The sequence below is a fragment of the Geotrypetes seraphini genome, chromosome 14 (genome assembly GCF_902459505.1).
Source record: "Geotrypetes seraphini chromosome 14, aGeoSer1.1, whole genome shotgun sequence".
Taxonomy (NCBI): Eukaryota; Metazoa; Chordata; class Amphibia; order Gymnophiona; family Dermophiidae; genus Geotrypetes; species Geotrypetes seraphini.
This window is the reverse complement of record NC_047097.1, coordinates 1,681,510-1,753,598: the sequence shown is the minus strand read 5'-3', so window position 1 is coordinate 1,753,598 and position 72,089 is coordinate 1,681,510. Positions and strand designations below refer to the sequence as shown.

General features: G+C 43.6%; 2 protein-coding genes across 2 annotated transcripts; one reads left to right on the top strand and one right to left on the bottom strand.

Annotated features, from left to right (window-relative positions):
- Window positions 1-19,995: 19,995 nt before the first annotated feature.
- LOC117348509 (prostaglandin D2 receptor 2-like) lies at window positions 19,996-21,138 on the bottom strand. Its single transcript, XM_033920723.1, has one exon. The coding sequence runs from the start codon at window positions 21,136-21,138 to the stop codon at window positions 19,996-19,998; it is 1,143 nt and encodes a 380-aa protein (XP_033776614.1).
- A 21,598-nt stretch (window positions 21,139-42,736) lies between these two features.
- LOC117348072 (zona pellucida sperm-binding protein 1-like) lies at window positions 42,737-69,615 on the top strand. The gene is made up of 12 exons (XM_033919727.1): window positions 42,737-42,939; window positions 44,032-44,153; window positions 44,442-44,760; window positions 47,013-47,168; window positions 48,857-49,041; window positions 49,158-49,255; window positions 55,378-55,505; window positions 55,601-55,790; window positions 59,040-59,181; window positions 68,663-68,735; window positions 69,089-69,214; window positions 69,451-69,615. The coding sequence occupies exons 1-12, from the start codon at window positions 42,768-42,770 to the stop codon at window positions 69,579-69,581; spliced, it is 1,842 nt and encodes a 613-aa protein (XP_033775618.1). The 5' UTR covers window positions 42,737-42,767; the 3' UTR covers window positions 69,582-69,615.
- The last annotated feature ends 2,474 nt before the right edge of the window (window positions 69,616-72,089 follow it).

The following is a 72,089-nucleotide window of genomic DNA, read 5'->3' as shown; positions in this document are numbered from 1 at the left end:
ACAATGAATGTGAATGGACTGCAAAGTAAAAGATACACTATTTCAAATACAATGGCGCCATCTGGTGGAAACAGCAAAAAAAGCCAATGAATGGACTGGCTCCCCGTACTAAAAACTGCGATAGCACTTTGGATAGAATAGTTTATCACATGGACAAATTATGATGTAAACAACTTGACAGGCATTGCATTTGGATGAATGATGTATATTGAAACCTTTATTAGTATGTGGATCTGTGAAGGAATCAATGCATACTACATGTTTGCAGACAGAGCAGCAACCGCAGACACGTTGGCCAGTGTGTGCAGGTAGCTGAGTGTCTGAGCCAGGTAAAATAGATGGCATCAAGATCTCACATAGATTCCTGTTTCTCGTATGGACAATAGTAAGCCTCGCCTTTAAAGCATGAATGGCAACCAGGCAACATCAACAATATTTTATATAGGGAAGAAAAGAGACTCAGTTATCAGCTTAATACCCTTCACTATTATGGTCTGAATGTTGATATTTATTATATTGCCTTTTTTAAACATTTAAACATTACATATTACAACTGTTTTAAACATTTATTTATTTAATACATCGTTTTTTTCACTTGAAGTCCATTCATTGTCCTTTGTGATGGTTTCCACCAGATGGCGCCATTGTACTAGAAATATAGTATCTTTTACTTTGTAGCCTATTCACATTCACTGTCTTTTTTTACCGTTTCTATCAGATGGCGCCATTGTATTAGAAATACAGTATTTTTACTTTGCAGCCCATTCATCGTTATTTGTCTTTTTTTACCATCTCCACGAGATGGCGATATTACTACATTACTGTTATACATATATTTTCCCCATCATTTTCAGCTTATTTAAATTGTATTTTTATTTTCTCGCCCACGATTTATCTACAGGTTGATTTTTATTTTATTTTGCTATGTATTTGTGGGTGTTTTCTGTATTGACTTGCACTCACTATATAGCCACATCGCATTTCACCTTCTGTTCATCAATGCTTTCTCCACTTGACTTATTTGCATATTTTGTCATACTTTGTGTTGTCTGGATATATGATGACTTACCCCTCTTTTACGAAACTGCGATATACATGGGTAGTATATATGTGGGGGTGGGTTGGGGAATGTATATCATTTGAAATAGGATTGATAATAAAAAGGGGGGTATTTAATTTTTCATATAAGAATATTTGATTGTAATTACAAGTGATATGTGGAAATCTATATATATAAAATCGGAGGTATGTATGTGTGTATGTATGTGTGTATGTGCCGCGATCACGCAAAAACGGCTTGACCGATTTGAACGAAACTTGGTATGCAGATCCCTCACTACCTGGGGTGATATGTTCTGGGGGTCTCGCGGCCCACAACTCTATGTTGCTTGCTCAAGGGTGGGTTTACCCAAGAATTTATATGTTCTTGCTCCTGGAGGTGAAACTAAAAATGTTGTTTATAATCACGTTTTGCGTTAGTTGTATTGTATTCATTTTGTCAAATATTTCACATTATAATTTGAATATTGTACTTTTTATTAAGCTGTAAAAAATTAATTTCATTCACCACTATAAAGTATCTTTATTTGAATCCATTTACAGTGTTATTGCTATAATTAAATACCCGTGCAACGCCGGGGCATCAGATATATATATATAAAATCGGATGTATGTATGTATGTTCCAGCATAACTCCGAAACGCATGGACAGATTTCAACCAAACTTGGTATACATATCAATTGCTATCTGGGAAAAAAATACTGTGGGGGTGGGAAGGGGATGACATGTAAAGACTCATCGAAAAATACAGATATTGCTTTGACCAATGGTGTGAAGCTTGGGGAATGATGTCACACAGTCAGAATGATGTCACAGTCAACAGTATATAAGGAAGTGCCGCTGTGGTGTGGTGTGGTGAAGCCGAAACTGAAAATTTGTGTGATATTATTCCTCAAGTGAATGTTCCTGAAGGGAATTTATATCCAGGCAACGCCGGGTGATCAGCTAGTAAACTATAAAGAGTTGTACCTCATGCAAAATTGTCATTTCTTTAATAAGACATTAACTATTTTTTCTGCGGCCCTCCAAGTACCTACAAATCCAAAATGTGGCCCCGCAAAGGGTTTGAGTTTGAAACCACTGCTCTAAGGGATCCCACATGGGCATCCCATTTGCTCTAAAATTCTTGCATGCTGTTTGCCTCGATCACCTGCACCGGGAGCTCGTTACAAGGTTCAACCACTCTCTCGGTGAAGAAATATTTCCCTAGCAACAGCAGCAGATGAATCCAGAGACCAATGGGATAGCCCACATCTACCAGCAGGCGGAGATAGAGAAACTGATTAACAGGTGGTCCTATTGGCTGGCACTCCTCCTATTTATCCAGTATTCTCTATCTCCCAGCAGGAAAAGGTCGCTATTCAACTAGCTCCTGAATTCTGACTGTGACTGGAACTTTATTTTCTCCTGTTGAAGTTTCTCTTCAGTGAGACTGCCATTCTGTTTCTCCTGTTGAGGTTTCTCTTCAGTGAGCTGGCAATGCTATTTCTCCTGTTGAGATTTTCTCTTCAGTGAGACAGGGGTGTCCAGCTGCAAGGTGCCGGCTTTAGGGGTTACACCTGGGCCCCCCCCAGGTCCCTGCCTCACCCTCCCTCCATTGCTAGAGGATCTGACTGGGTCTCAATTTTTTTCTTCTTTCCCTTCTCTGTTAAAAAAAAAAAAAAAAAGAGAGACCACAGTTGCTGCATTCTGCTTTTACTGCTGATCAACCAGATTTAACTGGCTTCAACCGGCCCTAATGACAAGCTTGTGAGTATGTCTGGTTTTTTACTGTCGGTTGAACTTCAGGTTATGTTTGGGAGTCTTAGTAATGTGGGTTTGGTCAATGTACGTTTAAGGCATGGATATTTTATTGAGGCTAAGTTTTATGACTAGAAATCCGTGGAGGGAGCCGGGACTTCCCGCCCTTTGCATGAACGCGCTTGGTTTCCTTGTTGGTTACAGTTCCTTGTTGGTTACAGTGCGGCAGTAGCGATGTGATTTCATGCTCGCACTTGTTCTCATTGTTGGGTTTCAGTGTAGCAATAGTAGTCCTGTTTATTCTGAGGCTCTCTTTCATCGGTGTTTGTCACGGCCATGTGCAGGTGCCGGTTTATAGCAGCATGAGATGGGACATGTTTTTTCCGGCGCTGTGGGCCGTTCTTCTGGTTATTCCCTGAGTCTGATTTTATTTCTATGCTAGACGCGGCAGGGTAAATTTTGCGGGGCTTGAATCTAACTATGTTTCTTGGAGCGTTGATGCAGCGGCCACGTGTCAGTGAGAACCAGGCATGCGCTTGGGTCTCCGGCGATGGCGGGAGAGCTGCAGCGTTCCAGTAGTTTGTTTCCAGCTGACTTTGGTCAGGGTATGCCGGGGCTTCTCTCCTTTCCGGTTCAGACAAGTTGCATGTGTTTCACCAGCTTTGGGACAAGCTTGGGCAGCTTTATATGTCTACAAGTACGTACTTAGAAGTGTGTACTTATAAGTATGTCCTTATAAGTGGGTACTTGTAAGTATGCACTTGTAAGTACGCACTTATAAGTACTTATTTTTAGAGGTGCGTACTTATATTTAGAAGTGCGTACTTAGAGGTACGTACTAATAAGTGCTTACTTACAAGTACGCACTTATAAATACTTATTTAGAAGTGTGTACTTAGAAGTACGCACTTCTAGATATGCACTTTTAAGTACGTACTTGTAAGTGCGTACTTCTAAGTGCTATATTTAGAGGCACGTACTTATATTTAGAGGTGCATACTTAGAGGTGCGTACTTAGAAGTGCGTTCTTATAAGAATGTACTTATAAGAACGTACTTCCAAGTACATACTTCTAAGTATGTACTTGTAAGTACGCACTTGTAAGTACTTATGTTTAGAGGTGCGTAGTTATATTTAGAAGTGCGTACTTAGAGGTGCGTACTTAAAAGTGCGTTCTTATAAGAACGTACTTCTAAGTACGCACTTCTAAGTACGCACTTCTAAGTATGCACTTGTAAGTACACACTTGTAAGTACTTATACGTAGAAGTGAGTACTTATTATTTGAAATGCGTACTTATATTTAGACGTGCCTATTTAGAAGTACGCACTTCTAGGTACGCACATGTAAGTATTTACTTATAAGTACGGACATCTAAGTACATACAGTGGTGCCTCGCATAACGGACGCCTCGCACAGCGAACGCTGCGCACAACGAACTTTATGTCTTGATTCGTACAACAAACTTCGTTTCACACAACGAAGTCGCCCGAGCTGCATCCTTCCGCGCAGGCACTGCGCTTAACTGCCCTCTCTCCGCCTGGCTCCCTCTTGCCCCCCCCGACTCCCCGACACGATCGGGGCAAGAGGGAGCCCAAGCCCTCTTGCCCCCCCGACTCCCCGACACGATCGGGGCAAGAGGGAGCCCAAGCCCTCTTGCCCCCCCGACTCCCCGACACGATCGGGGCAAGAGGGAGCTCAAGCCCTCTTGCCCCCCCGACTCCCCGACACGATCGGGGCAAGAGGGAGCCCAAGCCCTCTTGCCCCCCCGACTCCCCGACACGATCGGGGCAAGAGGGAGCTCAAGCCCTCTTGCCCCCCCGACTCCCCGACACGATCGGGGCAAGAGGGAGCCCAAGCCCTCTTGCCCCCCCGACTCCCCGACACGATCGGGCCAGGAGGGAGCCCAAGTCCTCCTGGCCACGGCGACCCCCTAACCCCACCCTGCACTACATTACGGGCAGGAGGGATCCCAGGCCCTCCTGCCCTCGACGCAAACCCCCCCCCCCCCCCAACGACCGCCCCCCCCCAAGAACCTCCGACTGCCCCCCAGCCGACCCGCGACCCCCCTGGCCGACCCCCACGACACCCCCAACCCCCTTCCCCGTACCTTTCTGTAGTTGGCCGGACAGACGGGAGCCAAACCCGCCTGTCCGGCAGGCAGCCAATGACGGAATGAGGCCGGATTGGCCCATCCGTCCCAAAGCTCCGCCTACTGGTGGGGCCTAAGGCGCCTGGGCCAATCAGAATAGGCCCGGGAGCCTTAGGTCCCTCCTGGGGGCGGGGCCTGAGGCACATGGGCCCAACCCGACCATGTGCCTCAGGCCCTGCCCCCAGGAGGGACCTAAGGCTCCCGGGCCTATTCTGATTGGCCCAGGCGCCTTAGGCCCCACCAGTAGGCGGAGCTTTGGGACGGATGGGCCAATCCGGCCTCATTCCGTCGTTGGCTGCCTGCCGGACAGGCGGGTTTGGCTCCCGTTTGTCCGGCCAACTACAGAAAGGTACGGGGAAGGGGGTTGGGGGTGTCGTGGGGGTCGGCCAGGGGGGTCGCGGGTCGGCTGGGGGGGCGGTCGGAGGTTCTTGGGGGGGCGGTCATTGGGGGGAGGGGGGGTTTGCGTCGAGGGCAGGAGGGCCTGGGATCCCTCCTGCCCGTAATGTAGTGCAGGGTGGGGTTAGGGGGTCGCCGTGGCCAGGAGGACTTGGGCTCCCTCCTGGCCCGATATTGTCGGGGAGTTGGGGAATCGGCGGGGCAAGAGGGCTTGGGCTCCCTCTTGCCCCGATCGTGTCGGGGAGTCGGGGGGCAAGAGGGCTTGGGCTCCCCCTTGCCCCGATCGTGTCGGGGAGTCGGGGGGGCAAGAGGGCTTGAGCTCCCTCTTGCCCCGATCGTGTCGGGGGTGCCAAGGACCACACGGAGTCACCCACCGTACCACCCGATTCGGGTAAGCGCAGGTATCGGTGGGTGGCTTATTTGCGGGGGGGTGCCTTATTTTACATTTTTTTCTAAAAAGGGGGGGCTGTCTTATTTGATGGCCCTGCCTTATCATCGGGGAAACACGGTAGAAAAAAAAAAAAAATGAACAGTTAAGTCCCAGTTTTTGCCGCTGAGACTCTGCCCTCTCTCACTGTAAAATTAGACTCTACTTAGTCTGTCTTTAAATTTAAAAAATGTGTGTTGTTTTAAAAAACAATTATGTTTTTAGATGTATCTAAAAAAAAATAATAACCAAAAATTTATCTTTTTTTATGTCATCTTAGCATATTTTATGCTGCAGAACGAATTATTTTTTTTTACATGTATTCCTATGGGAAAACGCGTTTCACATAACGAACGTTTCACATAACAAACTTGCTCCTGGAACCAATTAAGTTCGTTGTGTGAGGCACCACTGTACTTCTAAATGCGTATAAGTACGTACTTGAAAGTGCATACTTCTAAGTACGTACTTGTAAGTACGCATTTGTAAGTATGCACTTGTACTTAGAAGTGCACTTGTAAGTATGCACTTGTATGTACTATATATAGATGTGCATACTTATATTTAGAAGTGCATACTTAAAAGTAGGAACTTCTAAGTACGTACTTATAAGTACACACTTATAAGTATGCATTTAGAAGTGCATACTTACAAGTGCGTACTTACAAGTACGTATTTTGAAGTGTGTACTTATAAGTACGTACTTACAAGTGGGTACTTGTAAGTATGCACTTGTAAGTATGTACTTCTAAGTACGCACTTCTAAGTACATACTTCTAAGTGTGTATAAGTACGTATTTGTAAGTGCATACTTCTAAGTACATACTTGTAAGTACGCATTTGTAAGTATGCATTTGTACTTAGAAATGCACTTGTAAGTACGCACTTGTAAGTACTATATTTAGATGTGCATACTTATATTTAGAAATGCATACTTACCTGTGCGTACTTGCAAATGCGTACTTGCAAGTACTTATTTAGAAGTGTGTACTTATAAGTACGTACTTACGAGTGCGTACTTAGAAGTGTGTACTTATAAGTATGTCCTTATAAGTGGGTACTTGTAAGTATGCACTTGTAAGTACGCACTTGTAAGTGTGCACTTATAAGTACTTATTTTTAGAGGTGCGTACTTATATTTAGAAGTGCATACTTAGAAGTACGTACTTATAAGTGCTTACTTACAAGTACGCACTTATAAGTACTTATTTAGAAGGGCATACTTCTAAGTACGCACTTTGAAGTACGTACTTCAAAGTACGCACTTTTATATATATACTTGTATGTGCGAACTTCTAAGTGCTATATTTAGAGGCACGTACTTATATTTAGAGGTGCATACTTAGAGGTGCATACTTAGAAGTGCGTTCTTATAAGAATGTACTTATAAGAACGTACTTCTAAGTACATACTTCTAAGTATGTACTTGTAAGTACGCACTTGTAAGTACTTATGTTTAGAGGTGCATAGTTATATTTAGAAGTGCGTACTTAGAGGTGCGTACTTAGAAGTGCGTTTTTATAAGAACGTACTTCTAAGTAAGTACTTCTAAATATACACTTGTAAGTACACACTTGTAAGTACTTATATTTAGAAGTGAGTACTTATAATTTGAAGTGCGTACTTATATTTAGACGTACGCACTTCTAAGTATGCACTTCTAAGTATGCACATGTAAGTATGTACTTATATGTATACACTTCTAAGTACATACTTCTAAGTGCGTATAAGTACGTACTTGTAGGTGCATACTTCTAAGTACGTACTTGTAAGTACGCATTTGTAAGTATGCACTGGTATTTAGAAGTGCACTTGTAAGTACGCACTTGTAAGTACTATATTTAGATGTGCATACTTATATTTAGAAGTGCATACTTAGAAGTACGCACTTCTAAGTATGCACTTAGAAGTGCATACTTACAAGTGCGTACTTACAAGGCATAATCAAGAAGGGTATTACAACCAGAACAAAAGAAGTTATCCTGCCATTGTATCGGGCGATGGTGCATCCGCATCTGGACTACTGTGTCCAATATTGGCCGCCGTACCTTAAGAAGGACATGGGGTTACTCGATAGGGTTCAGAGGAGAGCGACACGTCTGATAAAAGGGATGGAAAACCTTTCATACGCTGAGAGATTGGAGAAACTGGGTCTCTTTTCCCTGGAGAAGAGGGGACTTAGAGGGGATATGATAGAGACTTATATGATCACTAGTTTTTCATCCCGTTACATTAACGGGTGCTAGAATAAGATGTATGTGTCTGTCTTTCTTTCTTTCTCTCTCTCTCTCCTTAGCCTGTTTCTATATTTCTGTCTTTCTTTCTTTCTTTATTTTTCCTCGGCTGTCCAGCACCACCCCTTGTCTGCTTTCCCTGTTCATTCTCCCTTCCTTTTACCTCCCCTGTGTCCACCACCACCCCTTCACTGCTCCCCTTATCCAGCAGCAGCCCTTCTCCCTTTGTTTTACCTCCCCCCTGTCCAGCAGCAGTAGGCCTTCCTTCCTTTTTATTCCTCGCCCTCCCCAGTTCAGGAGCAGCTTCCACTAAATCACATGAGCTCCCTTTGCTCTCCTGTGCTTCCTCCTCCCCCCCCCTATGCACCTGTGGCAGCCTGGGCGCTCTCTTCCCTCTACAATCCCAGCTGGAGCTGGCCAGGATTAGGGAAGGCTGGACCCGCTGATCTCCACCGTGCGAGAACAAACTGGAAAGAGAGCAAAAGAGGAATTTAAAAAAAAACAAAACAAAAAACCCGGCACTTTCTTTACTGATGGACAGCTGAACATAACTTGATTTTGAATTTCTCTCTGGGTTGTTGTTTTTTTAATCTCTGGGGCTTTTTTTTTTACCCCCCCCCCTTTCCCTTCCCGCGGTTGGGTCTGGTTGGTCTGGTTGGCTCCCTTAGTCTCTTTCCGCCCCCCCCCTTCCCTTCCCGCGGTTCCGACAAACCTGCTACACCAGCAGCGTCTGCAGCACTGTACAAACGCTGCTTCGGGGCCTTCTACTGCCCTGATTTGCTCTGCTGCTGTGCCAGAGTAAATCAGGGCAGTAGAAGGCCCCGAAGCAGCGTGTGTACAGTGCTGCTGGAGTCGGGACCGCGGGAAGGGTTCGAGAGAGTAGCTGAACAGATCACCGGGGCGGAGCGGCGGCAGGAGCTTGAATTCACAGTTTGCGGGCGGGCGGGCGGCCGTTCTCGCGCTCCGTCCACCATGCGCTCGGGCTGCCTCTGCCCTCGGGTGCGCTCGGCGGCGATGCTTGTGGCAGCCATTGTGAAGGGGCGGCGTGGTGTGGTCTGCTCCGAGGGAAGGGGGGAAGTCTGCTCCAGTTTTGCTGCGCCTGTGGTGACTTACGCATGCGCACTCACGCCAGCAGTTCCCAACAGAGCGCCGGCGATGGGTGCATGAGAGAAGCCTGCTGCCCGAAGAGGAGGAGCGGCGGGGTCTGAAGAGGCTGAGCTGCGGCTCCCCAAGCTGAGATTTCTGCCTTTGGCTCCTTCGGTCCCGGCTGTCTCTTTCACCATGTTCTGCCTGTTGTATGGTGACACCGCCGCTCCGTACTGCCTTTAGAAACTTTGGCCGGTAGGGCCGTATTGTGATGTGGAGAGCAGGGAAGGGCGCGGATGCGCACTTGTCTTGCCACATCCCGACAGAAAAGGGATCAGGGAACACGCGAGGCAAGTGCGCATGCGCGGCTAGCATTTTATTATTTAAGATGTCTGTGTTCCTGCTGTACTCCCTTGAAGGAAGCTGCTTGTTTAATCGGACTCTGGGGTTAGCACTCAAGGGGTTTACCTGAGAGACTCTGACTTGTACTAGGTCACCCAGTCTCAGTTTGTCTCCGGACTGGGGCGACATACGGCAACTCACGGCACGGTGAGATCAGCAGTAAGATAGTGCCCTGTATTTCACATGCTGCAGGACCAAGCGGAGACCGATGATGTAGAAGCTAAGTGGTTAACACTGAAATCAACCATACATGAAGCAACTAGCCGCTTCATAAAATCAGTAAATAAACGACAAAGAAACAATAAACCCCAATGGTTCACCGCGGAGATATCGCACCTCATTAAGGAGAAGAAAAAAGCGTTTCTCTCCTACAAGCGCACGGAGAAAAGAGAGGCAAAAGTAGAATATAGGACCAGGTCTACAGCGGTCAAAATGGCAGTTAGGGAGGTAAAACTTTGAGTGGAAGAAATTCTGGCAAAAAACATTAAAAAGGGGGACAAATCCTTCTTCAGGTATATTAGTGACAGAAAAAGGAACACAGGCGGGATAGTACGCCTTAGAAGACCGGACGGAAGTTACGTGGAAGCAGATTCCGATAAAGCCGAACTACTGAATGAATACTTCTGCTCAGTCTTCACCTGTGAGGCACCGGGACACGGTCCGCAGTTGAAGGCAACACAAAGCACAGAAGACCCGTTTCAGAATTTTGAGTTCACACCAGGTGAAGTTTACAGTGAACTGGCAAGACTCAAGGTGAACAAATCCATGGGACCAGACAATTTGCACCCAAGAGTGCTCAGAGAATTGAGCGATGTCCTGGCGAAACCGTTGGCTGAGCTATTCAATCTCTCCCTAAGTAAGGGGAAAGTTCCCCTGGACTGGAAATTAGCTAATGTCGTTCCTCTGCATAAAAAGGGTTGCAGGGCAGAGGCTGCGAATTATAGACCGGTGAGTCTCACATCAATAGTGTGCAAACTCATGGAAACACTAATTAAAAGCAAATTGGACACGATCTTGAATGAAGGGAATTTTCGGGATCCCAGTCAGCATGGATTCACCAAGGGTAGGTCCTGCCAATCCAATCTCATCAGCTTCTTTGACTGGGTAACAAGAAAGTTGGACTTGGGAGAGTCTTTGGACGTCGTGTACCTGGACTTCAGGAAAGCTTTTGACAGTGTCCCACACCGCAGGCTGCTAAGCAAGATGGAATCGATGGGGTTAGGAGAGACACTAACTGCATGGGTCAATGATTGGCTGAGTGGCAGACTTCAGAGGGTGGTGGTTAATGGTACCCTCTCTAAAACATCGGCTCGGCAAGGCTCGGTCCTGGGTCCACTCCTTTTCAACATATTCATAGGGGATCTGACTCAAGGGCTTCAAGGTAAAATAACACTATTCGCCTATGACGCCAAACTATGTAATATAGTAAGTGAATGCAGTTTACAGAATTATATGGCGCAGGACCTGCTTACATTGGAAAGTTGATCCTCAACCTGGCAGCTAGGCTTCAATGCTAAGAAATGTAAGGTCATGCACCTCGGAAGCGGAAATCCATGCAGGACGTACTTCTTGAACGGAGAAACTTTAACTAGGACTTCAGCAGAACGAGATTTAGGAGTAATCATCAGTGCAGACATGAAACTGCCAATCAAGTGGAGAAGGCTTCATCTAAGGCAAGGCAGATATTGGGTTGTATCAATAGAAGTTTCGTCAGCCGAAAGCCTGAAGTCATAATGCTGTTGTACAGGGCCATGGTGAGACCTCATCTGGAGTACTGTGTGCAATTCTGGAGGTCACATTACAGTAAAGATGTGCGCAGAATTGAATCGGTTCAACGGACGGCCACCAGGATGATCTCGGGGCTCAAGGGTCTCTCGTACGAAGAGAGACTGAACAAATTGCAGCTCTACACTCTTGAGGAACGTAGGGAGAGGGGAGACATGATCGAAACATTTAAGTACCTCACGGGACGTGTCGAAGTGGAAGATGATATTTTCTTTCTCAAGGGACCCTCGGCCACAAGAGGGCATCCGCTCAAACTCAGGGGCGGAAAATTTCATGGCGACACCAGAAAGTATTTCTTCACAGAGAGAGTGGTTGATCATTGGAACAAGCTTCCAGTGCAGGTGATCGAGGCAGACAGCGTGCCAGACTTTAAGAATAAATGGGATACCCATGTGGGATCCCTACGAGGGTCAAGATAAGGAAATTGGGTCATTAGGGCATAGACAGGGAGTGGGTAAGCAGAGTGGGCAGACTTGATGGGCTGTAGCCCTTTTCTGCCGTCATCTTCTATATTTCTATGTTTCTATGTATCTCATTGTCTCTCTTGAGGTCCCTGCAGATTGAGCCTTTGTCTGTTGGTAACTGTCCTTATTTGGGCCTCTGTGCTGAGCTGCATGTGTCTAGTAGTGGCACAGGATATATATGCCTAAAGGTAGTACAAACAGTTTCCAAGTTCGGGCTGTCTCTATGGGCATAATGACACTGCGCATTTTCCTGCGGCCAGGACTCTCTTTCTCTATTTCTGAGGGGGCCTGGACTTCAGATTTCCATGCTTATCACGCTGGTTTCTCCTGTCACCATTTTCTCATGGCACATGCTAGACGGGCCCCCCGACCAGACAGGAAGAGCTGTACAGCTCCTTTTAACCAGGAGCCAGTTACCTATTCTATCAAACCCGCGGAGGACCAAGCGCTATGTGGCTGTTAGCCTCATTCCTAAAGCTCTCATTAGCGATGTGAGCTTTGCCTGTAAGGATGCTGTTGCTTTCCACGGGGTGATAGATGCAGCATCTTGATTGAGTCTAGTACGTATTCACTTTAAAGGACATACATATTTCGCTCATGTTGCATGGGGTTAGTACTGTTTTCATGGTTCCAGTATATTCCTCTTTACATTGTGAAACTTGATTTTTCCTAGGAGAATCTTCTTGCAGATCCTACAGTCTCATCCTGCCATTCCCTGACCTTCTGCACTTCATTCTGAGGGGATCTTGACTTCTTCCAATGACTCTTCAGGCTTTCTCATGAGGGAGAAGATGCTATAATGTCAGGTCAGGGGGCTGTGAAAATTTTTCAGGATGCTTGCATCTTTGCATCCTCCTCAGGTTTCCAGTTCGTTCTTGGAGTCTCTATGTTTTGTGTTTCCCTTTTCAGTGTTACTGGTCCTCAGGACAGTTCTTGTAGTTCTTTGGAAACTAAGGGACGTTGTTCCACTTACTGCATGGTGCCCGAGATGGGGGCAATGGGCAGGCTGGATGCCATTCTGCTGAATTAGTTTCTCGGGGTTACACATTTCTGCAGACAACCTGGGAGTATATTTACATTTTCTCTATGGACTCCGAATCGGCACTTGGTTTGCCTCCCTCTCTTGGAGCAGCGCTTTCGGTTTTGGCACATGCCATTTCGCCTACCCAAGGCTTCACGAACGTTTTAGGTGATGTGGGCGGTGGTACCGTTTTGGCGCTACCAGGCGATTCATCTAATTTCTTCTTGACTGCCTGCTTGATTCGGACGACTTCCAGTCGGGCCATTTGACTTACACGAAAAGGGTGGTATCTTTTCCTCAGTTCTTTATACGTGCATCTTCGAATTTGCACAGCGCTCTTTTCTCCTGTACTATTTATAGGTATATCGGGGTGATGTTTTTATTCATATAGGAGAGACATGTGTTTCTTTCCGGAGACTTGGGCGTGGGGTCTCGGTCTCAGATTGGTATTCTTCTTCACTTACCATGACCAAGAGTATGGGATTCTGTACAATTTCTGGGATCCATATTGCTGACTCCACTGGGAACTTCAGCTTGCTTTCCCCTTCTTACGCTACAGCAGTCGCTTTTGTTCCGGTGGTTCCTGGTATCTCAGGGCTCCAATTATTTGGTATGCTCCTCCTGCATCGCTCTGTATAATTTGGTGGCTCAGTGCGATTTCTCTTTTCAAGGCATGCCTCGGTCTTTGCTGGACTAGCTCATGACCACCGACCATCCCGGGCTGTCGGGTTGGGGGGTTCGGTGGCTTCCATCCTCAGCTCCAGGAGTCTGGTCTTCAGAGGCGACTCAGTACTTGTTCATTCTTCTACTCTTGAGCAGGGTCAGGCTACCTTTCTGGAGCTTCAGATCATTCTTCTGGATTGCCGCTGAGGGTCCTTTTGGTCAGTATTAGGATGGGGGTATTTCTCTACAGCTTGGGCAGTAGGTGTTGTACTCAGTTGGCAGGTGAAGTTGTTCTGCTTCAATGGGTGGACTCTCATCTTCGTCTTCTGTTGGCAGATCCTTTTATGGATCAGGATAAGAGTTTGGATAGACTTTCTCTCCGCGGAATCTGAGCATGGCCCATTTCTTGTATGTTACAGTGTACAGTGCTGTGTACGCTCTGGAAAGTGTGCATGTTAGTAATAGTGTAATCTTCTGCATCCTGGATATTGAAATTTGTGGCTCAGGCGTTCTAGCTCTTTTTATGGACGTGAGATCTCCTGGACCTAGACCTCATGGCCTCGTCTCTCAATTCTAAGCTTCCTAGCTTCTTCGGCGGGCCCAGGGAGTGGGAGTTAGAGGGGGTAGCTGCGTGGCTCCTTTCTCCCCTCTGCCTTCTCTTTTTCAGTGTTTTCCGCTGGCTGATGATGGCTTGGATTTGCCATCTCAAGATCGCTTTCCGGGCACAGTATTTGTAGAATCTCTGGATTGGCAGCGCCATCCTTACTATGCGGATTTGATGAGTCTTTCGACAGCCGGACTAAGAAGTTTCCTGGTATCTCCGGCTTTGCTCGCCTAGGGTCCAATCAACATGGATATTTGTACTACTTTAGTATTACGACCTAGTTTTTTGAAAAATCTTGGCTGACATGTAAGGGTTATGCGAAGCAGGTTGTTTCTTCTCTTATCCAGGTGCTACGGACGTCTTCTCCTGTGGCTTCTGCTTCCTTTTGGAGGTTTTTCCTTTCTTGGGTGCTTCTTAACGTTTGAACCATTCCAGAGTTCCTTTTTGAGACAAGTGTATTGCCGAGGGCTTAGCGTTCAATTCCCTTCAGCTTCTAGTGCCATTCTTGGCTTGTTACAAGGGCTAGGTATATTGCTCTTCGCTTACTTCTCAGCTTCATGTAGTTCAGTTCCTAAACAGAGTGCGGTATATTCATGCGCCTCTTAGAAAGCCCAGTTTGGAGTACAATCTTCATGTACTTCTCAGTTTACCGAAGGCTTCATTTCATCCTTGTCTTTTGGGACTCTAAAGGGCTGTGCCGTTGAACATGGGGTTTCTTGTGGCCATGGCTTCAGCTCTGCAGTTTTCTATGTTGCAGGCCTTGTGCAACAGGGATTCCTCTTTCTGATTTCCGAAATATGGGGTATGAGTTCGGATGGTACCACTATTTCTTTCTAGGGGGGTGTCATCCTTTCTTTTATGTCATGCTCGCTTTTCCTTCCTTCTTCCTGGGAGGAGAAATTGGGAGCAGTGCTATTACTCTTTTGAATGTTTATATATATTTTTGAGTGTGTGTTTGGTTTATTGTTTGCACCTTTAGCACTTTTGTGTATTGGTTTACCACGAAAATTTACACAAAGGGCGCCGGGGGATGTTTCACAGTTAACACCCTTTTGGGTGTAAGCCAGTGACAGCCGGAGCTTCTGGGGTTCGTCCCCTTTGCAGGCTGTGTGACTGAGGGCTCCCTTTTATCACTCAATTATTAATTATACTTCTTGTGTGGTAGCGATTAGGTGCTAGTTGGGGTTGTCTCTCACCCTCATCTATTTTTACTCTTGGGGTTCAGGGAGATCTTTTTCCAGACTTTGCTCATTTTCTCTCCCATATTTCGGGTTCCATGAATTTTCTGATAAAAATTATCACAAACAGGAAAAAATTTGACCATGTCACTCCCCTGCTAAAATCCGTTCATTGGCTACCAATTCCACACCGTATCACTTATAAAATAGCTATCCTCTTTTTCAAATCTCAAAACAGTAAGGGGTCCTTATATCAAGCTGCGGTAGGGGCATTAAACCACCTGCCGCACTAGCCGCTAGCACCTGCATTGAGCAGGCATTAGTTTTTTAGCCGGTCACGGGGGTTAGCGCGTGATGAAAAGTCTGACACACTAATCCCGCTAGCGCGGCTTGATAAAAGGACCCCTAAAGAACCGGCCTTTATCCATAAACTTCTTATTCCACATGAACCTACATGAGTCCTAAGATCCTCCTCTCAGTATCTTCTTCATACACCATCCTTGAAAATCATTAGCACATGTCGGGCCACGTCATTCGCAATTACAGCCCCCATGATATGGAATTCCTTACCTCTTTATATCAGGGCTGAAAAAAATTTAGACAAATTTAAGGTAAATCTAAAGACTTATCTTTTCCAAGATGCATATGACTTTTAAACAGACCTCGAATACAGCCAGAGTTGTTCAACAATCATGATTCCCTACCCTCCCTATTGTGGTTTACCTTCTATATATTCTTTACTTTTAATTTGTAGTTCTCCCAACTTTCCTATCGTTTTATGTCGGTCAAGTATTGTTCTGTGGGTATTTGTCTGTTTTGTCTCCCCCTTTTTAATATAAATTGTAAAATGTTTAGAAGCTTTGATTTGCTGTCAATCAAAATTTTAATAAACTTGAAACTCTGCTGAGGGAGCCTGATGCAAAATAGTAAGACAGGTGAATTCAACCAAGGAAACCACTGCCACCACCTTCAAACCCAAGGCCACCTTCACCAGGCAGAGAAATTCACTTGGTAAATTGAGCTACCAGTAAATCCACCTTAGGTGGGACAAAAAGCTGTTGAAAATCAGGAGCCTGCAGATACAACTTTGTCATACCACAAGGACCCCCTCCCAATGCTCCATTAGCATCTTTGTAACGTCAGGGTATGAAGGTTTGCAGAGGTCTATGGGGGTTCAAGCCCTCAAAGAGGCCCTCTAGCCAAGATGTCAGCTTAAACAAATAGCACACCATCAGGCCCTCTCCTTAGCCCAGAGCTGCCACAGACTCCTGACTGCTCGCTCTAGGCTGAGACACTGAATCCTCAAAATTTTGAGGGAGAAAGGGCATTGATTCTCTTTCCCAGCCATACCATTCTTTCTCCGACTGGATCTCCGGTTCCGACAGGTAAACTTTTGGAGGGAGAACTGTGCTGTGTGAGGAAACACTCCTCCCCACCCCCCTCCATGCAACAATTGTCATGACCCCCGATGGTGCAGATAGACAACTAAAAGCCAAACAAGCTTCAAACATAAGACAAACAAAGTCAGGTCTAAACCCTGAACAGGCTGCCTTGAGGACACCTATAGGGACTCTTTTACTTCCTCATGGGCACAGAGGCATTTGCGTTATTGCACTTTGCCAAACATGCTGCATCACTATCCAAGGGCTCTGAGAGGGATTTTGACCGAACATATGAGCCACCTGCCATTCCCCTGCCCTAGAGGGACCAGAAGGAGCTAAGCTCATTGCTTCCATCCCACCTCACTTGCCCTGCGGCACATGGAACACAGATGCTCCTCAGCCGGCCATCCAACACAAATCTGGCATGAATTGAGGGTAAAACAGCCTGAGGAGGCCATCTCTATTGATTTTAAACAAAATCAAATTGGAAAATCCAAGATGGCCACTGCAGCAGCATTTTGGTGCCAAAAAATGGCCCAGGAAAGCTAGTTAAAAGCATAAAAGATTCATAAAAGTGGATTTTGGAGGTAGGGGACCCAAATCCTAGTCCCAGAGACATCCATAAAGGCAATTAGAAGACTCCTCTGATGTCTCCCATAGACCACAATAGCCTGTACTCTTATATATGCTGGTGCTGTGCCTGCCTTGGACTAGTGCTGCCCAATTTGCTGATTTGAATTGATTCACCAATTGACTTTGGTGAATTGATTCATTCTCCCAAAAAATCAGATTCACCAATTCAGTGACCAACACCCCCTCCACACACCCCACTCCCCGTGAGACCTGACATATTTCTGGGCCTCCTACAGGAGCAGCAGTGGCACTGGCCGGCCGATAAAAGCAGCATTCAGAACAGGCTGGCGAGCCCCCCCCACCCCCCGTTGGGGCCTTCCCTCTGATGCATTTGATGACATCACCGTTGATGCAGCAGATGGAAGCCCTAGCTGGGCAGGCTGCAGGCAGCTTGTTCACAACACTGCTTCTGTCGACCAGCCACTGCCGCTGCTGCTGCTTTAGGAGGCCCGAAGTATGTCAGATGTCACGGGGGAGGGAGTTGCATCAGAGGAGAAGTTCAGAACAGCTACATGCGGCTTGAGAAAAGGCTCGGGCCACTCAGAGACAGAACAATGAAAATCGCCAGCGAAGGTGAGGGGATGGAGGGAGAGAGGGAGATGTCAGGACCGCAGCAATCGGGATAGAGGGGGCTGCTGGACCACATGAAGGACACTGAAGGGACATGGAGAAAGAGGGGGAAGGGAGAGAGGAACAGATGCTGAAGGCAAATGGGGAGGAGAGAGAGAGAGAGAGGAGAACATGCTGGAAGGAAGTGGAGAGAGAGGGGGAGAGAGGAACAGACGCTGTATGTTAGTGTGTAGGAGAGAGAGGAGAGAAGACACTGAAGGAAAGTGGGGAGGGGAGAGGTTGGAACAGACGCTGAAGAGAAAAGGGAAGCTCATACTGGATGGAAGGAGGGGATAAAGAAAAAAGTGTATTGGGGAGATAGATACCAGATCTGAGGGAAGGAAAAGAGGAGAGATATTCTAAAAACCATCTAGGGGAGGGAAGGGAAGAAAACAGAGTTGTCAGACTATGGGGAGAACAGAGGGAAGAAGATGGGTGCCAGACCAATTGGGGGGAGGGGTGGAGGGAGAGATGGAAGGGAGAGGCAAACAGTTTCTGGTAGAGGCATACAAACAGAGCAGATGCCATATAGAAGAGGCAGAGAAAAGACAGTGGATGGATGGAATGGAATGATGAGGAAAGCGGAAACCAGACAACAAAGGTAGAAAAAAATTTCTATTTGTTTTCATTATTTTTTTTTTTTTTTGCTTTAGGATAAAGTAGTATATTAGTTGTGTTTAATAAATATTTATAAACAAAGCCCTGTCAGCTGAAGATCTCTTCCTCTACTTCGAGAGCCAGAACTTTAATTTAGAAAATGACAATTGTACAGAATATTATTTCATTCTTTAATAAAATAAGTTCAATATAAAATTATTCGAGGCTTGTGCGGATGGGATAAGATGGTTTGCGGGGATGGGATGGGACAGGGATGGGGACTGAGCACATGGGAACAGGGACCAAGCTCGTGGACACAGGGACAAAAGCGTTTTTTAGCGCAGGAATCCTATGAGCATTGAGAGCAGCATGGGGCATTCAGCCAGCTCCCTGCACTAAAAACTGCTATCGTGGTTTAGTAAAAAGGGAGGGAGGTATATTTCTTTATTTTTGTATGGTTGTTACTGAGGTGAAATTGCATAGAGTCACCAACCTTGACCTCTTTGAAAAACCCCTGGAAGATAAATGATAATTAACATTTTCTCTACGTACAGTGTGCTTTGTGGGATTTTAAAAAAATTTATTGTTGGTAGATCATTTTGACTTGGTCATTTTAAAAGTAGCTCGCAAGTCCAAAAAATGTGGGCACCCCGCCATAGATCATTATTGAGATGGCGTAGAGAAATCCACTGCATATTCCTAGGATAAGCAGCATAAAATCTGTTTTACTACATGGGATCTAGCCAGGTATATGGGACCTGGATTGGCCAATGTTAGAAATAGGATACTGGGCTTGACTGACCTTTGGTCTGTCCAGTATGGCAATTCTTATGTTCTTAAGTACTAGCATTCAGTAAAGTAATGCATGGAATGGACATGTAAACGCGGGTACTCTGTTTTAGAATTACCATTTTAACCTTTGCTTCCCTATGGTAATGGAAACTTAAAACAATAGATAACGGTTCCATAAGGCCTCTTGAAGTGTCAGCCATTTTGCTTCAGCCTGATATGGCCTAAATATGGCAACAGTGAGCAGAGATGGAAAGGAATATTTTAAATAGTGCCTGGGATATAACCAAAATTTAGGAGTACATTCAGACTATTGAAATAATGTCACATTACTGGGGGCATGACGAACCTTACAAAGACCTTGTATTTATAAGGGTTTGTCTGCTTCTTTTAAACCAGGAAATCATTTTGTTGAGTAATGGAGAAGTTTCTTTAGCTTCATAGGGTAGCTGATATACATTCTGCAGAGATAATAACACACAGTGAAATCAGTAGCAGATTGGGGGTCTGAGCCCTGAAACTTTACAGATTAGTCCCAAATTAATTAGATCAATGCATATATTCTGAACATAGAGGAATCTCTGAGAATAAAAGAAAGGGAAGCATACTAATATGAGGTACAAATTTGGAGGCTTCTGTCTTTACAAAACGAAAAGAGAAAGACAGAAGGAAGCTGAATTTCAGTGGTGGAAGAAAGAACTATGGGAGATGCAGCTGGAAAGAGATTCTTCCATGTGAATGATAAATTGGCAGATAATAAGACCTTCTATAGTTCAGTTCAGCTGGATGTCCACATCAGAGATGGATCTTCTACTGCACTTCCTGTTGCGCTTTGAGAACCAGCGGTTGTGGAGGAAAGGAAGGCCGCTGGAGAAGGAGGCAGTAGATCGAAGAGTGCCTCTTCTGGAAAAGAGATCGTCATCCTCCACCAGGACGCTTTCTAGCACTGACTTCAGTGAATGCCGAATCTTGGAGAGGAAATCAGGGCAGGTGAAGACATAAAGGCAAGGGTTCAGGATACTGTTAATAAATGCCAGGCTGGTGACAAATGGCAGCGCCTTCCAAACTACAGGCCTCATTTCCTTCTGGTGATGAGCTTGGGCCTCCATTAGACTGAAGATGTGGTAAGGGAACCAGCAAAGAACAAAAGTCAGTATGATGGCCACCATTAGTTTGAAGAAGCGTCCAGAGTTTCGATGGTGCCGACGTCTGATCTTCAAGGTTACTGCAGTGTAGCAGAATCCAATGAGGAGCAGAGGCACCAGAAAACTAATGAGGAACTTACTCACTGCCATTGCATACTGGCGTTGGCTACAGAGTGCAAAGTTGTCTTCATTGCTGCTTGTGGGGTTGCTGTACAGTAGAAAATTGTAGTAACACATAATACGTCCATCCTGGCGCTGAATTGTGTCCCGGAAGAGATAGTAAGGCACTGTGTTGAGGACTGCCAGTAGCCACAGGATCATACAAATGGCCATGGCCATAGGGACTGTTCGGTGATTTTGGGCCCACACTGGATAAAGGACAAGGAGGCAGCGGTCCAGGCTGATGGCACTCAGGATGAAGCTGCTAATGAACATGTTGAGGAAGAAGACCGAGGAGTGGACACGGCAGAAGAAAGTCCCCAGCTCCCAAGTGTGTCCCTTGGCTAGAAAGTATGTAAAAAAGGGGAGGGATGCAGTGGTCATGAAGTCTGACAAAGCCAGATTTAGGATCCAAGTGGTTATGACTGTCCTTCTCATCTTAAAGCCAATGACAAAGATAATGAGCCCATTCTCCAGCATGCCAAAAAGAGAAGCCAATCCATGAACAGTGACACTTGCATAATCGATATAGCGGACAGTGGAATTACGCTGGTGGGGTGGAATGAGAACCATGTCTTGAATGATGGAGCACAGGTGGGTGACATTATTCATCTTTCCTGGAAGGAAGAGGGGTAAAAAAAAGAGAAGCAGATAAGATGCGGGAAAACCAAAATGACATTTGCAAATGGGCTATTTTTCATTATGCAACATTTGCCTTTGCTGTCTTTCTGCTGCTAAGCAATAACAATCTATGTGGATTGATCCCATATCCACGAACCTATACCAACCAATATTCAGCACTATTTAGCCGGACAGGAATGGCTCCTGGATGACCAAATAACATAAAGCCTACTAGTCACTGATATTCAGCGGGAAATAGCTGGCTCTCTCCTGCTGAATATCCCGTTCCCCGGATTGGTCAGTGACTGGCTATATTGTGCGACATAGTCTGTCACCGCCAATATTCAGGAGTTGGTTGGCTAAGGTTTGCAGCTAGATAGACTCACCTAAACAGCAAGCCCATCTTTGATCACTAGACCAGCTGACCAGCCACTGTATATTAACTTGGCTTTCCAAATTTGCGTCGGGGAACCTTGATCTGAATATTCAGTGCCGGTGGCAGGATATAGTCCCGGAACTAAATATCTGGGATCACAACGGACAGCAAGAGGTAACCAGGCTGCTTCCTGCAGTCTCAATATTGGGACTATAGTGTATGCTAATAAGCTATTTCTGTGGTCTCTAACAGTCTATTGGGACCAAATATCTTTAGACGATACAGCAATTTGTTCATTTCTATTCATCTTAAGTTTGCAGCATATTTCTGTGTGTAGATATATAGACATCTGTGCTATAGTTCCTGTGCTAGAAACTGCCCTTCTCCATGAACTCCTGTCTCAATGCATCTTTAAGAACATAAGAATAGCCTTACTTGGTCAGCCCAATGGTCCATCTAGCTCAGTATCCTGTCTTCGCGGAGGCCAATCCAAGTCACAAGTACCTGGCAAAAACCCAAATAGCAGCAGTATTTCATGCTACTGTCCCATGTCAGTCTCAACAATAGACTATGGACTTTTCCTCCGGGAACTTGTCCAAATCTTTTGTAAAACCAGCTACATTAACTGCTCTTCCCATATTCTCTGGCAACGCGTTCCAGAGCTTAACGATTCTTTGAGTGAAAAAATATTTCTTTCTATTGGTTTTAAAAGTATTACTCTGCAACTTCATCGAATGTCCCCTAGTCTTTGTAAATCTTGATACAGTAAAAAATTGATCGGCTTGTACCCATTCTACACCACTCAGGATTTTGTAGACTTCAATCATATCTCCCCTCAGCCATCTCTTTTCCAAGTCTTTCCTCAAATGAGAGGAGCTCCATCCCCTTTATCATCTTGGTATCATCACTCTTCTTTGAACCTTTTCTATTGCCGCTATATCTTTTTTGAGTTAAGGAGACCAGAATTGAACGCAATACTCAAGGTGAGGTCACACCATTGAGCGATACTGAGGCATTATAACATTCTTAGTCTTGTTAACCATTTCTTTTCTAATAATTCCTAGCATCCTATTTGCCTTCTTGGCTTCTGCCACACATTGGTTGGAAGGCTTCAGCGTATTGTCTACAATGACACCCAGATCCTTTCTTGAGTGCTGACCCCCAAGGTGCTCTTTTGCATCCAATAACTATGATTTGGATTATTCTTCCCAATGTGCATAACTTTGCATTTATCCACATTAAATTTCATCTGCCATTTGGATGCCCAATCTTCCTAAGGTCTTCCTGCAGTTTTTCATAGTCTGCATGAGTTATAACAGTGTTCTTCAACCACTGGTCCATAGAAATTTCCTGCAGGTCTGCAGCCAGAACGTGCCTCGTGCCTGAGGAGATCAGTGCACAAAGCTGCGGGTGGCGGCTCCTATGCATGTCCTGCACCTGAACCGGCAGCCTTCTCTCTGACATCGCAACGTCAGAGGAAAAGCTTCTGGATGATGTGCAGGATGCGTAAGGAGCCACTGCACGTGGCTTTGGCACTGATCTCCTCAGGCCCGAGGCATGTTTCGGCCATGAACGGCAATGAGGAAGAGGGAAAGTAAGGAAGAGGGAGCCAGCCGTGGGCAGCATAAAACGGCCAGGTGGGAGCACTGGTATGTTTTGCAGAGGGGAGGAAGACAAGAGAGACAGCTGGCTTTCTCAAGGTGGTGTTTATAAATAAAAGAGGGCAGGACACCCAGCCTCACCCAACTGCCGTGATGAAGGGATGGCACATGGAGGGACGGAGACAACAAAGGAGGGGGAATTATTTTATTTTCAATTTAGTGTTTCAATTGTGTCAATTTTGAAAATTTTAATCTGCTGTCTATATTTTGCACTGTTCAGGAAGAAATGTATTTGCTTCTTTTTCTCTGGGGTTGTACTGCATGCAGAGTCTTGAATCTTAGGGTTTCATTTGAATATATTCATAATTTTAGTTTGTGGTCCCTTATTTGCATAGGGGTAATCTGTTCTGGTAGGAATGAATGTTGAAAAACATACAGTGTGCTTTGTGTAGTTTAATTTTGTGGTTAACCATTATGTGTTGTTACGATTATATTGTGTATATATATGAAAAATGAATGGAAAAAAATAGTGTTACAATTAGTACTATTATGGGGGTGGGGTCTGGCCCATGACTTAGCCCAGTACTCTTCAATTATTGGTTCACGGACCGGTGCCGGTCCACAAAATAATTCTTTTATTTCCGCTGGTCCATAGGTGGAAAAAGGTTGCAGAACACTGAATTATAACAGCTTTGAACAGTTTAGCGTTATCTGCAAATTTAATCACCTCCTCGCTTGTCATTCCAATTTCTAGATCATTTAAAATAAATTAAATAGCACCTGCAGTACACCTCTATTTACCCTCCTGCACTGAGAAAAATGGCCATTCAACCCTACCTTCTGTTTTCTGTCCACAAACCAGTTCCTAATCCACAATTGAACATTGCCTCCTATCCCATGACTCTTTAATTTTCTCAGGAGCCTCTCATGAGGAACTTTGTCAAAAGTCTTCTGGAAATCTAGATACACTATATCAACCGGCTCACCTTTATCCACATGTTTATTCACACCTTCAAAGAAGTCAAGCAAATTGTTGAGGCAAGATCTCCCTCAGCTGAACCCATACTGACTCTGTCTCATTAAATCATGTTTGTCTACATAAGCACTAGCAAGTTAGATGCAAAGCATTGATAAAGAAGAATCTGAAGAGAAACATGCCAAAGAGGCAAAAACTCACAGTAACAATTTTTTAAGGTACATCAGAAGCAGAAAAGCTGTGAGGGAATCCATTGGACCTTTGGATATTCAAGGAGTAAAAGGCGCACTCAGGAAGGATAAAGCCATAGTGGAGAGACTAAATGAATTCTTTGCTTTGGTCTTTATGGAAGAGGATGTAAGAAATCTACCTGAACCAGAAATGGTTTTCAAGGGTGATGAGGTGGAGGAATTAAAAGAAATCTCAGTGAGCTTTGAAGACATACTAAGCCAAATTGGCAAGTTAAAGAGTGATAAATCACCTGGATCGGATGGTATACATCCCAGGGTACTGAAAGAACTCAAACATGAAATTAGTGATCTACTGTTAATGATCTATAACCTGTCGCTAAAATCATCTGTGGTACTAGAAGATTGGAGGGTGGCCAATGTTATGCCAATTTTAAAAGGTTCCAGGGGGGATGTGACTTTTGTGATATTAAATTCTCAGCAGCGCTGTCCTGTTGGCAAGACTCCTGCCGCAGCTTTGACAAGGGAAACTGGGACTCCCTGTTGGGTTTCAGGAAGGGATGTCTATAGCCTGTGTACAGAGTGGAACTGGCAGAGAAGCTGAATACCGCTGGACCCTTGCAGAAGCTAAGTCTCCCTTTCTGTTTTTTGGTATTCAGTGCTGTGTAGTTGTGATTAGCAGCACATATGTTGATTCTGAACGATCATCTGGGATTGTACCTTGAGTATGTACGATCTGGGACTGTGCCTTTAGAGTAAAATTTGTAACAAATTGAAGAATTTAAAGTACAGAAGTACAATGTGGTGACCTACTTTGGAGTTTTTTTAGAACCATGAAGCCCTTTAACTGAGGTCTTTTTTTCTTTTTTTTTGAATGGTGTTCCTCTGTTGAACGAACATTGCTCTAGAACGGCTCTAGTCTGGATTTATTTCGCCTCTTGGTCCTATAGACCAGATAGACCAAGATAAGTGTCTAGCATGTGCTTCTCAATTTTTCAAATAGTAGTTGAAATCAGCCATTATTATACTGTTGCCCAATTCGCCAGCTTTCCTCATTTGTGAAAACATATCTTCTCTGTTTGCTTATTCTGGCCAGGGTGATGGCAGTATAACCCCACCCATATATTCCTTCCCTTCCCATATGGCTTAAGTTAGGCATAAGTTAGGCTTAAGTTAGGCACATGTTAGGCTTAAGTTAGGCATAAGGTAGGCTTAAGTTAGGCATAAGGTAGGCACATGTTAGGCTTAAGTTAGGCATAAGGTAGGCTTAAGTTAGGCATAAGGTAGGCACATGTTAGGCTTAAGTTAGGCATAAATTAAGCTTAAGTTAGGCTTCAGATAGGCTTAAGATAGGCACATGTTAGGCTTAAGGTAGGCTTAAGTTAGGCTTCAGATAGGCTTAAGTTAGGCATATTTTCGCCAACAACATTTCGCCGTCCTTGTCCAATCCATCATCCTCTCCAAACTAGACTACTGCAATGCCATCTACTTAAGCCTATCAAAAAAAGTTTTCAAAGACTCCAGCTAATCCAGAATACTGCAGCCAAGTTGATCTTTGCAAAACGCAAGTCTGACCATGTCTCCCCACTCCTAGTCAAACTTCACTGGCTCCCAATGATTTCCAGAATCCATTTCAAATGCTCTTGCCTGGCTTTTAAGATCATTCAAGGCATCCTTCCTCCCTTAATCCCACTATCTTATAACTCCTCGAGTCCTGACTCTATCAGTCCCACCCAAAGATATAAACTATCCTTACCCTCTCTACAAGGTATTCACTATGCAGGCAAACTGGGAAAATCCCTTCTCTTCAGAATCACAGGTCTTTGGAACGACCTTACTACCCTGCTGTGGAACCTGGGCTCCCTCCAATTATTCCGCAAGCAACTGAAAACCTGGCTTTTCACTAAAATGTAATTCTATCCCCCCTTACTCTTCTTTTCTATATATAAGTTCATGTAAACCTTTTTTTTCCTTCTCTTCCTATATTTTAAGTTGTTGTAAACCGTGCCGAGCTCCACATCCGTGGAGATGATGCGGTATATAAACTTAAGGTTTAGTTTAGTTTAGTTTAAGATAGGCACATGTTAGGCATAAGGTAGACTTAAGTTAGACATAAGATAGGCTTAAGATAAGCACATGTTAGGCTTCAGATAGGCTTACTTTCAAAATTTCAACTTTCTGGCTGCTCCACCCCTGCACCTCATCAGGCACTGGGCTCTGCTTAAAGCGAAGGAAAAGCTGGTCTAAGTGTAGTTTTTGCTTCATTTCAATGGAGTTTCAGCTTTCTTAGTCGGATACTTCCTATAGACACAGATTAGGTGTGCTTTCAGCTTTCACAATGATATTTCCTATAGTGAGTTTGAATATGTTTTTTTTTCTTCTTTTTCCCTCCTAATAGATTTAATAAGCCACCATATCAATAGAGCACATCAATATAAACATCAGTGTTCTCCCTAGGGCCTTATACCTTATAGCAGGTAATTTAGATGACCGCCCAGCTATCATACGCTCCTGAATTCTGCTGTTGCCGCAGCTGTTCAACATTTAAAAAAAAACGGCTTGGAGAACTTATGCTCCGGGGCTCTAAAGTGTGCGTGCCGGTTTCCCTTCTCTTCCCTCCAAAACCGGAAGTTATGTTCGGCACGCACATGTTAGAGCCCTGAAGCATGCGTTTGCGGGCTAAGGCGGGAGACAGGTCAGTGAAGCTTACCATTTGCTCTTCTTGCTGCCGGGTCCTGCCTACTTTCTGTTTCTGCGAAGGCAGGACCCGGCAGTTTTTCTCCCAATAGGTCGATCTTGGGCCGATCAGCTTTCCTCTCCCCAACGTCAATTCTGCTGTCGGAAAGGAAGTTCTGGCAAGCGGAACTTCCTCTCCGACGGCAGAATTGATGTCGGGGAGAGGAATGCTGGTCAGCCCGAAGCAGGGAGAGCTTGGGGCGGCGGCGACAGTGGCTTTGGGGTCTGTTATCTGATGGCAGCGGCAGTGGCAGTGGCTTGGGGGAGGGGAGGGAGAAAGAAAGAAAGAGGGCAGGCAGGGAGACAGAAGGAAAGAAGAGAAACAGAAAAAAAGAAAGGTGGCATGAAGAGAGAAAGAAAGAAAGGGCAGGGAGAGAGGAAGAAAAAGTCGTGGGAGGGAATGAGGTCTGGAGGAGAGGAAGCATACAGGCTGAAAGAAGGGAAGAAAGATTGGATGCACAGTCAGAAGAAGAAAGTGCAACCATAGACTCATGAAATCACCAGATAAGGTAGGAAAAATGATTTTATTTTAAATTTAGTGATCAAAATGTGTCTGAATTTATATCTGCTGTCTATATTTTACACTATGGTCCCCTTTTACTAAACCGCAATAGAGTTTTTTAGCACAGGGAGCCTATGAGCGTCGAGAGCAGTGGTGGGCATTCAGCGCAGCTCCCTGCGCTAAAAACTGCTATCATGGTTTAGTAAAAAGGGAGGGGGTGGGTATTTGTCTATTTTTGTATGGTTGTTAGTGAGGTGACAGTGCATAGAGTCATCTGCTTTGACCTCTTTGAAAAAACCCCAGAATAGGAATGATAATTAACATTTTCTCTACGTACAGTGTGTTTGTGGGTTTTTTTAAAAATTTTATTGTTGGTAGATCATTTTGACTTGTTCATTTTAAAAGTAGCTCGCAAGCCCAAAAAGTGTGGGCACCCCTGCTCTAGAACTTTGCTCCTTAGTTTTATCAAGTGGTGCAGTGAGGGGCCAGCACTTTACATCTTATCTCCTCATGTACAGCACGGTTCTTTAATCTAAGCAGCTCTGGCACTAACAGTATTACGGGTGCCTTATGCTACTTTCACTACCACTTGCAGTCAGGTTTGGCATTTTATCATGGTTTGGGTTTTTTTATTCAGTTTTTCACCAGTATTTTCATTTATTTATTAAAGCAGCATTTTTTAACAGCCCGATGCCCCTCCTCTCCCCTCAATCCACTACTGACACTTTTTTGGCGCCTCTTTCCACGGATCAAATATCATAGCCCCACTGTCGCATGTTCACATTTATTCTGCTTACGAGTTTATCTCATCAGTGCAGAGACTTTTTTGCTAAGTCCATTTTACTTTCCCTTTTTTACTTTCCCGAGTGCTGTGGTTTTATTCTTTGGTTTTAATAGAAGCTCATTTGAACAATAATTTAGATCTATTCCAGGTTTCACGTATAGCAATGCACACTAATACCAAGGTCACAGATAAGCGAGATTAAGGGACTCAAAAAGATGTTGAATACAACAGAAAATAAGACTGACTCCCCCCCTAGAACATTTTTGAAATTGCAGTACAGGTCTGAAACCATTGCAATACTACTTCCCAATCCCCCGCATTGACAAACACCAAATCAAAGGCAGACGTCAAACTCTCTGTAACGGTGTACAAATGCTCTGAGCAAGTGCAACTATGTGCATGTACTCTATGGAGGGCTTTCTATAAATGGCGCCAAAATTATGACACCAGAAAAATCTGGCACTAAATGCTGCTCTACAAACAATGCTCTAGGTTGAGCCATTTATAGAAAAACACTTAAGCCCGGATTCTACAAACAGCGACAATTTTGTAGGCCAGAATCCATCCAAGGGTTCTGAAGGAATTAAAGCAGGAGATAGCGGAACTACTGCAGCAAATTTGCAATCTATCCCTGAAAACAGGCATGATCCCGGAGGACTGGAAGAAAGCCAATGTTACGCCCATCTTTAAAAAGGGATCAAGAGGTGACCCAGGAAACTACAGACCGGTGAGTCTGACCTCAGTTCCGGGGAAAATGGCGGAAGCACTGATAAAAGAAAACATCGATGAACATTTTAAAAGAAACGAATTTCTGATAACCAGCCAACATGGTTTCTGCAAGGATAAACAGATGGACAAAGGAGACCCTATAGACATCATATATCAAGATTTCCAAAAAGCCTTTGACAAGGTGCCCCATGAATGCCTACTCCGGAAACTGTAGAACCATGGGGTGGAAGGAGATGTACATAGATGGATCAGAAACTGGTTGGCGGGTAGGAAACAGAGGATAGGAGTGAAGGGCCACTACTCGGACTGGAGGAGGGTCACGAGTGGGGTCCCGCAGGGCTCGGTGCTCGGGCCGCTGCTATATAATATATTCATAAATGATCTAGAAACAGGGACGAAGTATGAGATAATAAAATTTGCGGATGACACCAAACTATTTAGTGGAGCTCGGACTAAAGAGGACTGCGAAGAATTGCAAAGGGACTTGAACAAACTAGGGGAATGGGTGACGAGATGGCAGATGAAGTTCAACGTTGAGAAATGTAAAATGTTACATGTGGGAAACAGAAACCCGAGGTACAACTATACGATGAGAGGGATGTTATTAAATGAGAGTACCCAAGAAAGGGACTTGGGGGTAATGGTGGACATGACAATGAAGCCGACGGCACAGTATGCAGCGGCCGCTAAGAAGGCAAAAAGAATGCTAGGCATAATCAAGAAGGGTATTACAGCCAGAACGAAAGAAGTTATCCTGCCGTTGTATTGGGCGATGCTGCGTCCACATCTGGAGTACTGCATCCAGTATTGGTCGCCGTACCTTAAGAAGGACATGGCGTTACTCAAGAGGGTTCAGAGGAGAGCGACATGTCTGATAAAGGGGATGGAAAACCTTTCATACGCTGAGAGAAACTAGGTCTCTTTTCCCTGGAGAAGAGGAGACTTAGAGGGGATATGATAGAGACTTACAAGATCATGAAGGGCATAGAAAGAGTAGAGAGGGACAGATTCTTCAAACTTTCAAAAAATAAAAGAACAAGAGGCCATTTGGAAAAGTTGAAAGGGGACAGATTCAATACAAATGCCAGGAAGTTCTTCTTTACCCAACGAGTGGTGGACACCTGGAATGCGCTTCCAGAGAGTGTAATAGGGCAGAGTACGGTACTGGGGTTCAAGAAAGGATTGGACAATTTCCTGCTGGAAAAGGGGATAGAGGGGTATAGATAGAGGATTACTGCACAGGTCCTGGACCTGTTGGGCCGTCGCGTGAGCGGACTGCTGGGCACGATGGACCTTAGGTCTGACCCAGCAGAGGTATTGCTTATGTTCTTATGTTCACTGGTAGGCCAAATACTATTGAAATTATGTTTTTAACTGAGTTATAAGGTGCCTATTGGCACCTATAAATTCAGCATCAGAATTGTACCTACATAGGCGCTGTACGTCGCTGAACACCACTGTGGGCCTGACTAATGCCAGAAGTGCATTAGACATTCTGAAGCACCTATGTAAGTGTGATTCATGCATAGATAGGCACTAGAAATGTAGGCCCAGAAGACCTGGGCCTACATTTCTGGCACCTATCTTTTCCCGCTGGCACTATTCAAGTTTCAAATTTATTTCGTATTTGATAAAATCGCTTTTTTCAAAGATTACAAAGCGATGAACAATAAAAATAATTTTTTTTTAAAGAGGGAGACATACATTATAGGGATAGACAGATGTGCATTTCATAGGGAAATCGGGGAAGAACTACAATTTGATATAGGAAAGAGAACAAGTAAGGATAAAACAATAGGAATAATATATTAGATCAGTACTTGTCTATTTCAAATGGAAATAGTAACTCAGCTAAGAAGGCAAATTAATTAAAGGCGTCTCTATACAAGAAACTTTTAGTTTTGATTTAAATTTTTCGAGGTTCTTTTCTTCTCTTACCTGAGTTGGTAGTAGGTTCCACGTTTGGAGAGGAGTGACAGAGAAGAGTGTGGTACGCCTAGTATTTATAATTCGTAGGGATGGAGTAGTAAGTAGATTTTTGTCCTCAGATTGTAAGGAGTGGGAAGGAGAATACAGAATTGTAAAACTTTAAATGTGATGAGCACCTGTTTATAAGTCACTAGCTGATTACCCGGCGTTGCCCGGATATTTATTTATACCAAAATGTCCAACCCCCTACATGTCCCACCCCCCTATGTCCCACATGTCCCACCCCCGACGTTACCCCCCCCCCCCACATGTCCCATATGCCCCACCCCCATGTCCCAACACCCTACCCTCCACATGTCCCAAAGGAATGTCCCTCTCTATGGGGCTGAACTTAGACTTAAATGAGCCCGAAAACTATGGGTAGGACATTAATATCTGTTGATTTTGATAATTTTAACATATCACCCCATTCCCACCCCCACAGTATTTTACCACGTCCCACCTGCACAATATTTTTCCCCAGATAGTAAGTCATATGTGTACCAAGTTTGGTTGAAATCTCTCCATGCGTTTCAGAGTTATGCTGAGTATTCATCTGTGAGCCCGAAAACACTATGGGGTAGATACTAAAATCTGTCATTTTCAATCATTTTTACATATCCCCCCCTTCCCACCCCCACAGTGTTTGTCCTCAGATAGTAAGTAATGTGTATGTCAAGTTTGGTTGAAATCTGTCCATGCATTGAAGAGTTATGCTGGAACATACATACATACACACACACACATATATTCAAATTATAATGTGAAATATTTGACAAAATGAATACAATACAACTAACACAAAACTTGATTATAAACAACATTTTTAGTTTCACCTCCAGGAGCAAGAACATATAAATTCTTGGGTGAAGAGACCCCCAGAACATATCACCCCAGGTAGTGAGGGATCTGCATACCAAGTTTCGTTCAAATCGGTCAAGCCGTTTTTGCGTGATTGCGGCACATACACACACACATACATACACACATACCTCCGATTTTATATATATAGATTCTGTGGTTGATAGGAAGCCAATGTGCGTTCTTTGGTAATGGTGTGACATGGTGCCGATGCTTGATTCACACGTGATCAGCGGCCGCTTTTAAGGCGGCTGCCGATATCATCACCGTTTATAGAATCCGGGCATTAGATCCCATTTCTGAACCAAAGGTTGGGCTCTGGTTGGGCTTTCTATATCTCCATGCACAATTTGTAGACATTCCCCTGCCACTTGCCTAGTCATACCCCCTTTTGATTTGGGGGTTAAAGAATAGAGTGTGGGGAGATACACGCCTAAATTTCAATTAATGCCAATTGTTTTGTAAGCTAATTAATTTACACATGGATCAAAGATCTGCTCACAAAGTTCTGTGCCGAATGCCAGTGCCATATCTAGAATCCAGGGGTATGCATATAGGTGTGAATTTGGTCAAGTACATGCGTATCTCTTAACTCTACCCAAAACACCTGTGCAATTTTGTAATAACATGTGGAAACTGCTTTATAAAATCACACCCCCCCTCCAGGTTTCATCTTTGCAACCAATCCCATGAGCAGTGCACCATAACCTTCTGCTAGAGCCGAACTCCCTGAGACATCAGATCTTACTGCTCTGTGAGCTCCCTGCACTCTCTCCTTTCCTCTCACCTCTTGCTGTTTTATTTTCACAGACAGATGTGGGGATTTCAGTCTTCCACTGGAAATCAGAACTGGTCCACCTTCCTTCTCTCATGCAGAGGTTCTGCAGGACAGCAAGAAGAACAGGGAAGTGGTATAAGGAAGAGGAGACTGAGCAATATTTTCTAACCAAACAGATGAGTGATAAAGAAGCAGGAAACCTATCTCCAACCTGCAAGTTATCAGTGACAGACCTTCCCTATTGTGCTAAAAAGCACAACTCTGATACCAGCCCAGGTATGACAAAACATAACATGACACTCCATGCAAATACCTTGCAGTTCTATGCAGTTAATTTAAAGAGAACTGTGCATTCACAGAAAATTACAACATAACAATGGAAGCATACATTATATCCACATTATTCCCCCCCCCCCAAGATTGCTTAAAGAAGTATGTTTTTAACATTTTCCTATAATGATCACAAGATACAAATGCTCATATTATGGGGCTTGCCTGGGAGGTTTCATAACTTGCAAAGAGTTCTGTGCAGGGAAATGTTAAGTAAAGGTACAGAGAAAGGCAACAAAAATCAAAGGGATGGGATGACTTCCCTATGGGGAAAGGCTAAAGCGACTAGGGCTCTTCAGTTTGGAGAACAGACAGCTCAGGGGTGATATGATAGAGGGGGGGCATGGGATCTCCACCGGTGGCGGCCATTAAGGAAGAAGGGGGGCGGGAGACCCGCGCAGTGCCACGTACCCCCAACAAGCAGCTCACATACACCTAAGGGTACGCATACCGCGCGTTGAGACCCCCAATTCTATATATGGCGCCTGAAACATTGGCACTGATCAAAACGACACTGAGCTCAATTCTATAAAAGGTATTTGTTTATGTTTATTAAAGACTTTATATACCGCGTATATAGCCAATGAGGATCCAAGCGGTTTACAATATAAATTTCAAAACAATTCCAAAATAGAATCATGCTTAGCACCCACACACGTGACTAACATTTAGGCGCACCCATGTAGGCCAGTGAAAATAAGACCTAAACACCTGCGCCAAACTTGTATGTAGATCAGGTGTATTCTAAAACAATGCGCCTAACTTTTAGAGATGCCCACGAACCGCCCAGTATCCTGTCCTGGCCACGTTCCCTTTTGAGATTGACCCCAAGAAAAAACCTAAAGTTTGCCAAAATCACTATGACAATACAAAAAAAGAAGACTTTGGCAATTAAATGTCAAGACAAACACCGGTGCCTACGATGAGCCACTATATCAAAATTAAAATTTCAGTACTGGGTAAACTGAAATCTTAATTTTGATATTGTGGCTCATCATAGGCACCGGCGTTTGTCTTGAGTAGGATTGACATTTAATTGCTCCTTTGAGATTTCCACACTAGAATTTGCACACACCACTTTATAGAATGTACTTAGGCCTAGATTCACTAAACTTACTGTTGTTGGGTGATTCGAGGCCAAGCCTGACCGAGCAACCAATTCACAACAGCTTCAGCATGCAAATGATCTGATCGGACATTAGAACGATCAAGACGCATGCGCAGATTGCCCTTGTTGGTTGTAGATGAGATTTGCGCATGTGCTTGCTCTTCACAGAAGCGAAGTCAAAATAAAGGGGGAGGGGTGGCTGCAGTTTACTACTTGGTGCTGGCCCTACGAGTGGACATATTTGAAAGGAATCATTTCAGTGCAGCCAGAACATAATACGCTTGTGCAGGAACAGAACACGCTTTAAACCCGCGGGCTCGCACTGGTCGTCTCCTTCGTTCACTCTGGATATTTTTATCTGGTCATCTCCTTCACTCACTTTACTGGATTGTGGGGAGGTGTAGCCTTCGGTAGAGCCTTTCCCTTTAGCTCCCCATAACTCTGGCAGCCGAAGTCAGACCCGCATCCCACTCGCTGTCACACTCTCCCTTTGGATGCCACTGCTCTGAGCCCAGGGAAGAGGGAGAGGAAGCCCTGCCATTGCCAGAGAGGGGAGGGAGGAGAGGTCCCTAGAAAAGGGGAGGGGAACAGGCAGGCAGGGCAGGGTTTGCTGGACCTTCACTCCTTACTGGGACCATTGTTGGATTACTATGCATCAGTGCTCCGGAAGGGTTCTTTTCCTCAACATGAAAATACTGCTCTCATTACTTTGTTGCCCAAGCCTACAATATCACCTGATTTAGTCATGTCCTATAGGCCCATCTCACTAATTAATGTCTATTAAATTGCTGCCGACTATGTTGGCGTCCAGGCTGGTTGGAGTGCTACCTACCCTGATAGGAGAAGAACAGGTGGGATTTGTTAGGGGTTGTCAATCTGTTTTTAATGTACATAAATTGCTTATGGCTATGGCGTTTTGCCAGGCCAATGGGTTATCTTCACTTGTGGTCAACCTGGACATCGAAAAGGCCTTCAACAAGATTTCATGGCAGGGTTGGAGGGTCCTTTTCTTCATACCATAAGGGCTTTATATGCTTCCCCTGAGGCCTGTTTGTGGAGTTTGATCTTCTGGTTTCCCTTTAAGGAGGGGCTCCCGGCAGGGGTGTCTGCTTTCTCTTTTGTTGTTTCTTTTAACTTTGGAGCCCCTGCTGTGTGTCCTTCATAACTCGTTAGGGGTGTTCCTCTGGAACCTATACCTGTGAAGTTCCTAGCCTATGCAGATGATCTGTTATTCACCCTTACTGATCCACAACATTCCTTGTCTTTGGTGTTGTCCCAAATCCGGATTTATGGTCAGCTTTCTTGTTTTTCTTTGAATTTACATAAATCTAAGACACTGCCTGTGCTTCTGGAGACAAGGAACACGTAGATTGGGCCTTTTCCGCTGCAGTAGGTTGATCTTAGCATCACATATCTGAGTGTACAGATTCCGGCTCAGCTATTGCAGTGGTTTTCACTCAATGTGCATCCTCTGTTACATGACACTAATGTTAAACTGAATCTTTGACGAGCACACCTGCTTTCCCTCCTGGGGTGCATATACCTTTTTAATATGCTTTTGGCCCCTAAGTGGCTTTACATCTTTCAAATGTTGCCTCTTTTTCTAAAGCATGGTGATGAACTTCGTTTGCATAAGATTTTGCAAACTTATCTCTGGCTGAAAAAGCAGGCTAGGCTCTCTTTATCTGTTGTCAGTACTCCAACGGTTTATGGTGGTTTGGGTCTTTTGAATATACGCTATCTTACTATAGCAAGTAGTATGCGCCATGCTTGTGATTGGCATCATGCTACCTGTGATTTCTCAGTGACTGCTATGGAACTGGCACTTTTGGACAATATTCATTTCAGTTGTTATTTGCATTCTCTGGGTCTTCTTCTGCCTGCGGTGTTACGTGACTCTCATATCCTTCCTTCAGTGATTGCTACTTGGAGATGGATTTCTCGGTGGCATCATTTTTCCAGTAAAGTGTCCTCATATTTGGCCATTCGGAACAATCTCCATTTTCCACCTGGGTCCTCTTCTTCAGCCTTCCTCCATTGGCCACACAAGGGGATTCTTTATTTGGTTCATGTCCTCACTGATGATGGCAAAATGAAATCGTTTGATGAGCTTGGTAAGGAATTTTCTTTTTCTGTCATAAATGTTTATCCCTATCTTCAGTTGAAGCATTATATTGCCAGTCTATGCTGGACTGATCTGACTGAAGATGTCCAAGAACTTGCTTTGTTTTACACTTTGGGGGCTCAGAATAAGGTACCTCTTTTTTATCATCACAGGTCTCTTCAAGACTCTACACCTACACTCCCTTATCACATCTATGCCTGCGCTTGACAAGCGGATTTGCACATTGATTTTCCTGAGTAGACCTTTAAAACTTTTGTCTTGGGGAGGAACGATCCAAGATGGCGGATGTGTAGCAGTGGCGTCCCGGTTGTTTTGCTTTTCTTCAAGTTTACTGCTGTTTTTCCTATTTTCTGACTATGCCCCATACTAAGAGGAAAGGGGCCGTGAGATTATCTCAATCTGCGGCCCTTACCTCATTACCAACGCAGCAAACACTCCAGCGTTTTTTCAAGCCGCGGGATGCAGCTGACCCTCGGACTTCCCAGTAGCGGTAGACATCCGTGGTGGCTTCAAGTGAGGGAGCACTCGAGCACTTGGATTTTGAGACATCTTTGTCTCTGCCAACGATCTCTGCACCGCTCTGTCCAGCTGGCGGGCAGAGCAGCGACTCGTTCTCCAGCGGGGAGGAGGGAGTTATTCCGGAGCAGACAGCAGGTGGAGCTACATTCTCGACTGGAGAACAGGGGAGTAAGAACTCTGAGGTAGCTAAAGCCTCAGGAAGAACCCCAGCTAACACCCTGGATATCCTTTTGGAGGCCATAAGGAGAATGGAGGAGAAGACTGCTTCAGACGTGCAAGTACTTGTAACTAAAGTAGACTCCTTTACTTCTAATATTGAAAAGGTGAAACAAGAACATATAACATAAGAACATAAGAATTGCCATCTCCGGATCAGACCCTAGGTCCATCAAGTCCAGTGATCCGCACACACGGAGGCCCCGCCAAGTGTACCCTGGCATAGTTTTAGTCTCCATATCGCTGTATGCTTCTCAAGGGAGATGTGCATCTAATTTACCCTTACCCGTATTACACTATGCCACTCTTAAGGAGATGTGCATCTAGTTTACCCTTAAATCCTAGAACGGTGGATTCTGCAATTACTTCCTCTGGGAGAGCATTCCAGGCGTCCACCACTCGCTACGTGAAACAGAACTTCCTGATATTCGTCCTGGACCTGTCCCCCCTCAGAGACCAGACCACTCTTTCACGCAAGCTAGAAATGATTGAAAATTATAATTGCCGATTAAATTTAAGAGTATTGAATTGTCCCAAAAATTTTTCACTGGCACCGATTGAGATCTTCAAAAAATTTTGGGTGGAGAATTTGTCTTTTCCACCAGATCAATTACCACCTATAAATAAAGCTTATTTCCTACCAACACTTAAAAGAAATAGTGGTTTGGAAGAAGTACCTATTTCTGAAAATTTACTACCTTCTGGGAATTTACCAACAGATATGGATTTACAAAATGTAACAGCAGTCTTGGAAGATTCATTTACGGATGTAAAGGACAGAGCTACATTAATTGTAAATTTTATATTTGAGCAAAGATCTCAATTCAATCATGAGGTTATTCTTTAAAAAAATAGGTACACCTTTCTGTGGTCAACGTATATGGCTTCATCATGATGTTACAAAATCAACACAAGAAAGGCGTAAGCTATTTTTAGCAATGCGAGAAGATACAAAGAAGTTGGGGGCTATTTTTACTTTAGCTTACCCTTGTAAATGTCTAATTAAGTATATGGGTTTAAAATATGTTTTTTATGCACCTTATCATCTAAGATCCTTTTTGGACCTTAAGGGGTTAATCAGAGGTGGAAAATCTAGTTCTAAAAAATAATCTTGGGGTAGATGTATTAAGCCTGTTTCTTATTTTATAATTGGCAACTTTACTTCGATTATCTTCCTGTAACTGGATCGTTCTTTCAAATTGAGGTCTATGAAGGAGTTATAACCATCAAGAATTGGTCTTGTTTCCTAAAGGAATGTGAATATTTTTTGTTTGTTTGTTTTTTCTTTTTATATGATGGATTATGACTCTGTATTACTTTATCAAGTTGTACTACTTGTGAATAAAATGATAATGAATAAAAATAAAAAAAATTAAAAAAAAATCTTTTGTCTTGGCCATTCGCAAGACAACAGACATTGCTGTATGTTGGGAATTACAATATAAGTTTGCTTTACATCTCTATATTTCCCCAAAAAAGGCTGGGCTTATTGGCTGTCCCAATTGTGTTATGGTATCTGCTTCCCTGGGACACATGTTTTGGTCTTGCTCCTCCATACATCATTTTTGGCATAGCTTGTTGTCTGAAATCTCTTCCATGTGGAGGTGTGGTGTCAAAGTAGATCCAACTATTTTATTTTTTCATTCCAAAAGCCTACATCTCAAAGATATCTTTCTTTTCTGAGGCAAGCTACCTTGATGGGAAAAAAAAAGTTATATTGTTATGCTGGTTGGATGCGATTGACCCCTCAGTGCAGCAGTGGAAATTACAAATGATTTTGTTGCTCAAGTTGGAACGAAGTCAAATTAAGGACTTGACTTCCGTTCCTGGGAAAAGTTTTCAGCGCACTTGGAGCACGTTCTGGACTTTCTTCTCTCCCAGGAAAAGAGGTCATATCTTGAATTTCTTCCTTCTTTGAAATCACAGAGGAAGAAACTGCACAACTTCTGTCTTCAGCCAAGCCTACTACATGCCCCTCAGACCCTATTTCCACCCCTCTACTCAACACCCATCTCACATACTGTTATTCCTCTCATATGTCATATTTTCAATCTGTCTCTTTCCACTGCAACTGTCCCTGCTGCCTTCAAACATGCGGTGGTTAAGCCGCTTCTCAAAAAACCCTCGCTGGACCCGTCCTGCCCGTCCAACTATCGCCCTGTCTCCCTTCATCCCTTATCCAAGATACTCGAACATTCTATTCTCCATTGCTGCCTGGACTTCCTTTCAACTTGACAGATTCTTGATCCTCTACAATCTGGTTTTCGTCCCCAACACTCCAAAGAGACTGTTCTCACTAAGGTCTGCAGTGACTTGTTCATGGCCAGATCTAAAGGCCTTTACTCTGGCCTCATCCTTCTTGAGCTGTCTGCTGCTTTTGATACTGTTAATCACAGTACTCCTTGATACGCTGTCCTCTTTGGATTCCTTGAATCCTCTCCTGGTTTGCCTCCTACCTTTCCCAACACACTTTTAGTGTATGTGTTGGTGGGTCCTCTCCTTAAGTCACTTCACTGGCTCCCTATCTGCTATTGCATACAGCTCAAGATCTTATTGCTGACCTACAAGTGGGTTCATTCTGCTGCCCCTCAATATCTCTCCTCGCTTCTCTCTCCTTATACACCTCCCAGAGAACTCTATTCCTCATATACATCACTCTTAACGATACTCTTCTCTTCCACTGCCAATTGCAGACTTCATTCCTTTCATCTAGCTGCCCCCTAGGCCTGGAATAATTTACCCGAGTTTGTCCGTCAAGCCCCTTCCCTTCCCTTGTTTAAAAGCAGACCGAAAACCCACCTTTTTGATATAGCCTTCAATCCTTAACCCTACTCCTCTGCCCTCCAACCCAGCCAGCTGATTAACCGTTCCCCTTAACTGTATCCATGACATCCTGTTTGTCTGTCTCGCCTGTTTAGATTGTAAGCTCTTTGGAGCAGGGACTGTTTCTTCTTCTTTGTGACTCAGTGCAGCACTGCGTGCATCTGGTAGCACTATAGAAATAATTAATAGTAGCAATAGTAGTAATAATTGGCTGTACACATCTCTTGGGAGTGATTGGGTTCATTTTGGGATGGGGGGTTGCATGGGTGGGATATTTTATATACATCAAAAAAAGATTTTTGTGAGCAGATTGTTGCTGGTTTATTTTATTTTGTGTTACCTCTTGTTTGTATTTATCAGTGGCTTGCCTGTTCTTGGTTTTCCTTGCTCAATAAAAATGATGTAAACATATATCACTTATAGTCTAAGTGGTTTACATTCAGGTATTCATGCAGTTTTCCCTCTCTGTTCTGGTGGGCTCACATTCTATCTAATGTACCTGGGGCAAAGAGGAACTAAGTGATTTGACCAGGGTCACAAGGTGGGATTTGAACCCACAACCTCAGGGTACTGAGGCTGTAGCTCTGACCACTGCACCATACACTCTCCTTGAAGAATGGTCTGAAATTTGACAACTAAGATTTAATGCTAGAAAATGCAAGGTCATGTATTTGAGCTGCAAAAACCTGAGGGTACAATACAGTTTAGGGGCTGAAGAACTTTTGTGCATAAATGAGCGAGACTTGGGTGTGATAGTATGTGATGATATTAAGGTGGGCAAACAGGTCAAAAAGCCGATGGCAAAAGCTGGAAAGATGCTAGGGTGCATAGGGAGAGGTATGGCCAGTAGGAAGAAGGAGGTATTGATGTCTCTGTATAAGACTCTGGTGAGACCTCATTTAGAATATTGTGTACAATTCTGGAGGCCGCACCTTCAAAAAGATATAAAAAGGATGGAGTCAGTCCAGAGGAAGGCTACTAAAACGGTACATGGTTTTCGTGATAAGGCTTATGGGGGCAGACTTAAAGATCTCAATCTGTATACTTTGGCGGAAAGGCGGAAGAGGGGAGATATGATAGAGATGTTTAAATACCTACGTAATGTAAATGCGCATGAGTTGAATCTCTTTCGTTTGAAAGGAAACTTTGCAATGAGAGGGCATAGAATGAAGTTAAGAGGTGACAGGCTCAGGAGTAATCTGAGGAAATATTTCTTTACAGAAAGGGTGGTAGATGTGTAGAATAGTCTTCTGGTAGAGATGGTGGAGACCAAGACTGTGTCTGAATTCAAGAAAGCCTGGGACAGGCACATGAGATCTCTTAGGGAGTGGAAGAGATAATGGATGCTGCAGATGGGAGGACTGGCTGGGCCAATTAGCCTTTATCTGCCATCATGTTTCTATGTTTTCTTTGTCCCTCCATTGATCCAGTTTCTCTCTTTCTCTTCCCACCACCTTCTAGTCCAGCATTTCTCCATTTCTCCTCCTCCACTTTGTTCCAGGTCTCTCCAACTCGCTCTCTCGCTCTCACCCCTTTGCTCTCTGCTTCCCCATCATGTCCAACATGTTTCACCGCTCCTCAGGTCCCACATCTCTTTCTTTCGTTCTCCCCCCTCCACCACAGGTCCTTCATCTCCTCCCTCCCCTTTGCTTCAGGTCTCTCTCTTATTTCCCATCAGTAAGCGTCTCTTTAACACCCTTTCCCTCCCTTTCTCCGCTGGGTAGGCCCAGCATCTCTCTACCCTCCTCCACCATCCCATATGAGCCCTGCATCTCTTTGTCTCCCCTTCACAGTCCTCAAAATGCTCACAGATCACTGGCTTGAGGCACTGAATGAAACAGGCTGCCTCTGCCTGGCCCCACCTGGGCCTTTCCTGTGCCGCTTACTGCCTACAGAAGTTACACGATAGAGGTGAGATGCGGCACAGGAAAGGCCCAGTGGGGCTGGGCAGAGGCACCTTCTTTCAATTGCTGCCTCTGCTGAGGACCGCAGGGGAAAGAGATAGCTAGTCACATAGGGATGTGAGGGAAGCTAGAGGGAGGGATTTGCAGGGAAAGAGTGTAGCTTCAACACATTGGGCGGCTATGGGCATTTTGCCAGGCTCGCTCAATGACAGCTATGAAAGTGGGTATTAAAATGCCCAAATCATATCAAACAAGTGCAATCCTTACACACAGCTCTGCCAATGCACCTCATTCCTGCTCTGCAACACCTCCTCTTGTTCTATCAATGCAGTCCCTACACACAGTTTTATGAATACACCTCAGTCCTGCCCTTCAACATCTCTTCCTGTTTTAGCAATGCAATCCTATACTTAGCTCAGTGAATACACCTCCTCTTCTTCTAGCAGTGCAAATCCTGCACTTAAATCTGTGAATGCACCTCATTCCTGCCCTGCAACATCTCCTATTCTAGCAATGCAATCCCTACACATAGTTCTGTGAATGCACCTCATTCCTTCCCTGTAACACCTCCTCTTGTTCTAGCAATTCAGATCCTACACTTAGCTCTGTGTCACCATTTGATATTAAATTTGCTGTGAAGTTTGAATTAAAGCATTGCTAAATGTAAATCAGAATTATTTAATAGTAGTGGTAGAGCTGCCGGTTAATCTCACTCAGTCATATAAACTCTTGCCTGCCAGAACTAGAGGTATTAGTGTTTCTCAGTGAATGCATGCATTTATTTAATTTTACAGGCTGGTCTGTCCTGCTGCATTCTGGTACCTGCCTAGTGGATTTAATGACCTTGCAATGGGACAAAAGTTAGAGATGGCAGAGGCTCTCTCTTAAAAATAGAGGGGCAGCACTCAGGACTTAAACATAATACACAGAAAAGGTTTACAATGAGAGAGCCCAAATCACATTAATTATAATTTTCCCTCGGTCCCTAGAAGAGAAGTTTCACACAGGTGGTGCCTGTATAAAGGTTATTAGCTCCTGCCTATATAGAAAGTTCTTCCAGTTACTGACTGCATTTACTTAGTGGCTGTTAGGGGTTATGGGTTGGTTCTGGGACTACGGTGGAGGCTGGCTGTTTTGCTTTTTCATGTTTGGTATCCCTTATAGCAAAGGTACCCTGCATGCATTAATCAGCTATGATTGTGGGCAGCATGGCATGCAGCTGGTAGTGAAACCCTGGAGGACGCCACATGTCTTCTTTAAGGCCTTTGGTAAGGTTTGTCTGTGTGGTTGTTAAAAGTGGATGGATAAGCTTTTGGGAGTGGGGAACAGTCTGAAAAGTTGATTTTTGCCTAAGATACTTCAAATGATATGATTAAGACCAGGCCTAGAGATCAGACATCTAATGTGGCCTTTGTAGAGCTTCTGAAAGGCTTTTGTTATCTGATGGTTGAGGAGAGCTGTGTGGTTTTTTGCTCTGTGTAATATATGGGGTGTTTTAATAAATGCGTACTGTGTGCTGGATAAGGCAGTGAATTACAAACTGTTAGACAGCTGACTCTTAGGGGGTTAATTACTTCCTCAAGATCTAACAATTTACTAGGCACTTCTCGATGTTGTTGTGGCTTGAGTAACAAATGTATGTTTCTTGTCCTGCCCTGGGAGTTGGTTGTGTAGCAATCTCCTAAGCAACACCTGCTACTTAGTATTGAGATACGTACAACTGTGCCCCTCAGTCCTGCCATAGGTACCAATTCTCTGGGTGCTTGAGCGCTCCTTTCCCTGTGACTAGGGCGCGTTCACTTGTGTTGAGTTTAGCACCCCTAATAACTCTGAAAATCTGGCTCCTATGTCCCTTCTATCCACATGGATCCTCAGTCCTGATGTACAGAAAGTACTCTTGCTACTCTAGCATAGGGTGTCTGAGGGCTTCTTTTTTGGTGCTGTTCATGACAGCTGTGCCAAGTCTTACTGTAGTATCTTATGGTCAATCCTGATTACATCTACATATTTCTCTGCCCTTAGAGGGAGCCTGTGGGTATCTTGTATTACCAGTGATGTACTAAGGGTAAGGTTCTTGGTTCCCTGGTTGCACTAAGCAGTCACAGAGCCATAACATATAGGTGCATGGCTGTTGGCTATGCCAATCCCCTGTCCTGGAAAAGGAAGTTGAGGATGAAGTGGGTGGGTTCTGGCAGAGTTGTGGGTCTGCAATCCCCTTACTGCTTGAGTTGGGGATGTTGTGCCTGGAGGAGGGAGGAAACTCCACCCTGGGTGGCAACCAAGCTAGGTAAGCCACTGCGTGACCCCTGTCAAATGGGCTGCCAGATACCCTGCTATTAAACTTCCTTTCTCTCTTCCAGATGAATTTGGTAACCTATTTGAAGTCAAAGATTGCTCAGAGTGTCACCACTTCCTATCCTGGCCAGACAATGCAACCTTTGTATTCTCAGCAGGGTACCATGGATGTCATGTGTTGCAAAAGGTGTGTGAGCCTTTCTCATCTCTCTCCGCCTTGCCTAGTGCTTGTGTTAATACATATTCTGTACCTATGTTCATTATATGTGCTGCTTAGACTAGAAGGATTTGTTAATTCTTGTAGAGAATAAAGCATCTATAGTACTTAAAAGCATATTGTTCTCCTTCTCCCCCCACTGCCCTAAAAAACCCCAAACAAACAGGGTAAGAGGAATTGCTGGTGTAGGTATGTGCACTACCTCTGGGCTGTGTGCCTCTGTATCCTTGGATGAATTATATAGTTCTCTCTATGCAGGGGCAAACCTTCCATCTGAACATCCTTGTGGAACTTATAAACGTGTCTCAGGAGGTGACTTACGCTAAGAAAGTCAGCATGGTGTGTCCTAAACCTGACTCCGTCTCTGAAGCGTTTGCAACATCACCTCCCACCATGCTGCAGAAGCCTACGCAGTCTTTCACTGACCTGTTTGTGTCTACAAAGCCTGTCCTATCATCTTCCACCAACCTGCAGATGACCACATTATCTTCCACTGTCCCACTGAAAACTGCAAACCTTTCCTCATCATTGCCTTTCACCATCCTGCAGAAGACTATGAAGCCTTTCAAACCAGCATGTAGGTGTCTGAAAACAGCCCTCAGCGGGGCTATTGGTATCTCTGCTTTATCTTGTGTTTCAAAATGGTTGTACATTTGTTAAGATGCATAAGGTTGTTCTAAAACAAGGGCAGGGGCATGAGAGATGAGACCTGGCCAAGTGGTAGAGCTTCTGCCTCTGCACCCAGCGTTTGTAGGATCAAATCCCAATATTGCTCCATGTGACCCTGGGCAAGTCCCTTAATCCTCCCTTGCCCCAGGTACAAAATAAGTATCTATATTTATATAAACCGCTTTGAATGTGTTAACACACAAAGGCAGTATACATCAAATCTTGCCTTGAGTTTTTATGCAGGGTCATCTTAAGCTGTCTTGGGCCCTGGAGCTTGCAGACTGAGCCACCCTCCCCCTCCCCAAACAATGAACAGACAGGAATAGTTGGGGCAGGGTTAGTACCTAGACAAACTAGGTACTGGCATGAGCCTCCCTCGATTATGCTGACTTCAGTGGCTTGAGGCAGACTTTTTGCCTTGGTTAGCTTGTGACTGGAAAGAATGAGGTGAGGAGCCTCTGCCTGCACATCTGTATTCTTGCCACCCCTGTGCATTGTACTTGGTTGGCAGGAGGGCTCTGGACAATGCTGCTTGCCTGTTCTTTCCTCTCAATATCCCTGTAAGCTCTGCCTTAAAATGCACAAGCCTCGAATGCTTATGATTTTAAAGTGTTCAAGGTTCGTGCAGATAAGGTTGCCCGATTTCCTTTAGAAAAAACGATGCCTGGTCCTGTCCCATTCCACCCCTACACAAACCATCCTGAGCTCATGTCTGCGGATGTTGATGCAGATGCCCTCCAGATGTGGCTCAGAGGTTGGGGACTTCTAAAACCTGGACAAACTGCTGGGTTTTGGAAATCCCTCCGGGCACCTAGACAGCTCTTTAAAAAGAAGACATGTACGGGTTTTCCTATGCGCAGATGAGGATGAGAGCTTGCAGGAATGAGACGGGGAAAATTTGTCCTTGTCATTTTCTAAGAACCAGCTGTAGGACTTAAACGATGGCAAGAGGGATTCCCAGTTTCTGCTTTAGTCTACAAGTGTGTTTATCCTCCTTTGGAAGAACCCTGTGTAGTGGGTTTATTCCTCAGAGGTAGGATGAACAGAAGTGGGATAAGATGGATCCAAATTCCCCTCCCCTCCAATCCCAGAGATCCTGAGTACCAGCAGTGCACATGTACTGTGTGTTTTTAAGGGCCTGTAAACTGTGCTGCGACTCTGCTGCCTCCTTCCATTGCTCTCCAGTTGATCAGTCTCCCCAGGCCTATGTTACTTGTCCCTTTATTGCTCCCCCTTCCTAAGCCTTGCTGTGATTCCTAAATTGGTTTTTCCCAATTTACTAGTCCTTTCCCCCCACATACCCATAACCTTGCTAACTCTATTCAAGCATAGTTTCTACTTGCCTCATGTCCCCACTCATAGTCAAAAACTATCTTGCCTAAAACAGCATCCGCCATTAGAGCTTTAGGAAGAGGCTGGAGGTTAGTTTCTATTCTGTTCATCTCTGCCTTTTCCTTCTGCCCATATGGCCAAGATAGTGACTTTTGAAATGCAATGTGCTGGCGGCACTGCATACCCCCTTGAGTGACAATGCCTAAACTCCTGCTGTTCCCTCTCACGAGAGCCATATTTGTGAGAGTCAGAAGCAGTTGTGCTTGAAAGTAATTGGGCTGAGACCGCTGAGCCCAGCCGTTAAATCTCGACAGCCCTACACATGAATTGTGAAGCTTAAGACTTTGAATTTTACTGTGCGCCAATAGTACTTGGTTCAGCAGAGGCTGTATGGTTGATGGGAAGGCCTACGACAGGGCTACTCAACTCAGTCCTCGAGGGCCACAGGTAGGCCAGATTTTCAGGATATCTACAATGAATGCTTCTTTGGGATGCCAATGTCTCTCGTGCAAATTCAGGATATCCTGAAAATGTGGCCTTGGGCTGGGATTGAGAAGTCCTGGTCCCTTGCAATCTTATCAGCTTCTGTGGCTAACATTTTAGCAGGTTCCAGCAGTGACCTACCTGATGACTCCAGATAAGAACTGGATCTGAGGGAAAGGACCTGCCTGTTGGCTGCTTTGGCCCTCCAAAAGAGATGGGTAAGGGTGGGGGAGGAGCAGTGGAGGGAGTAGGGAGGTCAAAACTTGAGTGAAAAGTTTTTGATTTAAACTGGAAATGGCTTTGAGGGGAACTTTTTTTCTTTAATTTTTTGTACTTTACTTGAAGTAATTCCAGGTATCTACTCTCCAGAGAAGCGCTGCCAGGTGGGCTCTGGGAAGATCATCTGTGGACAAACTGGTATCAGCAAGGAATCCTGCCTCCACGCTGGCTGCTGCTATAACGCCTCAGACTCTGCCATGCCCTGTTATTACAGCAACTCAGGTGGGCTGTCATCTTTGGAGAAATTGGTGCAATCTGTGCTACCAATTTCCACTGAGAGCATGCTGAGATTTTGTGCCTTGTGGCAAGTAACGTCATCTTGCTAACAAACTTTGCCTCGATACAGTTCATATTGCAAGCTCCTCCTAATGAGCACAGTGGACTATCCAGGTCTAATCATTTCCCTGGTAAATGGATTCAAATCTGATCACTTTGGTTTCATAAGATCCGTTTATATGGTATAACAGAGTTAAATAGAATTTCGGGGGTCTAGGGGCATGACAGCTGACTTGGGAAGGTGGAGCAAAGCTGAAGGCTCACCTGGGATATCTAATGCCTGGTAGGAACCACTTCAGAAGTTTCATGCGATTTCTGCCCTTGAATTGCAAAAGAAGGGAGTTCTCGGGGCTCTTAAGTAGACCAAGCAATTGCCTGAGGGGGCAGCAAACAGCAGTTGTCGGTACAAGACGTCATGGGCAGCCACAAATTGAATCACTAGTGCATACTTAAACCCACAACAAAGATCTTTAAAAATCCTATTTACTTGGTTAGGTATACAGTAGAAGCATGATGTCCAGTTACATTTTCATTCTAGGAGGATCTGTTCTAGCAATTTCAAGGGATTGACCTTAAGTCTGAGAAAAGGATAGAAAGCTGGCGAATCACCTAGTATATCAAATGGCGCAGACAGTGAAAAGTGAGTTCAGGAAAGCAGAAGTGAAACCTCTGTAAGAGGGGAACTCTTTCAGTTGTAATTCTTCAGTGCAAGGATGCCAGAGGAAGAAAAGGGGTTAGACTGGCAGCTGGAAGGAATAGGCTTTATTTGTCCTTGATATACCATTATTTTGCAACAGATGGATCAATGTGGTATACAAACCACTAGCTTAGAACAGAATACACATTCATACTAACACACAGATTAAAAACACGACTCATGTGTTCATCCTTGTCTCCATCAGTGATAAGACTAGGAAAAGAAATGGAGAAGACAGGAACAGAGGTATCTAGTTAAAAGGCTTTACTGAAAAGAGAAGTTTAGTAAGATCTTTAAATTTAGATAAGCAGTCTGGGAGGTTAATGGTTGGAACGCAGGAAAACCAGGTTCAAATCATGTTGCCATGCCTTATCTGGGATAAGTCTCGCGTAACCCTCTTATGTTCTCTGATAGACTTGTAAAGGGTGGGGGAGGGGAATGAAGTAGGTAACCCCACCTCTTGAAAGTTTTAAACTGGAAGGGAGATTTGAATTTAGATCACTTTCCTGACTAATATGGAGAAAGGCATCTTGATGCTCTTTCTAAAGAGCAATTGCGCAACATGAAGAGAAGGGGGGGGGGTCTAACAATTTGCTCCCTATATACAGTTCTGCTGGGTTGGTGTGATGTCTAACTGTTGCACCATGTTCCACAAAGGCATTGGGTAATCTTGGAAGGCCTTTTTCAGCCCTCCCTGACCTGATAGCCTATTTTGAGCTTCCCCCAGTTTCATGCTTTTTGGATAGTTTTTGAAAGCTATTGGCCTCTGGAACTAGTGACTCCAGGGCTTGATATGGTTTATAAGGGCTATTTTTTTTTTTTTTTCCTTTAAGATCTGTTTGACTCCATTTGTTCACTACTCCACCATACCTGTTTTTGGGTGTCTGCATTGCCTCGGTTCAATCTGTCTTGCTACTTTTTGTTTTGCTTTTTCTAGCCACAGCTCAGTGCACCTCAGATGGTTATTTTATTGTGGTTATCTCCCGGGACATGTTGGACAATCCTGTAGTTCTGGACAAAGTCCACTTCCCAGATACCAGCCCAGCATGTCATCCCTTGGTGAAGACGGACACGTTTCTGCTCTTCCGCTTCTCACTTAGACAATGTGGCACAACATTCAAGGTTGGTGATATGACAATGTTGTTGTCCTGGGGAGCCAAGTGGGAGGAGTGTCCTTCTGACCCGATTAGCCATGATCTGTCTAGTACGGCAATTTTGAAACATTTTTTCTCCTGCAGCTTACGGGTGACAGGCTGATGTATGAGACTACACTGAGCTCCAGCATCCATGTACAGAAAGGACGAGCTGGCTCCATCACCAGGGATGCCACTTTTGCGTAAGTCCTTATGACGTTCCCTAAAATGGGCAAATGCTTCAATAGCTGGTACTGAAAATGATTCCAGATTACCCCAAGACAAGGAACAAAGCACTTATTGACCAAACATTTGGCCAAAGCCTGTGTCAGGGATGTGTGTAAATAAAATCTAAACAACTGAAATAGCATCTAAGCTAACAACAAATATCCAATAAATAAAAACACAAGTTAAATACTATAAATACAGAATGTACAAAATAAGAATAGCTATATTAGGTCAGACCAGGGCTCTTTCTACAGTTGGCAGAAACCCAAATAGTAACAACATTGCATGCTACTCATCTCAGAGCAAGCATTGGTTTCCCCCATGTCTTACTGAAAAATTATAGACTTTCCTCCAGGAACTTGTCTAAATCTTTTATAAATCCATCTGGAATGCATTACCAGAGGATGTTAACTACTCTGAGTAAAAAATGTCATCCTATTGGCTTTCAAAGTATTTCCCTATAATTTAGCATATCCCCTGGATCAAAAATCAACTCATTTGTACCACCTGTTCTATACCACTCGGATCTTGTAAACGTCAATCATAAAAAAGAAACTTGCACATGAAATAAGGTTGTTGGCCTTTATTGTTTAAATGCTTAAATACTATCAGTTGTCATACTATGGCTAGATAATGTAAAGCAGATTTTGAAGACTCCTAGGAGAGCCAGGCAAAATGGTAGCTAGTCTAACAATTGGCATCCCCTGGAGTCAAAACTTCTTGAAGGTATGAGCATGTAGGTAATAGTGAGCCAGTTGATTAGTGTGTTTCAATGTTTAGCTTTGTTCTTGCACAAAAAAAATAAACTCGAGCTCCCTCACTCCTATCCGTCTTGCCAAAGGATGCAGTAAGTCCATTCCGTATGTCTTAACTGAACTTAAAAAAGAAATAATAATAATAATTTTATTCTTATATACCGCCATACCCAGCGAGTTCTAGGCGGTTTACATTAAATTAGATTAGGATCCACATGAACTTGTAGATTTACAACAAATTTATCGGGTTAACAACAACTGTAGCCAAAAATTGGCAGATGAAAAGGAAATTTACAACAAGTTAGCCAACTTCGTAGATGAAGAGGGCAGAGTTAATTACAACAAATTTATCGGATTTAGAATTAACAAAGACCTGAACGGTCCATCCAGTCTGCCCATTAGTTATTCCCATTAAAAATACATGACTAAATTAACTTGTCTCTTCTTAGATATTTCTGGGACATAGACTAAAGTCCACCTGGTATTGCCCTAAATTCCAACTGCTGAAGTTGCCGTCCAAGCTCACTCCAGCCATCCCATTGTTTGCAGGATATCTACTGCAAAGTCTGGCCTGTAACGTCCTCATGTTCCAAGTTGGTGGAGTTCCCATTGATGCCCTCCCCCAGCCCATCTGATCCAAAATCACCACATATGGGACACAACACGCAACTCTGTCCAGTACCAGTCCTAGTTCTTTAACTTAACTTGCATCCTTCGTTCTCTAATTAGAAATCCTCTATTTGTTGAATTCCATCACCATTTTTCTCTCCACAAGCTAATACTGTTTTGTCTTGATAGTCGTCAGTTTACTTGGAGAAAGGGAACTTGATCCACCTTATCAGGTGGTCTCCCAGTTGTGGCCTTTCCAAGTCTCCATAAATGTCCTGAACTTCACGAAACCTGAGCTAAACATCCATGGCCACCATAATTTTTGTCACTTGGTAGATAGTCCCTTTTTTCTCTCTTACTTGAAAGGGGTAGGCTGCCTTACTTGCTATCAAAAAAGGCAAGTCACAAGCTTGTGGAGCTCTGGTTTTTAAAGAGTCAGGTGCCTTGAAATGATCAAACAATATTCTACCTTCATAGGATAAGATACCTCTCTACTTATTAAAGTGGTCAACACAAACGTCCAATAAGGCTGAATCTTCAGGCAAGTCTACCATATGACACAAATTTATTGACCTTCACTCTTGCCAATGAGCTTTAACCATTTTTATTAATCTCAAGGTGTATATTACCATAAATTGCTTGACAATAGGTTCAAATATCTTTCTCCCATTGCTCAATTCATAATTAGTTGCCACGTCCAATCAAGGAATATATAAGGAGTGTTGAGTATAGCTGAGTTATTCTCTTACCACGGCCTCCCTGCATTGCTCACTCAAATAGTTTGCTCCAAGCACAATTTTTCCCTTTGCCCAGTGGTGGATATAATCCTGAGGATTGTTTGTTTTTTTGTTTCTTTTTCTGTAGGGAAATCTATCTTAGCCCATATTCACCACACAATTCCTAAAACGAATTCTTGTCTTACTTTATTTTCCCCAGGGTATGCAAATTTTTTGTGTTATTTCTAGACTTGTCTTTATCCAAAGTGGATGATAAAAACATGCATACACCAATAATTAACAGACTGCTTTCCTGTAAGACCCAGACCTCGCCTATATGTAGTCTGTATTCCCTGGTAGGAAATAGGGAGCATTATATAGGCAAAACTCCCCCACCTCTAAACGGTCCTATCGGGGAAAAATTTTAGATGTTGGGTCTAGATCTAGAGGTACGATTTACACCTTTCAGAGCCCCCCTCCCCCCCAATCCGTGATCCATTGACGGGTCTGATTAGCGTATTTCTTCTTTCAGAAGAGATTTGATAGAACTCGCCTTACAGTGGTTCTTGATCCAGTTTTACAGTTCATACCAATCTTTCTTGGGTAGAGGACAGAGCTGTTGTGTGTTTGATTTGGTTGACATGGTTTGAGTTCTCCTGGTAGAGAAGGAAATGATTTGATGTGGTTTACAGGCTTTCTTTAAAGATCATGCAAAGTAGTTTTCAAAAATTCTATTCCTGGGAAATCACATTACAGAGTCCTATCGGGGGAGAGTGTGGCTTAGTGGTTAAAGCTGCAGCCTGAGGTTGTGGGTTCAAACCCACGCTGCTCCTTGTGACCCTGGGCAAGTCACTTAATCCCCCTATTGCCTCGGGTACATTAAATAGATTGTGAGCCCGCCGGGGCAGAGAGGAAAAAATGCTTGAGTACCTGAATAAATGCATATAAACTGTTCTGAGCTCTCCTGGGAGAACGGTATAGAAAATTGAATGAATAAAATACTATATTCCAAATGCTTACGGCAGCAGGTTAGAGCTTATAAATATGCAGATGAGATCCATTTTATTAAAATCATAAGAATTGTCGCTGCTGGGTCAGATCAATGGTCCATCGCGGTGGCCCTAACAGACTAGCCTTACCTGCATACATTCTGGTTTGGCAGGAACTTGTCCAACTTTGTTTTGAATCCACTCAGAATTCCTGTTGATACATCACTTTTCAGATTGTATATACAGTGGTGCCTCGCACAGCGAACGCTGCGCACAACGAACTTCATGTCTTGCTTCCCACAACGAACTTCGTTTCACACAACGAAGTCGACCGAGCTGCATCCTTCCGCGCAGGCACCGCGCTTAACTGCCCTCTCTCCGCCTGGCTCCCTGTGCAGTGGCGGACCGTCGGCTCGCAGGGGCCCGGCGCCTACTGCTGATGTGTTGAGGGGGGCGGAGCTACTCTCGCAGCTTCCCCGATGCTAGAAAAATAACAGCTTTGTTCTCTCTCACCATTGGCATTCTGTTTACATATTGAAAGAAACAGGAAAAAAAAAGCTTATCCATTAAGACCATTTTGTAATAAGTATAAACTAGTATTATAGACAGAATGATCTGCCCAAGGAAATGGACAACATTTTCAACCATGCAGGCATTTAAAAAATGAACAGTTAAGTCCCAGTTTTTGCCGCTGAGACTCTGCCCTCTCTCACTGTAAAATTAGACTCTACTTAGTCTGTCTTTAAATTTAAAAAATGTGTGTTGTTTTAAAAAACAATTATGTTAGATGTATCTAAATAAAAATAATAACAAAAAATTTATCTTTTTTTATGTCATCTTAGCATATTTTATGCTACAGAACGAATTATTTTTTTAACATGTATTGTTATGGGAAAACGCTTTTCGCATAACAAACTTGCTCCTGGAACCAATTAAGTTCGTTGTGTGAGGCACCACTATACAGTATAATAAGGATGGATAGGTTTGTTTTGTTCACTAAAAAAAAAAAAAAAAAATTCTCTATTGGTCAATCCAATGATATCTGGAATGAGTCTGCATTTAGATAGCTTTAAATATGAATCCCAACTAAAGATTCTGGGAATATTTGACTGACCCCCTGAGATTTCCTACATAACTAAAATATTTCCTCTGTGGAAAAAGTACTTGGAATTAGATGCTTGAACTTCAGATAGTGATACAAAAGGGTTGTTTTTTTGTTTGTTTGTTTTGGGTTTTTTTTGTTTTTTTTTTTAATGTTTAAACAAACGGCCAGGAGTCAACAATTCCGGAACAGACAAAGTGGGGTCTGGGGGGTGGCTTTGTTTTGTTTTATTTTTTTTTGGGGGGGGGGTAAATTTCCCAACTTGCCTGCAATTTTACTCAGGCAGTTCTAAAACTAGTTAAACTGCAAACAAAAGAGCTAGACTTCTGCAATCAGATAGAATCACCCCACTGTTAAGTCTTAATTCCAGCTTCTAGTGTTCATTATGGAAACTTGATTTGATTTCAACCTGGACTAATTATATATCCATCTAAAACTTTATCTTTGTTCTAAATAGGGAGGTTTCTAGGTCTTAGATGTTAGGATGCTTCATTTTCCTAAGTTCTTACCACCTCTTTTAAGCTGTTTTCACTGGAATTCTCCTCATAGAGGAAAAGTCATAGAAGCATAGAAACATGATGGCAGGTAAAGGTCAAATGGCCCATCCACAATAACCATATCTCTATCTCTCTAAGAGATCCCACATGCCTATCCCAGGCAGTTTCTGAAAATGTAGAACATTTTACATAATTATGTTACTGCCAAAATTCTATTCCATAACAATGAGCCTGTTACCAAAAAGCAGGACTTTCACTACTTCCTTTTACATATGTCCCAGTAACATACAAATTTCTGATCTTAAAGATCTATTTGGACTTATTCAGATATTCAGGTAAGGTACCATGAATACCTTGTTGGACAATTTTCAAGACTTATTGGACATAGTAACCCATGAAGTTTCTCAAAATTGAGGAAATGCCTTCAAAACAGGATGACCCCATCGAGATCCAAGCTGCTGAGTTCTGCACACTCTAAAGTTTTCATAGGTGAGACAAAGGCAGTCCCAGATAACCCCATTATAATAATCAAGCATTGTTTGAACCACTTGTCTCAGATCCCAACCTGTTAATACATTTTTCAACTGTGATAACTTTCTCATAGCAAAATAGGCTAGCTGTACAACTCTCGCTACTTGTAATTTTAAATAAGAAAACAAATCGCAGGATGGGATTCTCTGGTCTGTTCACTAGTCTACCCTGGTCCAACTACAGTCCTTGAGGGCCACATCCTAGTTTGTTTGGGTTTTATTTGTTTGTTTGTTTTTTTAAAAAAAGATTTCCACAAGGAATATGCATGATCCAACTTAAAACAGTACAGTAAAACCTTGGATTGCAAGTAACTTGGTATGGAAGTGTTTTGCAAAACATTTTATTAAATGTTAACTTGATAAACAAACAAGCTCTTACAATAAGAGTACATACAGTATTTTGTATTAAAGTTTTTTGGGTTGTGGAACAAATCTTAGTTTCCATTATTTCTTATGGGGAAATTCACTTTGATATGAGTTTCCGATTACAAGCATGTTTTTGGAATGAATTATGCTTGCAAACCTAGGTTTTACTGTATATGCAGATAAACATAAGAATAGCCTTACTTGGTCAGACCAATGGTTCAAGCCCAGTAGCCTGTTCTCACAGTGGCCAATCCAGGTCACTAGTACCTGGCCAAAACCCAAGATGTAGCAATATTGCATGCTACCAATCCAGGGCAAGGAGTGGCTTCCCCCATATCTTTCTCAATAACAGACTATGGACTTTTCCTCCAGGAACCTGTCCAAACCTATGCTAGGTTGTGGCCCTTAGACCATGGTTGGCCACCCCTATGCTAGTTCTATAACAGACTCTACAGAGCTCAGATGTTCAAGCATATCGGATACTAGGAAAGTCTGTTCTCAAAGCATCTGTCCCCTTTTTGTTGTCTTTCTAGTCTGGTTGTGCGTTGTAGTTACTCTGCCCGTGACTTTCTGCCTCTCCAAGTAGAGGTCTTCACACCACCCCCGTTGCCTGCTGTCACTGGGGCTGGACCGCTGCACCTGGAGATGAGGATTGCCAGAGGTAAGTCACACGCACATTGTAATTGTAGCTTCCTGTTGAAGGGGACTGACCTGGAGAAGTCACCGCCTTATTGTATTTGTTCTTCCTCCCTCCAGATGCCCAGTACAGCTCTTATTACACAGAGGCTGAATATCCTGTAAGCAAGGTCCTTAGAGACCCAGTGTATATTGAGGTTAGACTCCTGCACAGGGCAGATCCACGTTTGGTGTTGGTGCTTCATCAGTGCTGGGCTGCCCCTACCTCAAACCCCATGTGGGGGTCTCAGTGGCCAATCCTGGTGGACAAGTAAGTTGCATTAGTTTGCTCTAAAGCTACTTATAGTCTCTATTTAATGAAAGATTAGTAGGTCACTGGCCACTGCATAGGGGTGGGAGCACTGGTCTCTGAGGCCGCATAGCAAGTTAAGGCTGGATTCTTAAGTGTTCCAAACCACCACGTGGACTAGTAACTGTTACCTTGGGACTAAGGCTAAATGCTTCTCAAAGCAGACTTGGGATCACATGGAATTATTGGACCTTCCACAGACTTTGGAATTCATCGTTTGTTAATGTGTAGACTTTAGCTGAAGCTCTTTGGGGCATGAAGTTGGTCTGTTCTAATCTGTATTAGAAATGGCTTTTTTAGTCTGGGAAGGTGAGCATCAGGTGAAGGCAAATTCTCCCCACCTCCCCTGATGACTCCTTTCCCAGTAGGAGAGTTGTGGCACAGTGGTTAAAGCTACGTCCTCAGAAACCCTGCCCTGCTCCCTGTGACACTGGGCAAGTCAATCAATCCTCCAGTGCCCCAGGTACATTAGACTGAAGTACCTGTATGTAAATTACTCTTGAGTGTACTTGTAAAACTACAAAAAGGCAATATGCAAGTCCCAATCCCTTTCCCTTAACATGGGGCAGAAGCCATTCCCCCTTCCCCCCCCCCCCACTCCTGAGCAGCAGGCAATCAGACTTGAAGCCTTTCCTTGTGGGGATGCTGCTGCTGCTGCTACTACTCTTAACATTTCTGTATCGCCAATAGACATACACAGTGCTGTACATCAACACATTTAAGAGACAATCCTGCTCAGAGCTTACAATCTAACAGTGCATTAAGAATGGTATGCTGAACAGTAGGGTTATCTTCATTTAGTCGTGAGCACTTTGCAGAAGATTTCAATCGCAGCTTTACAGCTCTTCTTTCTCCCTGATCTCTGCTGCCCCCTTCAGTTCTTCCTTCTGCAGACGAGCATGAAGGTGTCATTCTGATCTACTCCCTTTATTTCTTTACAGTGTTTTTGTAGTCTTTCAGTGCATGTTTTTTTGTGGCTCCAGGACCAGTACCTGCAGCTGGCAGGTGCATCCTTCAGGGACCTGTTCAGCCAGCCTGCTGAATGTTTATGGAGCTCCAAGTTCTAGGCCCCCGGCATTTGCTTAGTTCCTTGACTGACAGAAGCTTCAGCCTGGGCTGTTGAGCATCAGTAGCATCCTTCAGGAGCACGCAAGGTGCTAGCTGCAGTTCCCCCCCCCCCCAATTCTCTTTCAGCAGTTGTTATAGTTGGGGAGGGGGGGGGAGATTCAGCCTAACTGAGGTCCGACTGGAAACCTGATCTCTGCATGACAACTGAGCTGATGGTCTCTTGAAGTAGAAAATGCTTCTAGATCTAGCTTTGGTTCTTTGTATAATACAAAAGTGAATCCTTAACGCACTATAGCAGAGAAATTGAAATTGTCTTGTCCCACTAACCTAAAGAGATGGGCATGTTAGTTTCTTCTGGAAAATTGTGGATGGACCCCCATCTCTGATATCTTATGATCAGCAAAATTTATTTCATTTCATTCTCATTTCCTACCTGGCTAATCTGCTGTGACTTCTGGTTTTCTCTGCCTTGTTTGGGTTCTGTTCTGGGATTTCTCTCCCCCCCCCCTCACCCCGTCCTATCTTTGACTCATTGTCTCTCTCTCTCTCCTATGTACAAATCCAACAGACCGCTAAAGCCTGTCATTACTATTTTATTTTTTTTTCTATATAATATCACCAAAATCTGACCTTTCCTGTCTGATCACACTGTCAAAATCCTTATCCACACTCCCATTTCTTTTTGCCTGGATTACTGCAATCGGCTTCTCACAGTTCTTCCACTAAACTGTCTCTCTCCCCGTCAATCTGTTCAAAATTCTGCTGCATGCCTTTATATTTCTCTGCTTTCACTATGCTCATGTTACCCGTCTCCTCAAGTCACTCCATTGGCTCCCTATCTGCTTCCGCATACAGTTCATTCCTCAATGACCTAAAAGTGCGTTCACTCTGCAGCTTATCAGTATCTCTCCTCTTATTGCATTATATTAGTGACTTTTATTCTACCTTAACCTCACAGTTCTAGGTAGATTACAAAAGAGGTAAGCTAGATATTTCCAGGAGAATTACAAGATCAGGTGCTAATCTCAAGGCAGAGTCTCAAGACTGAAATCAGGGATTCTTAAGCACGGCATTAGCTAGTCTTGACAAAAGTTTCTGAATAGCAGGGTCTTATTTCTCTTCGGAAGGATTTGTAATTGGACGTTATTAACAGTATGTGGGCGAGATGGTCTAGTTTCGCTGCCTGAATTGCTAGTAGTCCATCGTACATCTTTTTGATTGGGAGGTGTGTGAATGGAGTCCAAGTTCTCCTTGACCTGGTTGAGTTGTTCCGGATAAGGCAATTGTTCAGGAAGGTAGTGGTAGTGCCATTCAGGTAAGTCTCGACTGTACCCTTCTCTGTCAACTTCAGACTCCATCCCTTCTGTCCTTTTGCTCTCTGTGCATCAAGCTCCAGCCTAACTTCGACCGACCTGTGAAGTACTAATGTCTATTTTGTAATTCCCCACTCCAGGTCTCTGACTAAACTGTAAGCTGCTTTGAGAGGGATTGTCTCTTACATGGTTAATGTACAGTAACAGAGCGTGTGTGTGTCTTGCAGCGCTGAAGGAGTTAGGAGCTGAAATCCTTTTGAGTTGTAGTCATAAATTGACAAACATATGTACTTAGTAAGGTTATTTGGTTTTGCTATTCTTTTAGAAGAATTAAGTGGTTGGTAAGAATGGTTTTAAGGCAAGGAGCTTAGCAGTGAGGTTGGTTTATAAAGCCATACAAACAAATGGCAGGCCTAAATTAGGAGCATTATTTAAAATTTTCTTACCTGCCTAATCCTAGGCAGCTTACAAAATAGTCATAAAATACAATTACACACAAACAAATCGCATACCTTTTATGTCAGTAAAGCTTCCTGAAAATAGGGTCACAAACCTTTAGCTTGGCTCAGGAACTCTGTTTTCATCTGAGCTTCAAGTCTTCAAATTAGATCTTAGGTGAAGATCTTTAAGACTAAAGCTTAGTGCAAAACTTGAGCCAGGGATGGATTTAGTAGGGGCTAGAATATTCTCATGGTCCAGTCTTTCCCTGTTGCAGCTTTGACCTTCTCTTAAAGAAAGTACTTGACACCATGACCGGGCCTGGCCTTTGTTGGCTGGTATTAGTAATATACTATCAAGTTTATTCTCTCCCCCATCCCCTTTCCTAAAGGTGTCCTTTTTCTGGAGACAATTATCGAACTCTACCAGTGCTTGTGGGATCTGCACTGCCTCTCCATTCACACTATCAGCGCTTCTCTGTTGCAACTTTTGCCTTCCTGGATTCCAGTCCACAGAAAGCCTTAGCAGGACAGGTAAGAACAGTTTTCCAACTTATTGAAAGCCTTTGCTTCTTAAATGACTACTCCAAAGGCAGACTAACAAAATCCTAAGATAACCTTAGGAAAAACTCATGGGATGGGATGGGATTGAAGTAACACCAATAAATCAAACTATGAAAGATGAGCAGATTCAGGTTCAAGTCCAACATCTGACTAGCAGTGGAAGCACTTTATGTAAGAATTATACTGTATAAGTGGTAAAAGACATCCAATACAAAATGCTCATAGGCAAGCTTTTAATCACTGGTCATAAAAAAACCTCCACATCAAAATACCACAGATGCTTAAACTTTTCAAAAAAACTACTGTGAACATATCTGATTCTGTCAAAAACAAAACCACTGTTAGTATTTGATCAGTCTACAGTAGTAATGAGATTCAATGCTAAAGATATTTTTATAATCCTGACTTCCTAATAGGCTACTTATCTGGAACTGCCACTTCTCCATTAGGATGCTAAATGTTGTATTATGCCTTGCTCTTATTTCTCTTTCAAACAGTTGCTTCACAACAGGAGTATTCTCCATTTCACTTATATGTAGCCAGGGGTAGACGACATGCTTCATTAATTTCCCCTGACCACAATTTCTGGAGTTATAATGGTTGATAGCGGTCCCTAGGCTTAGGACTGCCAAAGGTGGCTGCTATGTGAAATCCGATTTGCATGTTAATGCAGTTGGAGACCCAGCCTTTTGGGTTCTAGCAACTTCTGGAAAACATGCAGTGAATGAGACTCAGGTAGTACTCGGACCTCTGAATGACGGATTCAAAGAAACAAATTTGGGCATTAAGCAGAGCAGTCTAAAACGATTTCAGTTAATACAGAATACTGCAGCTCAGCTCATTTTTGGGAAAAATATCATGTTTCCCCTTTGTTGATAAAGCTTCACTGGCTCCCAGTTAGCTTTAGGATCTAGTTCAAATGCGCATGCATAATCTTCAAATCTTCTCAATGGAATATTTTGATCCTTTGCCATTTGAGAAACACACAAAGATAAGTTAGCCTTCCCTTCCTTTAAGAAACATAAGCATTGCCTCTGGGTCAGACCAGAAGTCCATCATGCCCAGCAGTCTTCTCACGCAGTCCAGGACCTGTGTAGTATTCCTCTATCTATACCCTTCTATCTCCTTTTCCTTCAGGAAATTGTCTAATCCTTTCTTGAACCCCAATATTGTGCTCTGTCCTATCACACCCTCTGGAAGGTGTCCACCACCCTCTGGGTAAAGAAGAATTTCCTAGCATTGGTTCTGAATCTGTCCCCTCTTAATTTTTCCAAATGCACTCTCGTTCTTGTAGTTTTCAAAAGTTTTAAAAATCTGTCCCTCTGCACTTTCTCTATGCCCTTCATGATCTTGTAAGTCTCTATCATGTCCCCTCTAAGCCTCCGCTTTTCCAGGGAAAAGAGACCCAGTTTCTCCAATCTTTCAGCATATGAAAGGTTTTCCATACCTTTTATCAATCACGTCGCTCTTTACTGAACCCTCTCGAGTAACGCCATATCCTTAAGTACGGTGCCCAGTACTGGGAAGGTCAGTCGATCTTTTGTTTTCAAGTTTGTAGAGATTTGGAATGAACTTCCTGACTTCATTAAGCTTTTAGGCCAGCTGCAATTATTTTGTAAATTCCTGAAAATTTTGTTAATTTTTAAATGGTTTAGCTACAGCCTCAACAAACTGATGATTATAGTTATTTTTCTTATGTACTTAGTTTTTAAATAGTTCTTTCTCCTATGTTGTCTGCTATATGCTCTAGTCTTAATTATATGTGAACAGTCAAGCTCCACTAGGAGATGACCCGGTATATAAACCATAGGTTAGATTAGAAACAAATAAGTGATCTCATCAGAGGGACTCTTTCAGCTCATGCTTTGGGCTAGAGAATTGTCTTTGGTCATATCTCTCCCCAACAGATCACAATCCAGCCAAAACAGAGGATTATTTTGTTGGGAGATTTTTCCTTTTAAAATGAGTTGGGATAAAGAAAGTTTCAAGTTTTATTTAATCTTTGATATACCATTTATCAAAAACATACCTAAATGGTTTACAATTATCAGAGTATTAAAATAAAATTTTTTAAGAAGTGTGGGGATAAATAGACTTACTGGAATAAAAAGGGAAAGTGGGAGATGGGAAGAGCCGAATGTACACAATGCCTGTTTTGTTGGAACTGAATTCAAATGTGCCTCTTCTTCCACTGGAAGAAGTAAGGTTGGCTTTTAACTACTGGAGTGGTCTGCTTCATTTCAAAGTAAGGAAGACTGTGTAGAGTGCTTGTGAGGGCCTACCAGCTTAACGCTGGTCCCAGCTTATGATCTACTAAAAGCAGATATACTTTTGTGTTGCCCCTTCCCAGTTAGTGGGGGGGGGCTTACATGTATGTATAAGCTGCTTATCCTAGGACAAGCAGGCAGCATATTCTCACATTTGGGTGACGTCATCCACAGAGCCTGGTACAGACAGTTTAAAAGTGTACTGTCAACTTTAAATTTTGAGAAACTTTTTGACTTGCCCGCACTGTACATGTGCGAGTGCCTTCCTGCCAGACGTCTGCTCACAATATCTCAGTTCTTTTTCTTAGTTTCTAATTTTTTTCATTTAATACCTTTTTGTTTAAAAAAAATAAAATAAAATTTTCCTTTTCAATCTCAGGCTTCAGCCTTTGGGTTTTTCCATAGTGGGTCTCCTTCATTTTCAAAACTGAGTTTAAATCTTGCCGAAAAGTGTGTTTCGATCCATGTCAAAACTTTTTTGATGGGTTTAAGAAGTGCTGTAGGGTTTCGGCTGCTTATTTCCATCACCGACCCTCATAGTTGGTGTCTATAGTGTTTAGGCCCTGAACACAGAGTTGATTCAGTGCTCTATCAAGGCTTGTCAAACTGAACAGGAAAAGCTGTTCGGCTCAGCCATAGACACCAGCAAGTATTTGGTGCTGTTGACATCAAACTCCTGCATTGACATTGGACAATCGTACAGCATCAGGGAAGCCAGCTAAGAAGTCATCCACTTCCCAGCAAGCGTCACAGGACTCAACAGCATTGAGTCCCATGATGCCATCATTCTCCAGCTTTGCAGGTTGTCTCTGCTTTGTGGTGTGCTTCCTCATCGAGGTCATCCACTCCAAGGCAACCTGCTGCACAGATGGTACTGGTTGATGAACCATCGGTAGTGGTGCATACTTTCTGGGAGTAACTTGATGAGCTCAGTAATATGTCAAAATTGCACTGCATGCCAGTGCTAACAGACTTCTTAGGTACCAGCCTAGCCTAAGCATAGCACTACGAGGCTTCAAGGTACTGATGTCAGTTATCCATCAGAGCATTGAGCTACTTCTCAAGGATCTTTTGTGAGGCATCGTCATTCCCCATCTCTGATGTTCTACCTCAAGACATCGTTCTTCACTTCGATGTTCTGGCTTATCTCATCAACAATCTTCATCAAGGCATCGACACTCTTTAACATGTCATTCAATGCCAAGGCATTGATTGCGTCAATCTCATGCTTCAAAGTTCTGTAAGTAAACTAAGAAGCCAGGGGAGGAGGGTGGGATGTGAGAATAATCTGCTTGCTATCCTCATAACACCTATTACAATAAGTAACTTCTTTATCCTAGAACAAGGAGGCAGCATATTCACATGTGGGTCTCCCTAGTTTATTACAATGGGATGGAGGGAGAGTTGGCCATTAAGAGAATAAATTTTGTAATACTGCTTGGCCAAAGTGACCATCCCATCTGGAAAAAGATTTCAGACAGTAGCAAGACGTGAATGTGTGAACTGAGAACCAAGTGGTTGTGTTGCAGATTTCACCTATGGGAATGGAACATAAGAATTAAACTGAAGCTGCCATAGCTTGGATCTTATGTGCTATTACATTACCTCAGAATTGTAGCCCAGCCTGATCATATTTTATGTACTTCAGGGAAGTCCCCATGTGTGTTTAGCGCAATTTTATTGATGGCTTCCATCCTGAATTTTAAATGATGCTTTTTTCTAAAGCTTCCATCAACCTCAAAACCCCTTGATTATACTTAAAATCAATGGGATAGACACCCCCCCCCCTTTCAGGTCTTCTACTCTAAATCATGCCAGGACACTGAGGATCATCCATGGCCTGGGTATGGCGGAGCATACAGAGAACAGGTGGGAGCATTGGGCTCAGCCTCCTTAGAATCCACCAGAGCTGGGGATCCACAAGAGGTGTTTCCAAGAGAAGAGCCCCTTTCTAGAGCCCACTGAAAGTGCATTGTCCAAGCACAGATGTGCGGTGGCTGGGTCCTTGACCCCCCCCTCCCCCCAATACAAGGCTTCACCCCAGATTTTGTGAGCCCTTATGTGGCATACCTATTTGAATTTCTGAGGGTCCTCAGCATCTGCATTCAGTATGACTGAAGCGATGGCACAGAATCTCCCTTGGCATGTTCCCTGACCAGATGAGGACACAGAATTGGACTAAAGTTCTGTCTGACATAGATTGGGAGGAGATAGATAAAGTTCAATTCCATGCCACTATAGTCCCAGGATGCAGTTTCTGTGGCTTGAGTCTGGTTTTCCGCATGAGAGCAGCGGTCCAGAAACAGCAGTGGCCCTGGACCAGAGGGCAGGAGATAAGTCTCTAAACCCACTATCAGCAGGTTTCCCCTTCAAGGGCAGATGCTATTTGGCAAGGTCTGGGTGACCTGATGGCCAGCGTTTTGGACAGTCACCCTGAACGACTTGAAGATTCCATCTTTTGCAGGAGGCCAAGCAATGCAAATGTCTTTTCAGAGGTTCAGCAGGGATAGGAGACAGCAAGCCTCTGGCTTTTGTCTCTCCCCATCCTCCAAGAAAGCACAATGATACCATGACAGGGGCCAAGCCACCCCCCAGATAGGGGGCAGGTTGTCGGCCCTTTGGTCAGTCTGGGCTCAGATAGGTGCAGACCATTCAAGTTTGCAAGTTTTGTGCCCCTCTTCCAGATCTTTATAGATTCGCCAGCCAGGAAAGCATTCAATCTGGTCAACAGTACAAAGGCTACTGGATCCTTTGTGCCATAGAGCCAGTACTGGACAAACAATCAGGCTTGGGTAGATACTCCATAAACCTCATTGTACCAAAGAGAGGCTCAGACTGGAGACCAATTCTGGACCTCAAATCAGTCAAGGCTGCACTGAAAATGCCACATGGAAACCATTCAGTCAGTCATAGCGGCAGTGGTGCTGACAGTTTCTTGCTTCCCTCAATTTAACAGAAGCCTATCTCCACGTTCCCATTTTTCTGGCCCACAGGAGGTACTTGTTGTTTCATGTGCTGGAGGAGCATTTCCCGTTCTCGGCGCTACCCTTCAGCCTCAACTGCACATCACACTTTTTACAAGGTGATGGTGGTCACGGCAGCACACCTCCACAAGGCAGGGATCCTTGTGCCCCCGTATTTGAACAATTAGCTATTCAGAGCCCTGTCCAAGGAAGAATGAACTGGCAGTTTTGAGTGGTTCAACTCCTTCAGGACTTGGAATAGATTGTCAGCTTCAGGAAGAATCTGCTGGAGAAGACTCCAGTGACTGGAGTACCTGGGAATTTTGTTCGGCATGACCTTGGGCCAGGTCTGTCTTCCAGAAGAAAATTTTAGACCTGCTACAAATCTGCTGCCATCATCCTTAGAACTTGACAATAATGCCATGCTATGGGAGTCAGTCAGAGGGTGGTCCCTTGGGCAAGAGCACACATGAGGCCTCAAAACCCTCTTCTCTCTCAATGGTCTCCTTCACCTCTGGTATCCAGGGAAGCAGTTGCTGAAGCAAGTCTGAAAAAGAACAGTCTGCATTGGTGGCTGCAGCTGGCTGCCCTCTAAAGGGGCTTGCATCTCCAAATTTACTCCTGGGAGCTTCTAACGACTGCCAGCCTTTACGGTTGGGGGAGAGGGGGGTGTTATTGCAACAGACACCCAGTTCAGGAACATTGGATACTGGCTTAGCAAAAATGGTTCATAAATCAACAAGAACTCTAAGCCATTTGACTAGTGCTTTAGGAGTTGGGACTTGTGTATCTTTGTAACTCAAATCTGTTTCCATACAGATATTTCAAGCATTTTCCCTATTTGGGCTCGCAAGCTATCTAATGTACCTGGGGCAGTGGAGAATTAAGTGACTTGCCCAGGGTCAGAAGGAGCAGTGTGGGGTATGAACCCACACCTTCTGGGTGCTGAGGCTGTAGTTCAAACCACTTCACCACAGGCAGCCAATCTTCTCAGACAATGCGACAGCAGTGGCCTATATAAACAGGCAAGGAGGCACCAGAAGTGCACTATTAACACCTAGAAGCTCCACTTCTCTTTTGGTAGATAGAAGCTCATTTGCAGTCCCTTGCAGGCATGAATGTGCAGGCTGACTTTCTCAGGGGAATGGTCTCTGGTTCCCCCCACCCCCCCAGGTGGGAGGGTAGAAAGAGGCTCTCTGGTCTCTCACCTGAATGTCATCACTTGGTTCATTTAAAGGGGCCCTTCAGTTGCACCCTCCAGTGTCTCCTTTCCCCTCCTGGGATCTTAACACTGTATTAAAGGCTCGGAGCTTCATATGAGCCCCTACATGAGGCTTCCTGTCTGCATCTTAGTCAAGATGGTGTTTCTGGTGGTGATTTATGTCGGTGAGACAAGTTTGTTACAAGCTCTGTCTAAGGAACCATTCCTTAAGTTTCAGAAGTCTCTTTGGCGCACAGTTCCATCCTTCTTACTGAAAGTCTCTGCCTTTCACATCAATTGGGAAGTGTTTGCCCACTTTTCACCCTACAGGGCCTGAGAAAAAGGATAAGGTGTTGGGGCGTTTGTTGGATGTCAAGCGAGTATTTCTCTAGTACCTTGAAGTTTACCAATAAATTTCACGTATTGGACCACCTTTTTGTTCTGACCAGTCTTGCCAAGAAAGGGAGGTCTGCGTCTAAAGCCTCAATTTTCCAGATGGATTAAATTGACTATTTCCTCTACATATGTGGGCTGCAGTAAGACCTTCCTGGAACTTTCGTCACAGGGAGAAACTTTGCTCAATGACAAAGCCACACCTGGCATTTTTTTGTTGCATAGTAGTTAACTTTTCTGCTGGATAGTTCCCCTAAACAAATGCATGTAGGGACTACCTTGCCTTGAGCCCCTTGAAGTAGTCTTAAGACGGTGTTTCCCAAACTGTTCCACAGAGGAAGGCACAAACTTGCTGCCAGTTCAGCACCCTACCTCCCTTCCCCATACAACAGTTTAAATGCTGTTCCTTCAACCCGGAAACTTTCCTTCTGTTGTAGCATCTTGCCTCTGCAGGGATGAAGTTAAAGAGGAGAAATATGCTGGGACCGCTGACCACAGTGTGTTAAGCTGTAGATATCTAACCATCCCCTCCCCACCCCCCACTTAAATGGTATTAACTTGGAGATGCTGTGAAATTACTAAGGGTGCCTTGAATCAAAAAGGGGTAGCTGTTGAGACCTCTGGAAAACCTGATGTTTGCATTTTTTTTTCATAAATATTAATTGATTTTCAAACTTTGATAGTGTAATACAAATGGTAAATCAGAAATACTGTAGAACACACACTTAACATTATACATTAAAACAATTATTTTCTCCCATCCTCATCTTCATTCTAAAATAATACATTTGATGTGAATACAATATTATAATTAAATTTAACTTTTTAAAAATACATTTCCTTCCTCAAACCCACCCACCCTCCCTGGATGTATAAGGAAATCAATGAAAAAAAGAAACGTGTCCCTTACTACAATGTAACAAAACTAGCCAATGGGCTCCATATATCATTAAAGAGCTTACTAATCCCCAAACATTCAGCCATCATTCTTTCATATTTATGTGGTACACATTTACCCACCAGAAAGTGTAATTAATCCTGTCATGGTTTTTCCAATTATGTGTGATTAATTGAACAGCTATTCCCTTCAATATCGGGGAAAAGGCGACTTCTGTACTTATCTAAAGTAGGCTTAAAATGTAGTAACATACCACAAATTATAGCTTCATATGATAAAGGAATAGAAGCTTCAAGAATAAGATTAATTTGTCCCCATATTGACTTCCAGAAACTAAGTCTCGATGGACAAAAATCTAACAGATGATCCAGAGTCCCTATATTAATGACAGTGCCAGCATCTATTAAATTTAGAATTATGTTGATTGCTTCTGACAAGTTCCCAATTGAACACTCTTGGTCTAGATCAGTAGTCTCCAACTCAAACCCTTTGCAGGGCCACATTTTGGATTTGTAGGTACTTGGGAGGGCCTCAGAAAAAATAGTTAATGTCTTGTTAAAGAAATGCCAATTTTGCATGAGGTAAAACTCTTTCGTTTATAAATCTTTCCTTTTGGCTAAGTCTTTATCATATGTCTCTTTAGCTATAAATTTTAATATAATTAAGATACTGTTTTACTTTTGTGTTTATGAGAAACATACTGAGGGCCTCCAAATAATTCCTGGTGGGCCGCATGTGGCCCTGGGCTGTGAGTTTGAGACTACTGGTCTAGATCTTCAACATAAAAGAATCCAGAATGACCCTTTTGTATCAAAGATGAAATCTTGTCCAGTTAAAAAAACTGGACTCCTTGGGTTTTCAGTAGGGTGCAGGTAGTAAAATATTGGGTCACAATTTTGTTTGGGAGTGATGGAGCAGACATTTTGTGATTAAGTTCTGCGAAATAGCTTCTGTTGTCTCAGGGCTCCATTGATTGCTGTCTAAGCTTATTGGCTTCTGTCTATGGAACTGGTATTAGTCTTCACATGTTAAAAATCAGGGACACAAAATATTAATTTGTTAATGCTAAACAAATGAAAGCACAGCAATTGAAAACATCATCTTGCCTTCTTTCCCCATCTGATCATGGAGCAATCCCCTTTCAATAACACCTTTTTGGAGGGTATGGAGTTGGGTTCCTCCTTGGCCATAGGTATTGGTTAATACTATGCACCTAGGAAGAAAGGATTCCTCCTTTATTTCCTGGTTTCTCTTATCGGGTTCAAACTCAAGTTGATCTGAAGGGGTTACTCATGCTGTCATAATTGCTTCTCTTAAATCAACAGGGGATGGCAGTGCTATTGCCTGCATGATGAGATTGAGGGCACCATGCAGGGGATTGGTACCATCCCTAACAAGCTATATAAAGGGTCAAATACTGGAAGAACCAATGGTGGTGAGTACAGCCCAGCCCTGCCTCATGAAGTGCAAGCTAAAATGAAGATGAATAGGACCCTTGTAGCTAATCTGCACATCACTCTGGTATAAATCAATGGCAGCATACAGTAAGACCTAGAACCTCAGAATCCTATAGATGATAAAGAGGGGGTTAGCGCATATTAGCCCTTGTCTCACAGTTGTGCCCCTCAACCAAATTCACTTTCTTGAAATTGTTCATTAATCTCCTGGTCTCCAGGAGGTAAGGTGGAAATAGGGCGGTAGCATCTTGATTGGTGTGCTTCTCTTCTAGGTTTATTTTTTCTGCAGTGCCTCTGCCTGCCATCCTACCAGAGTGGACTCTTGTGTGCCAAGATGTCAAACAAGTGAGTGCTAGTGTCCTCCCTTTCTCTGTTTAAGATTAAAGGCTGCTAGAAAATAATATAGTAAGTCATATGAGCATGTACTGTAGTGCTTTGCTATACTGATGAAACAAACTGAGCTCAAAGGGAATGAAGCATAATGGAGGAATATAGGGAAGGATAGAGTGCAGGGGATGGGTGAGAGGCTGCAGCAATGATCAGTGAGAGGAATAGCTTGGAACATTCAGTACCGTTACCTAGAAGCACAGAATGTTAGTATCTTCCAGCCAGTAAAAGAATGAAGTATGAGTAATTGATGTCTAGCTCAGACATCCAAGAGGCTTGATCTGTAGTTACCCCCTCCCCCTTTCTTCCAGGGCGGCGGAGGTTCCTGTACCTACAGCACCAGGCTTTGAATGACTCTCTGGATCTGGTGAGCTCCTATGGACCTGTGTCCTTCTTGGAGTCAGAGTCTCTCCCTGACAAAACACAAGACCAACATGGTGAGGTTCTTGCTGGGGCTTACATGTGAAGGGGAAGCCATGGAAACTTTTTCTGAAAGGTTTTATGAATGACAGTAATCTGGCTCATACTAAGGCAGTAAATCTGAAGAATGGGGCAATAAGTGTGCTTTTAGTCACATGGTAATGTTCTATGCACTGTTGGCATCTTCATTGTGTTAGCTCAGCATAAGTTGTGCCTGGTTCAAGTAGCTCTTCACATTTTTCTTTTCATGCAGAACCTCTCAATACTTCCCCCACAAGCTGGATTCTCCTCTGGACTCTTGTAACATTTTTCATGGCTGTGGCAATCCTGGCTGTGGCAGCACTGTGGTACACATACAGGCGCTCTCATTGCAGACCTTTGTAACTAGCTTATGAATAAAAGTGTCTTATCCCATGAAGTGTGTTCTTTTTCTATTGGGGCTGTGGGAGTGAATCCTGCACTGCCCCTTGTGACCCTGGGCATGTCATTTTACTTCCAGTGCCCCAGGTACATTAGATAGAGTGGGAGCCCACTGGGGCAGTTTAGGGAAAATGCTTGAGTGTCTGAATAATTTGTAATCTGCATAGAATATGCAGAATATAAATTACAAGTTAAAGTAGTTGCACCTTCTCACCTTGCTGCACTAGGAGTGATCAAACCATACAGGACTCTAAACATCTGATGTCCTTTATATTTCTCAAATATCCTGTTTTGTTTAATGACCTATTTCTCCTTCTTTAGAGGAAGAGCAGAATTAAGATGCAATAGGTGTCATTCTGGATAGATGGGTAATATCCCCATGATCATGCAGAAGTATTCACCCTGGCATTGAATCTCCTCCTGCACTAGAGGGATCTGCTGCCCCTTTAGTTTTTCCTTCTGCTTGTCAATAGAAGGCATCTTTGATATGCTTTGCATCTTTTTTTTTTTGTTTGTTTGTTTTTTTATGTTAAGGCTTTCAGAGCTCCCCTCATCAAGGGTTCAGCTCTGCCTGGATGAAGGAGAAGTAGACTGAGGACTGCAGCTGATAGATAATCTCTCTGGGGTACCTGCAGCAAATTTTCTGGAGCTCAGTGTCCATTCCCCTTGTAGCATTGCTCACCTACTGCACAGCAGGAGCCTGATTACAGGCTATCAGACATCTGTAGTGGGATTGGTAGGGCTCGGCAGGGCACTGGCTGCATTTCACTTCTCCCCTTTCATGCCTGTGGGGGTTCTTGGCTGTCAGACACTGGTCTGACTACCAGAAGATTCAGTGGTGGCAGAGCGGTCTGTTTGAGGCAGTGATTATCTTCTCCCAGAAACATGATGGCAGATAAAAGCCAAATGGTCCAGCCAGTCTGTATCTGCAGTAACCATTACCATCCTCTCTGAGATCCCATGTGCCTATCTCATGGTTTTTGGTTGTCTTTTTTTTTTTTAAATTCAGACAGTCTGTCTCCACCTCTTCCAGGACACTGTTCCACGCATCTACCACCCTTTCTGTAAAGTATTTTCTTAGATTATGCCTGAGCCTTTCACCTCTTGGCTTCATCCTATGCCCTCTCATTCTAGAGCTTCCTTTCAAATGAGGGACTTGACTGGTGCACATTTATGTTGTGTATTTAAACATCTTAATCATATCTCCCCTCTTCCACCTGTCCTCCAAAATATATAGATTGAGATGTTTAAAGTCTGTCCTTATACACCTTTTATGATGACCTAAAGTACTTGGGCAACTAACCTCATCCTACAATAACTGATCCCTAGAGCTGTTAATCACTAGTTTCTAACTTTGTTAAATCCACTCAACTTGTAGCATCTTTCAATCAATGTTAACCAGCAGAACATTGTTAAATCCATTCAATCTGTAACATCTTCTAATTATTGTAAACTGCAGAGAACTTCACGGTCCTGTGGTATATAAACTGTTATAATATTTTAGCAGCCTTCCTCTGGACACTCCATCCTTTTTTTTTAAATCTTTTTGAAGGTGCGATCTCCACAATATTCTAAATGAGGTCTCATCAGTGTCTTATATACAGGAGCATCAAAATCGCCTTTTTCCTACTGGCCATACCTCTTCCTGTACCCCTAGCATTCTTCTAGCTTTCACAGTCACCTTTTCAACCTGTTACTTGTGGTGATCTTAAGGTGGCCAAAGTCCCACTCTTCTGTCATGCACATAAGGTTTTCACCCCCCCCTAAATGCATGACCTGCCAAATTTCACTAGGTCTTCATGTTGTTCATACCATCTGTGGTGTCTACTCTATTACAGATTTTGGTATCATCTACAGAGGCACATCTTACCTGAGCCTGCAATATTGCTTATAAAAATGTTTAAAAAACAGAACCTTGAGGCTCACCCCCAGTAACATCCCTTTCCTCTGAACTATTGCCATTGACCACTATCATCTTATCTTCAACCAGTTCCTGATTCAGCCCATCACTTTGAGCCTAACCCAAGGGCACTCAGTTTGTGTGGAACACAGTGAGAGGCTTTGTTAAAATCTAAATACACCATATCTAGTGTACTCCCTCTGTCCAATTCTGTAGTCACCCAGTCAAAAAAATTGATTAGATTGGTCTGACAAAGACCTAGTTCTGGTGAATACATGTTGCCTCTGGTCCTATTCTGTTTCAAAAGTGTTTGCTTAACACAGAAGTTGGACTTATTGACCTGTAACTTTAAATAAAACTTGTTATCAGGGTCAGGTGGGGGTAGGGCTTTTTTCTTTTGTTTAATGGGGCAGATATTGTTCATGTGTAACCTATATACAACCTCCATGCCATTTATATATAAAGAAAAGCCCCAAGAGCTGCCTGGCAGGAGGCTGCTTGGGAACTTCTTCTGCTGGTCAGGCTTCCCTAAACGGGCTCTGCACATGGGTGGAAGTCACTCTTGGAGCAAC

Excerpts from the sequence above, each read along its gene's own strand:
- LOC117348072 (XM_033919727.1), top strand. The coding sequence starts at position 42,768 with ATGGGTTGGTTCTGGGACTACGGTGGAGGCTGGCTGTTTTGCTTTTTC. Across the intron at positions 59,182-68,662 it reads AGAAAGCCTTAGCAGGACAG|GTTTATTTTTTCTGCAGTGC; the intron begins GTAAGAACAGTT and ends CTTCTCTTCTAG. Across the intron at positions 69,215-69,450 it reads CAAAACACAAGACCAACATG|AACCTCTCAATACTTCCCCC; the intron begins GTGAGGTTCTTG and ends CTTTTCATGCAG.
- LOC117348509 (XM_033920723.1), bottom strand. The coding sequence starts at position 21,138 with ATGAATAATGTCACCCACCTGTGCTCCATCATTCAAGACATGGTTCTC.